General features: G+C 39.1%; 1 protein-coding gene across 1 annotated transcript; it reads right to left on the reverse strand.

The window, feature by feature from the left end:
- Positions 1-2425: 2425 nt before the first annotated feature.
- Positions 2426-48666, reverse strand: LOC135229029 (synapse-associated protein 1-like). The gene is given in 10 exon segments (XM_064278768.1): positions 2426-2538; positions 5689-5836; positions 7768-7826; positions 11552-11700; positions 15653-15791; positions 34112-34179; positions 36136-36145; positions 36979-37045; positions 37830-37946; positions 48523-48666. Coding segments are annotated over 10 exon segments (1014 nt in total).
- Positions 48667-72089: the final 23423 nt, after the last annotated feature.

Consider the following 72089-nt stretch of genomic DNA (forward strand, 5'->3'; position numbering starts at 1 on the left):
AACTAAAACAGTGACTGTTTGCTTTATACATTTTTTTTTCACCTTTTGATTTTTAACCTATTTATGTCTTTGTGGCTAAGGTTTTTCCCTTATGGGAAAATATTAATTGGTCTTTTTTTTAAAAAAAATCCATCTCTGCCACTTTCTCTCTCAACTGGTACATTTAAACCATTTACATTTAATGTTATTATCGATAGGGATGAATTTACTGCTGCCATTTTGTTATTTTTTTGTGTATGTGTGGTGTTAAAAATTTCTTTGTTCCACTTAATTTTCTGTGCCAAGTTCTTTTTATTTATAGATTTTCTTTTCATTTCCTTCGTTGTTGATTTTATGTTTGGACAGTCATTTTGATTTTGTACATTTTGGTGAGTAGATTTATTAATTTGCTTCCATTGTTAACTGAAATTTACCTTTCTCTTCCTAAAACAGCCTGTTGTATCTTGATATTGCCTTTGATTTCCTTTCCATATGGAAGTTCTATAGCTATACCATTTATTCCCCATTTTTGTTTTTAGTTGTTTTCATTTACATCTTTGGTTCCCTGTTTTTAATCTTGCAGCTTTATTTTACTTTTGAGAATTTGTTTTCTGGGTTGTTATCTGGGTTATGCTGTCATGTGTCTTAATCTCAGGTTGTTGTCTGATGTTGGTTCTCTGTCCAAGGATTTCCTTTAATATTTTTTGTAATTTTGGTCTGCTTTTTACAGATTCCCTTAGTTTCTGTTTATTAGCGTATGTCCTTGTTTCACCATTGTATTTTGAAAGATATTTCTGCTGGATATATGATACTTGATTGGCAGTTCTTTTCTTTCAGGGTTTTACACTGTCATCCCACTGCCTTCTTGTCTGCCAGGTTTCTCCTGACAAGTCAGTTCTTAGTCTTACTGGTGCCCCTTTGTAGGTGACATTTCTTTTTTTCCTGTGGTGCTCTCAGAATTCATTGTCTTTGGCTTTGAATGTGTGAATATGATATGTCTTGGTGGCTTTTTTTTTAAATCGTGCTTTAAGTGAAAGTTTACAAATCAAGTCAGTCTCTCATATAAAAATTTACATACAGCTTGCTACATACTCCTAGTTGCTCTCTCACTAATGAGACAGCACACTCCTTCTCTCCACCCTGTAGTCCCCATGTCCATTCAGCCTGCTTCTCACTCCCTGTGCCTTCTCATCTCCCCTTCAGACAAGAGGTGCCCACATAGTCTTTCATGTCTACTTGAGCCAAGAAGCTCACTCCTCACCAGTATCATTTTCTATATTATTGTCCAGTTCAATCCCTCTCTGAAGAGTTGGCTTTGGGAATGGCTCCAGTCATGGGCTAACAGAAGCTCGGGGGACCATGACCTGTGGAGTCCTTCTAGTCTCAGTCAGACCATTAAGTCTGGTCTTTTTTACGGGAATTTGAGGTCTGCATCCCATTGCTCTCCTGCTCCACCAGGGATTCTCCATTGTGTTCCCTGTCAGGGCAGTCATCTGCTGTAGACGGGCACATCTAGTTCTCCTGGTCTCAAACTGATGTAGTCTCTGATTTATGTGGCCCTTTCTATCTCTTGAGCTCATAATTACCTGTGTCTTTGGTGTTCTTCATCCTCCTTTGCTCCAGGTGGGTTGAGACCAACTGATGCATCTTAGATGGCCACTTGCTAGCATTTAAGACCCCAGACACCACTCACGGAAGTGGGATCCAGAGTGTTGTCTTAATAGATTTTATTATGCCAGTTGACCTAGATGTTCCCTGAAACCACAGTCCTCAAATCTTTGCCTCTGCTACTCTGGCCTTTGAAGTGTTTGATTTATTCAGGAAACTTCTTTGCTTTTGGTTTACTCCAGTTATGCTGACCTCTCCTGTATTGTGTGTTGTCTTTCCCTTCACCTAAAATAGTTCTTGTCCACTACCTAGTGAAAACCCCTCACCTTCCCTCCCTCCTCTCTCGTAACCATCGAAGAATATTTTCTTCTCTGTTTAAACAATTTCTTGAGTTCTTATAATAGTTGTCTCATACAATATTTGTCCTTTGTTAGCTGACTAATTTCACTCAGCATGTCTTCCAGATTCCTCATGTTATGAAACATTTCACGGATTCCTCACTGTTCTTTATCAATGCGTAGCATTCTACTGTGTGAATATACCATAATTTATTTATCCATTCATCTGTTGATGGGCACCTTGGTTACTTCCATCTTTTTGCTATTGTAAACAGTGATGCAATAAACATGGGTGTGCATATATCTGTTTGTGTTTGATCTTCAGCAAAATTTTATTTGTGTGTAATCTTAATGATATTGTTTGATTATTTTCATATTTTGATGGATCACCTTTCTTGGGAATAGGAATAAATATGTGTCTCTTCCAGTAGGTTGGCCAGGTAGGTAACTGCCAAATTTCTGGGCAAACTCAAATGAGCACATTCAGTGCTGCATCTGTTTCAATTGGTGATTTTCTCAATTCCTGAAGCCTTGTTTTTCATCAATACCTTCAGTGCAACTTGGACTTCTTCCTTCAGTACCATTGGTTCCTGATCATATGCTACCTCCTGAGCTGGGTGAACAGCAATCATTTCTTTTTGATATAGTAACTCTGTATTTCTTCCATTGTCTTTTAATGCTTCATGCATCATTTAATATTTTCTCCGTAGGATCCTTCTACATTGCAACTTGAAGCTTTAATATTTTTTTGAGTTCTTTCAGCTTGAGAAATGGCAAGTGTGTTCTTCATTTGGTTTTCTATCTCCAGGTGTTTGCACATTTTAATACTCTTCTTTGTCTTCCTGAGCTGCCCTTTGAAATATTTTGTTCAGTTCTTTTACTTTGTCATATCTTCCATTTACTTAAGCTACTCACCATTCAAGAGCACATTTCAGAGTCTCTTCTGACATCTGTTGGTCATTTCTTTCTCTCCTTTTTTTTTTTTATGATCTCTTCTTCATGTATGATGTCCTTGATGTCATTCCATAACTAATGTGGTGTGCAGTAATTAGTGCTTAATGCATCAAGTGTATTCTTAGATGATCTCTAAATTCAGGTGGGATAAACTCAAGGCTATTATGGACTTGTTCTAATTTTCTTCACTGTCAGTGCAGACTTGTTCTAATATTCTCCACTTTCAATGCAAACTTGCATATGAAAAATTGATGGTCTGTTCTGAAGTTGGCCCCTGGCCTCATTGTGACTGATGATATTAAACTTTTCCACTGTATTTTCCCACAGATGTAGTCTATTTGATTATTGTGTATCCCATCTGACAAGGTCCAATGTACAGTGTTAAAAAAAATGTATTTTGTAATGGGAAAGTTGTTGGTCTTGCAAAATTCTATCATATAATCTTTGGTATCATTTCTGTCACCAAGGCCATATTTTTCAACTACTGATCCTTCTTTGTTTCCAACTTTTGCATTCCAATCAACAGTAATTACCAGTGCCTCCTGACTGCATGTTGGATGAATTTCAGACTGCAGAAGCTATTAAAAGTCTTCAGTTTCTTCATCTTTAGCCTTAGTGGTTTGTGTGTAAATTTGAATAATAGTTGTATTAACTGGTCTTCCGAGTAGGCGTATGGATGATTATCCTATCACTGACAGTGTTGTACTTCAGGATTGATCTTGAAATGTTCTTTTTTGATGATGAAGGCAACAGCATTCCTCTTCAAGTTGTCATTCCTGGCATAGCTTAACCTTGTGATTGTCTTATTCAGAATGGCCAATACCAGTCCATTTCAGCTCACTAAAGCCCAGGATATTGACCTTTATGCATTTCAGTTCATTTTTGATGATTCCCAATTTTCCTAAATTCATACTTCATACATTTCACGTTCTGATTATTAATAGATGTTTATAACTGTTTCTTCTCATTTTGAGTCATGCCTGAAAGCTTGACACCATTCATGGCATTAAGGTCAGCTCTACTCTGAGGAAACAGCTGTTCCCTGGTTGTCTTTTAATTGCCTTCCAACCTGGGGGGCTCATCCTCCAGCACTATATGGGACAATATTCTGCTCTTATTCATAAGGTTTTCACTGCCTAATTCTTTCAGACATAGAATGCCAGGCTCTTCTTCCCAGTCTGTCTTAGTCTGAAAGCTTATGAAACCTGTTTGCCGTGGGCAAGCCTGCTGGCATTTCAGTACTGGTGGTATAGCTTCCAGCATCAACAGGAACATGCAAGTTCCCATGGTACGACTGACTATGGCACCACTAGGTGGATTCAAACTGCCGATCTTTAGGTTAGCAGTTGTGTGGAAACCATTCACTACCCAGGTACCTTGACATCCTTATATAAGATTAAGAGCTCTTAATCCTCAATAATAAAAGACAAATACTCCCATTAAGAAATGGTTAATGAATGGTACAATCAGAAAAGAAATAATGAGAATGGTCACACATTGTGAAGAATATAACCAATATCACTGAGCAACTTCTGTAGAAATTGTTGAAGGAGAACTTAAATAGCTTTTTAAACCTTCAGTAAATATTATTTAAATAATAAAATATTATTTTTAAAAAAGTAAAATATAATTAAAAAAAAGCTTTTAGCTTCATCACCTAGAATCAATCATTATTAAAATTTTGGTGCCTTCATTCCATCTTGCTTTCTAAACCTTGTTAATACATAACTTTATAGAATTGCTTATAAAATTATCTATTTTTCACTTAATAATTTTAGCTTTTTCTCATGAGAAGTTCCTCATATATCTCATTTTTATTAATGCCCGAGAATATAGAACATTATATCAGAAAAATGTTCTTTAAATTTTATTTTTCTAATTTAAAAATAACATTTTTGGGAAAAAAATGTTTTCAAAATGTGTAACGGAGTTGAGAACACATCTGCAAAGAAGATATAAAAATGACTAACGAACACATAAAAAAATGCATTAGCTGTAAGGGAAACTAAATCAAAACAAAAATAAAATACCACTTCACACCCACTAAGATGGCTAGAATAAAATAAACAAGAAATAAGAAGTGTTAGTGAGGATGTAGAGGAATTCACTGCTTTGAAAAACAGTTTGGCAGGTCCTCAAAACATTAAACATAGGACTACCATATTATTCAGGAATGGTAGATACTTGTATACCAACTTCCAAAAGATGGAAACAACTCAAGTGTTCATCAAATGAGGAATGGGTAAGCAAAACGTGGTCTGTCTGTACAATGATATATTACTCAGCCACAAAATGGAATGAAGTCTTTCTTTATAGATGCTACAGGAAGGATGGACTTTGAACACACTATGCTAAGTGAAAGAAGCCAGAGTGTATATGAAATTACAGAATAGATTAACGTATAGGACACAGTAGATTAGCGGTTACCAGAGGCTGAAGAGAAAAAGGAATGGATTGTGACTGCTTACTGGATATGTATTTTTCCTATAGAGTGATGAAAATGTTTTGGAATTTGACAGAGGCGATGGCTGTACAACACTGTAATAGATGTTATTGAGCTGTATACTTTTAAGTGGTTAATTTCATGTTATGTGACATTGACTTCAATAAAAACAAAAATCTCTGGTCCTCTTCATGTTTTGGGCAGAGATACATTGAGGTCTAATCACTTTTAACAGAATCTACTTTCTAGTTGGGAATAGAGGATCACTTTTGATCCAAAATTTACAATGTATCTTTGAATATCTATTTCAGAATAACAATGTTCATTCAATGTAGGTATCAGGGAATAAATTTTTTTTTTTTTTACCTTTTCTCATGGTTATCTCGTCTTCATTTTCACCAAGCACTAGTTGATCTATTTCTTTCTTCAGATCTTCTTGATTTAAGTTACAGGCTTCAAAGGTATCACTGACAAATTCACAAACACCTGGGCTAGTAGAAACCTCCTCCTTATCCTGAAATTCAACAAATAAACTCTTAAAATGACTTTGTAGTGTAATTTCTGTGGTAGAGTTCTTGCGTATAGTCATCTTACAGTTTAATGCAGCATATTTTTATTTCTTTCTCTCCTACCCTTATAATACAGAATGATCATTACTCTTCAACTTTCTAACTTATACAATTGACTAGTCATTAAATGAATTACCACCTGAGTCTGTTATTCTCACTCAGAGTTTGGATCACTCACACCTTTCTATCTAATTCCCAATGAGCACATCCAGAATTGTTTATGCTTTATATGGTTTTATGTCTCACTTGTAGATCTACGATTATTTAAAAAGGACATCGTTTCTCCAAGCAATATAAGACCTATATCTGTAAATTATTTTAAATGACATCTGAATTAATTCACTTCCAGACACCAAGTATTAGGTGTAATGTAAAGTCTATTACTTCTTGAGGTTTAGGCTGACATTTGATTGTGACAGGTAGTTTTTTGGCCATACTGCTGCCAAGAAGCAAGAAGAGAGATAATAATTGTTTCATTCAATTCTAAACAGATTATATTTATAGCAAAGATATCTACAAGTGTGATCACACTACATAATTTTCAGAAATGAGCTTTTATGTATACTTTAAGCTTTTCTCAATATTATAAAATATAGCTATGTGACACCATACTGACGTCTTTCTTTTGGGCATATTGTTTAGTATATTATTGTATTTACTACCACTCATTCAAGACTTAAAGCAGAAAATTTTTTATTTTAGTAGTAGAAAAAGTCATTGTACAATAGTTCTGCTGTTTCTTTTAGGACAATGAGAGTTAAATTATTTGTAACATTTCTCCTTTGTTGTGAAGGCTAGAAAGCCCAAACCAAGAACATTGTTGTTGAGTCAACTGTGACTGAGGGTTACCCTGCAAAGTCAAACTGCCACACAGCATTTCCAAGGCTGTAAATCTTTATGGAAGCAAACTGCCACTTCTTTCTCCAGTGGAGCACAAGTGGGTTCAAACCACTAACCTTTTGGTTCGCAGCTGGGTGCTCTAACCACTTTGCCACAGTGCTCCTTAACACAGTCAAAAGGAAGTAGAAAACCTCCACAGACCCATAACAAGTGAAGAGATTGAATCAATAGTAAAAAAGCCTTACCAACTGCAGGAAAAAAAAAAAATCCTGGATCAGATGGTTTTACTGGGGAATTCTATCAAACACTTAGAGAAGACCTAATTTTGTTCAAACCTTTCCAAAAATACAGGAAGAAAGAATACTCCTTAACTCTTTCTATGAAGCCGGCATTGCTATTGTACCAAAACCAAAGACACCACAAGAAAAGAACCCTACAGACTAATACCCCTTATGAGTATACAAGCCTAAAAAATTTTAAACAAAATACTAGCAAAAAAGATCCAATGGCATATTAAAAGAAATATACATCATCATCATCAAATGGGATTTATTCCAGGAAAGCAAGGCTGGTTCAATGTTAGAAAATCAGTCAACGTAATATATCACATTAGTAGAACATACAAAAAGAAGCACATGATCATCTCAGTCCATGCAGAAGAGACACTTAATAAATTCCAGCATCATTTCTTGATAAAAGCTCTTAAGATAGGTATAAAAGGAAAGTTCCCAAACATGATGAAGGGTATTTATGAAAACCAAACAGCCAACATTATACTCAGTGGAGAAAGACTGAAAATTTTCCTTTTGAAAACAGTAACAAGGTACAAATACCCACTCTCACCACCCCTATTCAATATTGTACTGGAAGTCCTAACCAAAGCAATAAGGCAGTAAAATGAAATAAATAAATGCTATCAAAATTAGAAAGGAAGAGGTAAAACTATTCACAGATGACATGATCTTATATATACAGAAAATCCCAAAGAATCTACTAAAAGGCTTCTAGAACTAATAGAGAAATTTAACAAAGTTACAGGATACAAGGTAAACACACAAAAATCACTTGGGTTTCTACCCACCAGCAATGACAAACCTGCAAAGGAGATTAAAAAAGCAATTCCATTTACAACAGCATGAAGAGAATAAAGTATCTAGAAACAAATTGGCAATAGGAATGTGAAAGATTTATACAATGAAAACTATAAAACACTGCTGAAAGAGACTAAAACCAAAAGCCAAACCAAATTCAATGCCATCAAGTAGATTCTGACTCATAGCAACCCTAAAGGACAGAATAGAACTGCCCCATAGGGTTTCTAAGGAGCATGTGGTAGATTCAAACTGCTGACCTTTTGGTTAGCAGCCATAACTCTTAACCACTATGCTACCAGGATTCCCAAAAGAGACTAAAGAAGACCTTAATAGATGGAAAGATGTTCCATGCTCACAGACTGAAAGGTTTAATGTAGTCAAGATGTCAATACCACCCAAAGTGATCTATAGATACAACATAATCCCAGTCAAAATTCCTACAGCATTTTTTATGAAAATGGAAGAACTAATCCACAGTTTCATAGGAACAGACAAAGCTCACTGCTGTCAAATCAATTTCAACTCATAGCAACCCCACAGGGTTTCTAGGGCTATAAATTTTTTACAGAAGCAGAATGCCACATCTTTCTCCTGCAAAGCTTCTGGTGGGTTTGAATCACTGATGTTTCAGTTAGCATTCAAGCACTTTAACCACTGTGCCACCAGGGCTTCTAGGGCATGAGGGAAAGATAAGAGATGCCAAGTAGCCAAAGCACTTTTCAATAAGAAAAACTAAGTAGGAGACCTCACACTTCCTCACTTCCAAACATATTATGCAGCTACAGTAATCAAAGCAGCCTGCTACTTTGTGATAGAACTGCAATTCCAGAAATTTATCAAACATCAGATCATTTTTGACAAAGCAGGAAAATCCGTTCAATGGGGATGGAACATTCTCTTCAACATAAGGTGCTAGCAAAACTGAATTTCAGCATGTTGAAAAATGAAGTAAGATCCATATATAATACCATAAACAAAAACAAATTCAAAATGGACCAAGGACCTAAAAGTCGAATTTAAAACAATCAAGGTCTTGAAAGAAAATACAGGAACACAGGTTTGGGACCTCATTTATTTTCAATGGTAGATTACAAAAAGGACAATGAATACACAGTCAACAGAAAACAAAATAGATAACTGGGACCTCATAAAAGTTAAATATGTTCACAAAAAGACTTTATCAAAAGAAAAAAGACACAACTAACCATACTAGAGAAAAATCTTTGGGAATGGTATAACTGCTAAGGTTCTAATATCTAAAATATACAGAAAATTTTTACAACTGAACAAAAAGACGTAATCCAGTCAAAAACAGGACAAAGGACATTAACAGACATTTCACTGAAGAGAATATCCACATGGCAAAGAGACATAAGAAAAGATGCTCAATGTCATTCACCATCAGAGAAATGTAAATCAAAACCTAAAACACAAATCATTTCACTCCCACTGTGATGGCCAAGATTAAAAAAAACGGGAAATAACAAGCGCTGGCAGAGATGTGGAGAAACAGGAACCTTCATCCGTTGCTGGTGAGTACAAGGTAGTATAGCCATTATTAAAAACTGGTGGTTCCTTAAAAAACTAGAGGTAGAGCTATCATATGCGCCATCAATTCCACTCGTACATATATGCCCTAGGGGTCTACTAGAAGTAACACAAAGATATTCACTGAAGCACTATTCACAAGAGCAAAAAGATGGAAACAGCCTAAGTGACTATCAGCCAATGAATGGATAAGAAAAAAGTGGTGTATATATACAGTGGAATATTACTTAGTGATAAAGAGAAATGAGTTACCCAAAACATCTTAAAACATGGATAAATCTAGGGAAAACATTATTATGAGTGAAATAAGCCAATCCCAAAAAACAAACATTGGATGTTTTTGTTTTTATTAAATGTCATGAACAAGTAAATACACACGTGTCCCACTGACAGGCACCAGTCCAAAGTTCAGTCTGTGTGAGGCTGCCTGTAAGTCAATCAAAATATAAGAAGTGCTTCTGGAGCAAAAGAGAAAGAAGGTAATAAAAGACTCAAAGAAGACACTAGCTTACAGGACTAATAGTCTACACTAACAAAAGCCTCATTCACCCTGAGACTCGAGGACATAGATGATGTCCAAGACTGCCAGTAGAACATTTCTAATCAGGCCACAATATACCCTGATAGAATGGGAGAAAAATGTGAAGAAGAATCTCCAATTCTTATTTAGATAATAACAACAAAAAGCCCAACAAATAGGCCTACTAAACTGGCTGAGACAAGAGGACTCCCCGAGTCTATTGCCATGAGATACTCTTCAAATCTCAAACAGAAACTGACCTGTGAGGTCGTCTTGTTAGCTAGGTATCAGGCTGGCTTACAAAATAATGAGTATCACCCTTTAAAAAAATCACTGATGAGATCAAGCAGTCAACAATTTCTTTAAAATAAAGGTGAGAGTGTAAGGGGGCAGGGAAACTAGACTAATGGAAAAGGAACAATCAGAATAGAAATAATGAGAATGTTCACACATTGTGAAGAATGTAACCAATGTCACTGAAAAATTTGTGTAAAAATTGTTGAATGGGAACCTAAACTGCTATGTAAACCTTCATTGAAAACACAATAAAACATTATTAAAATTCTTTCACCATACTTATTCATTCTGTATGCTGAGCAAATAATCCAGAGGCTGGAATATATGAAGATCACAGCATCTGGATTAGAAGACTGATTAACAGCCTGCAATATGCATATGACACAGCTTTGCTTGCTGAAAGTGAAGAGGACTTGAAGCATTTACTGATGAAGATCAAAGCCTTCAGCATGGATTGCACCTCAACATAAAGAAGACAAAAATCTTCACAACTGGACCAATAAGCAAAATAATGATAAACCGAGAAAAGGCTGAGGTTGTCAAGAGTTTCCTTTTACTTGGATCCACGATCAGTACCCACGGAAGCAGCAGTCAGGGTATCAAACAATGCGTTGGATTGTGTAAATCTACAAAACACCTCTTTAAAGTCATGAAAAAGCAAACATGTCATTTTGATCACCAAGGTACACCTGACCCAAGCCATGATATTTTCAGTTGCCTCATAAGTATGTGAAAGCTGGACAATGAATTAGGAAGACTTAAGAAGAATTACGGTGTTGGTGAAGAATACTGACTATACCATGGACTGCCAGAATAACGAAAAAAATCTGTCTTGGTTGAAGTACAGCCAGAATACTCCTTAGGAGGAAGGATGATGAGACTTTGCTTCCCATAATTCTGGACATGTCATCAGGAGGGACCAGTCCCTGGAGAAGGAAATCATGCTTGGTAAAGTAGACACAGGAAAAGAGGAAGACTCTCAACAAGATGGATTGATGCAGTGGCTGCAACAATGGGCTGAGGCATAACAATGGTTGTGAGGATGGTGCACGACTGGGCAGCATGTTTGTTGAACATAGAGTCACTATGAGTTGGAACCAACTCAACAGCAGCTAACAACAACAATAACAACTAGAAAGGAGGTAGCAAGTAAAGGACTGCCATGGAAAGACATTTCTAAGCTGGGTCAAGAGAGGGCTAAGAATGGGTATATCCTCTGGAAAGAATTCTTCCATAAGATGATGACAACATTTTTGGTATATACAAGGTGACAAGCTCATTAGTGTCTTTAAGCTAAGTTTAAACTTTTTTTTTTTTAAGAAATTCTTTCCACAGAGTGAAGTGTTCTTCTCTGGACCTACTTGTCAGTGGCAAATCAACTTCTCTGCCATTGGTCTTCTCTTCCTTTCTCATGGTGAGTGGCTGAGCAGCCAGGACAGTCAGCTGGGCCAACTGCTTGATCAGGGATATATGGTAAAAGTAATCTCTCCAAAAGACTTCTTCCTTCACACTGGAAAAGAGAGAACAATGCATTTGTGAATCCATGCAAACCAATACATACAGAGGATATCTATTTAGAGGAGACTGGAATAGATGACATTTTGGAGCATTTTCAAACCCAAGTGGTTCAAACTAGTTTCTCCAATGCCTTAAAATTGAAAAACTGAATAGGATAGAAAGAAAAATTATCTTCTCCACAGCAGCAAAAGGTAAGTTACAGAAAACCTGTGAAGCCGCAGCATTTCTTGGTATTTTAATAATGCTCTGTTCCAAGCACTGGAAAATTGGGTACTGTTGAAAAGTAACGTTATAAATTTGGTAGATGGGAAACAGAACAAGGCCTTCATCAGTTAATTACTGTTTAGTGTATTAAATACTTTCAAGGTCTGAGAAGAAAAGATTATGGATGCGGTTCTTTGTGAAATAAAATGTTTTTTAGCTCTCTTAATAAATAGCAATTGATAAGAGTTAACAATGAGGTAGGAAATGGTCGATAAAAAGATTTAAGTATAGTTGTGCCTGAGAATTTGACAATGCTTCTCAAACTTGGCTGAATATTAGAATAACCTGGAATGGTATACTGGCATCCACTGGGATATAAAGTATTCCCACATGGGGAGTGGAAGGAGTGGCCTGGAACTGGAGTCAGAGTTTAGGCAGGGAAAGGAGGGTATCTGTGCAAGGGAAGTAGGTAGAATGGAAGTTTAAAACTAAACATATTAAGGATTGTGGAACTATGTTCCTTAGTGTTGGCAATGGGAGTTACAAACACAGAAAGGAAAATGCTAGAATAATCCCCATCATGATGTATTGTAAGGTGAAATACAGTTGGTGTTCAATATACAGTCATGTGCCACATAATGTGCATTTGGACAACATGCAACTGCCTATATGTCTGTGGTCCCATAAGGTTTTTTTTTTTAAGGGATAGCTGTTCTCCTTTTGTTTTTTTTTTTCCTCCAATGGTTTTCAAGACCCCAAACCTAGACTTTTGTAGTACTGGATGTGCTTGCATCTCATATCCAGAGGATGCAGCTCTCAGGCTGTGTCTGGTAGGCAAGCAGGTGCTGGCAGTTGAGACTGCAAGGCTAGAAGAACATCAGCTGGGGCTGGATGCATTCTGCTTCCTCCTCACTGGCTTCCTCTTGCTCTGCTCCCACTGCTGCTGCTATTGCTGCCCCTTCCTCTGGCACCCGTCAGTGGCTCCAGAAGCAGCAGGGTTGAGGATGAGTAGAAGTGAGCTCCCATAAGGTTAGAATAGAGTAGAACAGAATAGGAATAGAATACAATACAATAGAATACAATATATAATATATAATAGGCTAACTATGGGTTGTATGAAAGTTGGACATTTGTAACCGGGAAAATGCCCACATGTAAAAAGGGTGTTTGCACAACATATAAATCACATAATGTTTCATTTCACAGAACATATTGTGGACATTAAGCAACACATGACTGTAGATGCAAATGAATGCATGCATGTATACACGAAACACACATCATCCCCAGTTCTGTCCACAAAAAGGGCCAAGGATTACTAACACTCCAATAGTCATGACCACAACTAGCATCCAGATCTTGGTTTCTAAATATGACTCTCCGCTAGGAACCAGGCTCCTTAGATAAATGGTGATTCTAGGTATCTTGTGCCAGAAAGCAAGGAAGGCTTAAAGAATTATGGGACACATCCAAAGGACACAGAAGCTAGCCTGAGTAAGCTCCTATGGCCTCCTACAGTGATAATTTGAGCATCAAAATAAATAAGATGGAAATGAATTATAACCCACTGACTAAAAGGGGACCATGAGTTCACAGTGATTATAAATAAACACAGTAATGGAAAATAGAATATTTATATAGTTTTGAAGTACCATATTTTTGCACAGATAATTCACACCTTTTACACTTGCTTGCCAACCATTCCCTCCCCTCCAAGATATTTTTGTAATTGCATTATGCTAATTATTTTTCACAGCATCATGTAAAGAAAATTGGCACAGCAGTGCTTACAAAAATACCTTGCAGGTGGAGGGAGCAGTTGGCAAACAGAAAGCGCATGTTATTTGTGTAAAAATACATACTAAGTCTAACACGTGAGTCTAAATTGGGTCCTTTTGCTAACAAGGGCAACACTGGGACAAAGGAGAACTTGTATGGAGTCCGAAAATTAGATGGGAATAACATATAAATGAAAATTCCTGATTTGGATGGTTATATTGTGGTTATGTAGGAAAATTCCTTTCAGAAATATACACTAAAGCTTTCAGGACTAATGACATCAGGTCAGCTACTTACGCTCAAATGATTCAGGAACAAAGTTCTTTGTACTCTACTTTCAACTTTTCAGTTAAGTTTGTGATTGTTCCAGAATAGTAACAATATTAATGATTTTGCTAGCTTTAAAGCAATTAAATAAATATCCTGAAGGTAAAAAAGAAAAGATGACTAAGCAAAAACATAAAACTTACACACACATATGTACAAACATGCATACACACTACAAACCAAGGACACCCAAAGGAACAGATGCACTTTCTTTTTTTTTTTTTAGTGGGAGAGTGGGTGGTGATTGTTGGTTGTTTTGCCAGAGAAGTTATTAACTGTATGTTCTAAAAAGGTTTTCCTGATGGGAACGTCAGCTAGGTGGGAGAATGCCTCTCTGCTCTGTTTTATTAGAGAGGATGTTGGGATCTTCAAATTGTGAGACATCCAGAAAGAAAGAATAATAGAAGAAGGACTAAGAGTGGAATTAAGTGAGAACTATTAGAATACTAATACAGGTTTGTGACTCATGCAAGGCTTGCTTTACGTGAAGATGCTAGGACACATGATGACATCTGTGAAATGTGATGCTGGGTAAGAAAGCTGTCTTTTTAAGTGACAGGCAAAATGCAAGACTATCTGTGTAAGCTAGGCCAGATAACAAGATGCAGCCCATCTCTCTTGTTCATTATTCCACAAATATTTACTAAGTTTCACACGCAAGATGACCATGCTAGGTGCTGGGGGTGTTCCGGGATGAGTAGAAGGAGCAGATGGTCCTTCCAAAGGCATAGCCTCTGACCTTTTATGTTCTCACTACTTGCGAACCATCATTTTCCAAACTTCTGAGGCTACACAACTCTCTTTTTCTGATAACATCTCTTGGAAGTAGTTCTGCAGGAAAGAAACCTGCTTAACAGCAGTTTATAAGGAGTTATATAGCTTACCATACGTTTCAGCTGAGTAAACAAAAGTATTCCACAGGTGCTAAAAGAGCAAAGGAAATCTTAGGCAGTATTAAAAAGCACACAATGTAGTAGGTTGTGGTATGCTATTGGCAACTGGACAACATCTATTCATTTCTGGGAACCCTTGCAACAATAACACCGACAAACCTAATGGTGTTCAGTGGTTAATAACCAAATGGTAAGGGGTAGTAATAGAGAGGAAGTGTACCTCTGCAGACAAGCAAGAGTACTTCAGGCAATAATTCATAGAAGACAGTATGCTTAAGCTAGATCTTAAAAGATGAGCAGGGATCTTCTGAATGGAGAGTGATGTTCAGGTAGAGGTAAAACTATGGGAAACTATATGTACACCATCAATGGAGGGAAGAGTCTAAGTGGAAAACATAGCTTAAAAAGAAGGCAGTGTTGGTCATGATAGGCCTTGTACACTTGAATTTTATTTGGTAACATACGGAGCACATTTGTGGTTTCTGTAGGAACATGTATGCTCCCTCTAACAGAATACAAGAGCACATCTCACTTCCACCCCAGATGTCGCTGGGAAGCCTGCTCTTGGTTTAGGTTCCCTGGGGCACTGCCAGGGGGCTGCAAGGGTTGGCAGAGTCCCTTGTTGTGCACAGAGTCAGAGGCAACCAGACCTCATTCAGTGACACTCTTGTGACACTGCATATCAACAAAGCTATCAGGAAATGCACATGTCCACTCGTGGGTGGTGGTACACCAGCTTACAGTTTAGAAACCAGGGCAAATCTCATTCTGCTCAGCAGCTCATCTTCTTAGAGCATGACCAGGGCGACTGGGTGCAGCTGAACAAGCTCAGAACTGAACTGCACACCAGCTGGGAAGAACTGTAGGAAACTCCTCTGCTCTTTTGAAGAAAAGAAAAAACATGATATGAAAACTAGAGAATGCAATTATGCTGTAACAATGCATTGTTAATGTGACAAAGATTAATTTCTTCCTAAGGCTTCAGTCACAAAGTCCAGTGAGCTATCATTAGCCCATCCACCTAAGAAAGACCTGAGAAAAACAAATACTTTCATATATTTTCTAACAATCTAAATTGGAAAGTTTCTTGGAAGACCAGGAAATTCAATCATGGAACTAGCTACAATTGTAGTAATTTCAAATCCTATGAACACATTTGCTTGCTTTAAGGGGCACCTCTCTGAATGTGAAACCTAGTGTAAATAATTTTAAAACATTTTGACACAAAGTTGAAAATTTAGCTGACCACAGAGATTATTTCAGAAAAATGAAGTCCATGATCCAACTCTTTTCTGAAATGTATACATGCTTTTGGCATCCCATCTCTCAGGCAGTCTGGGCCCTGCCCCCAGTACCTCTCTACCAACCTAGGCTTGGTCAGTTCCTGTGGGCTGAGTAAGTCCCTGTGCTAAGTACTGGTGAAACAGTGGTGACTGTTCTCCTCTCAGAGCGCATCCAGGCTGAGGGTAGGCTGATTAGGTCCTTCATCAAACATATGTGAGCACTGTATCAGGACCAGGGGTTTCCACCTGAGTGAGCACTTTTATCCTTATTTTACAGATATACAAACAGGTTTGTGTTGTTGGTGGGTGCTTTTGAGTTCATGCTGTCTCATGTAAACCCGTGTAACAGAGCAGAGCTGCCCCATAGGATTTTCTAGGCTATGATATTTATGGGAGCAGGTCACCAGGTCTTCCTGCTGCAGAGCTGCTGGCTTGGTTCAAACTGATTACCTTGGTAGAGAGGGAGAAAACCCAAGAACTGAATTCAAATTCTTAAGAATGTCAGGCCTACTGGACCAGTTGAGACTAGAGGGCTCTCTGAGATTATCTCACTATAAGCCTTGAATGAAAAGTACCCTCTGAGGTCACCTTTTAGTAAAGTAACAGATTAGCACATAAAACAAAGGATATTATCTGTGACTATGGTGCCCCATTAAAAAACCATTTAAAAAGGTCAATAATTACTCTAAAGAAAAGAGGAAAGTTAATGGATGAGAAACTAAAGTACTGGAAATGGAACAACCAGAATGCATTTAAAAAGAATACTGACACATTGTGAAAAATATAACTAATATCACCAATTTGCATAGAAACTATCGAATGGAAACCTAATTTTCTGTGTACGCTTTCACCAAAAACACAATAAAATATTACAACAGAAAAAAATGTTAAGCCCCGATATTAATTGTTCTGCAGCAGCTTAAAAATTGCCTCTTATTTTGATTGAAATAGAAAATAAAAATAAACACTAAGAACACATTAGTATAATTAAACTGATAATGGACTCAAATGACAATTCAGGAACCATATTTGCCAGCAAAATTTGATTGTGTCAACTCTTGCATTGTTCCACCACCTTTGGAGATGTCAGTATGTCAAGGAAGCAATCTCCGGATTTTGAAAACTAATACATTATTTTAAAAACTAATATTTTGAAGACTAATAATAAACTAATATGAAAGGAGGTACCAAATGAAGTACTAAATTAAATAGCTCCAAGTACCAAATCGTTCCAGGCAACCAAATAGTTGAGTTCCCTTTAGATCAGTATTCTTGCTAATTGAAAAAGAAATAGTAGAATTCAAATATCATTTTGCAACACTCAGAAAAAAAAGATTTTGGTAATAAGCATCAATGGTCATTAACCAAAAAAACCCAAACCCATTGCCATCGAGTTGATTCCCATTCATAGTAACTGTACAGGACAGACTAGAACCACCCACAGGGCTTCCAAGGTGTGGCTGGTGGATTCCAACTGCCACCCTTTTGGTTAGAAGCCACAGATCTTAGCCTCTGCTCACTTTACAAAATAAGGCAACACCAGGAAATACAAAGGACACAGGAACAAGTTAAATGATACCATGGGGATGCAATTAACAAAATCCAGGATAATCTTTGGATTACAGACTTGGGACATATCAACTAATAGAAATGTGTGGACCTTATTTGAAGCTTTATTCAAGCAAGCTGTTAAAAACAAAAATAAATTTATGAGACAATCAGGAACATTTGAAAATTGACAAGCATTTGATGACATTCAGAAATTACAGTTATTTACTGGGTATAAGAATCACATTAGGCCTTTGTTTTTCAAAATATTTATTTTTTAAAGATACAGGAATATTTATAGATGAAATTACATAATATCTAGAATTTGCTTCAAAATACAGATGAAACATGGTTGGCCATGAGTTGAGTGATGGCTACATTGACATTCATTATATAATTCTCTATATTTTCATATTTGTTTTCAATAACTGATAATAAAGCTTTGAATGTGGAAAAAAGTTATTAGGTTTAGAACCCACACTACACACTGGTGTGACCTCATTAACACAAAAGAAAACCCCTATTTCCAAATTAGGTCATAGTTACAGGTAAAGGAGTTAAGATTTCAACACATATTTGTGGAAGACACAATTCAATCCACAGCATTATACACTGTGGGCCCCCAAATTCATGTTCTTCTCATGTGCAAAACACATTCATGCTATCACATCATCCACCCAAAGACTTAATCCAGCATCAAATAATCCCAAAATCTCATCTTCTGAATCATCTAAGTCAAATATGGGTGGGATTCTGGATTTTTCCACCCTAAAGCAAAATGCCTTTCCATCAGCGGACCTGTGAAACCTAAATTACAAGTTATCTACTTCCAAAGTACAATGAATGGTGGGTGAGGCATATAAATAGACTCCATTCTAAAAGAGATAAATTGAAGGGAAAGAAGAGGCCACAGGTACTACTAAGCAAGTAAAATCCCAGCCTGGACATATCTTGTTAGCTTTTTAAGGTTGAAAATAATGCTGTTTTTCAGGCACAGCTAGGCATCAACCTTACGTTTCAGGCTCTGGGCACTGGCAATATTCTCTGAATTCAGGGTAGGAACCCTCAGCTCTAAGCATTGGCTCCAATCCCTTCAATTCTGGGTAAACACCCCATTCTCTAAGTCCACTGGAATGGCAGCCTCACCCTCCAGAACCAAGGTAGCAATAACCACACTCTTTCAAATACACGGCCACCTTTGAAATGACGGAAATGCTGGCCCTGCCCTTGTGCTCTTTTTGACAGTTCTGATCTCTAAACCTCCTTTTCTTGGAGGACAATAGGTGTTCGTCACCAAATAGTATCAATGGCCCAATTCCTGCCTTTAGAATTCTATGAAAAAGACAGCTTTCCTTCATTTCTTTCCATCTCTGTCCCTTTCAATCTATTGTGACAGGATTTCCATGCAGATGGATGATTAGATCCATCAGTCACAGGCCTAATCTCTTTAGCAAAAAGTTTATAGCCACACCCCTGATATCTGTTCTAGGACATGCTCCTTTAATTTTTTAACAAAAGAATTTTCTAGGTCTGTCAGTTCTTTTTTTTTTTTTTTTTTAAATAATAGCCTATTTCTACATCTGTCTCTTTCCTCATGTATTTTATAACCAGCAAGAAAAAACAAGGCTGTCCCTTTATGATCTTGCTTAGAAATCTCCTTAGCAAAATAGAAAAGTTATGGCTTACAATTCTACTTCCTACTAAACATTCAAACATAATTCAGACAAGTTCTTTGCCACTTTATAACAATAATCACCTTTCCTCCACTGTTCAGGAACATGTTCATCATTTTCTTTTAAAGCCTCACCAGAAGGCTTTAAAATGTTCACATTTTAGCAGCATTCTGTTCACGGCAACAGAAGCTTTCCCCGTGCTCTGTTCCTTCAGAGTCTTCATCTGAGCTAACATCAATGCCCTTAATTCTACCAACAGTCTCTTTAAGGCAATCTACACTCTTACCATCAAATACATCAAGATTCTTCCAGGCTGTATCTATTATCCAATTTCCAAGTGACATCCACATATTAGGGGTTTGTTAGAGCAAAACATCCACTCTCTGGTAACAAAACAGAAATACTGTACCTAACAAGTTGCTGTTAAGTCAATTCTGACTCATGGTGATGCCATGTGTGCCAGAGAAGAACTATGTTTCTAGGGTTTTCAGTGACAGGATTTTTCAGAAGTAGATCATTAGGGCCTTTCTTCCAAAGTGTCTCTGGGTGGACTAGAATCTTCGACATTTAGGTTAACAGTCAAGCATGTTAGTTATTAAACAGGAAACCCTGGTGGCGTGGTTGGTTAAGTGCTACAGCTGCTAACCAAGAGGTCGGTAGTTTGAATCTGCCAGGCGCTCCTTGGAAACTCTGTGGGGCAGTTCTACTCCGTCCTATAGGGTCGCTACGAGTCGGAATCGACTCAATGGCACTGGGTTTGTTTTGGTTTGGTTTATGGACTACGTACCACGAGTGGGTTGCTTTAAAGGACAGAAATTAATTTTCTCGTAGTTCTAGAGGTTAAAAGTCATAGTTCGTATTGCTGGGCATTATTCCATCACATTCCTTGGTTTGTAGATGAGCCTTCTACCATGTATGTTTCTCTGTGTCTACACTGCTCTTTTTGTAACTCAGAAGTTATTAGATTTAGGATCCATCCTCGCTGTTAACTCATTAATGTAACAAAATAAAATCCCTATTTGCAAACAGGGCCATATTTACAGACATGGGTTGGGACTTCAACATGTATTTTTTGGGGGACACAATTCAATCTGTAACAACTATGTAAAAAAGCTGCTATTTTGGACCATTCAAACAATTAGGAGTGTTCACCTTTTTGCTTATAACATCTGTTTTTTTAAAAAATTTAAATACCAAAGAAAGCAAAGAGTAAAAAATTTCACTAACCACAGATAATACCATTCAACACGTTTTTGTGGATCAGCATATTTTACTTGTATCAATTTCAAATAAATGTAGAAAGTGCAGAAAAAACTAGAATACAGTAATTCCATACAGAACTAAAATGCTGCCTTAGAGCTTCATCTGACATCATACCTGAAAAGACTTTCTTAATTATGGAAAATAATAAGATTCAAAGAATTATTTTGTGTGATTGGCTATACATTTACATTAAAAACAAATTAAATGGGGGATAAACTTAAGGATAAGCAAAATAAATGTTACTTAAAAACAAATAATGAGCTGGGAGGATGGCAGCATACACAGCTGGATGTTCTAACCCTCTTCACAAATAAAACAAGGAAACAGTGCTCGACTTTGAAGAACTCTAAATGGAGAAGCAGAGGAAAGCAGTAGGGAAAAAAGCAAGCTTCCCCAGGGGTCTGTTAGGAGTGTGCTAGCATTTCCCCTATCTGGACACTGTCAGCTGCAAGCCTACTGTTAATTGCTACATTAAGCCCATGCACTGGAGCCTGCTTTCATAGCTGACACTCCACCTGCCTTCCTGTACACTGTATAGCTCAGGCCTCTGAAACCAAGAGGACAGGCCTCTTGCAGAGTAAGTTTGGGTCTGTCTGCTCCCTCTTCCAGTTGGTGCTGTGGACTGCTAACTGAGGCTGCTGTGTGCTAGGAAGCAGGCATCTTGAGCAGAGGCTACACACACAGCCAGCATACTATGGCAGAGAGTGTGTGACTCTGATAGAAACAAAGCAGACCTACCTAGGAATCTGATCAGAGCACAACAACCCCTCTCCTAGTTGGTAACTCTCAGCTGTTGGACTGATAAAAATTCCTACAGAAGCTTCCCACAGTGGAGTCAGGAGGGTCACCTATGTGGAGACTGGTCTTCCAACAACAGGGCGACTGGTGTTCTGAAACCAGTAAGACAGATCTCTTGGTGTTTCTTCTGGGTTGCCAGCCTCTCCTTCTCCTGACATGGAGGAAAGTCTGCCTGTGGTTCACCTGAATGCCAGCTCAGATATAAGCAACCCTCACAGAACTGGGAAGGAAGCCTCTGGCAAAACCAAAGGGCAACACCAACCCTGGGTGTGGGTTTTTTGAACAAAAACCTGGTTGTAAAAACAGAAAAGGGAAGAGATTCACAACCAGAGAGAAATGTGCCCTGTGGTGGACAGATTGATTACAGCATGATTATCTTGCCTGAGTGGTGAAACCCACGTGGAGTTGTTCACTACAGATTATTAAGTAGGCACAAATAAGCTTGTGCTTACCTTTGCAATGGTTAACTGCTCAGCTGCTTACCAAAAGGTTGGCACTCAGAATCCACCAGCTGCTCCTTGGAAACCCTACAGGGCAGTTCTACTCTGTCCTACAGAGTTGCTATAAGTTGGAATTAACTTGACAGCAGTTTTTTTTTTTTTTTTTAACACTTGCTTACTGGGTCAACCACCCCTGTTGGGACAGTAAATTTGAAAAGAGGTTTTGATTCTGTAGGAAGGCTCTTTGATTTTGGGAGACAGACACATGCCAGCCAGACCTAGAAGCATAATCTTTAATGTGGTGAAGAAATGTGGAACTGTTCACTACAGATGATATGGAAACCCTGGTGGCGTAGTGGTTATATGTTATGGCTGCTAATCAAAAAGTCAACAGATGATATGGTAAGCAAGGTAAGCAGTGGATATTGGTTAATCTGCCCGAGTATAAGGGCTAGTAACAAAACATTCATGTTTGCTAATGTTTTGTCCTCGATTTTTTCTTACAGCAAATATATAAAAAAACAAGGATATAATTATTATACAGGGCATGTGAAATATAAAGACGTAAATAGGGAAAATAACAAAAGGGGGTGAAAATGGGATAGGTACAGAGTTTTTAATATGTTACTGAAGTTAAGTTGGTACCAAGTTACAACATGATACTTCTGGTTACCACTAAGAAAGTCATCTAAAAAACACACGTAAGGAAAGGAGATAGGAACCAAAAAGGCTCTATAATAAACCAATACAACACAAAAGCAAGCAGTAGTAATGAACAAACACAAAGAAAGCTTAAGACACACAAGGAACAAATAACAAAATTGCAGAAATAAGTCACTGCTTAGTTGTAATTAGTGAATGTAAATGGACTAAATCCTCCAATCAAAAGGCATAGAATGGCAGAATGAATAAAAACACATGACCCAACTATATGCTATTTACGAGAGACACACCTTTGACTCAATGATACAAATAGGTTGAAAATAATTGAAAAAAAAAAAATTCCTTGCAAAAAAATAGCCAAAAGAGAGCTGGAGTGGCAATCTTCATACCACACAAAGTAGACTTTAAGACAAAATGTGTTAGAAGAAATAAAGATGGACATTATACAGTGATAAAAGGGTGAGTTAATGAAGATTTAACAATCAGGGGACCTAAATATATAAAGCGAACACTGATAGCATTGAAGGGAGAATAGATAGCATTATGATAATTCTAGGAGATGCTAAAACACCACTTTCAATATTGAACAGAACATCTACACAGAAGGTCAACAAGAAAACGGGATCTCAATGACACCATAAACCAAGGAGATTAATAGACATAGTAAGTAGAATACTCCAGCCAACAATAGCATAATATACATTTACTCCAGTGCGCATGGGTCATTCTTTAGGAGAGATCACATGTTAGGTTACAACACCAGTACTGACAAATTTAAAAAGACTGAAATCATACAAAGTACTTTCTCTGACCACAACAAAGGGAAGCTAAAAATCAATTACAGAAGAAAGAAATAACACACAAATGCACAATATACATCACTATTAAACCCTATTTACCTAATAGGAGAAAATAAAAAGAGAAATCACAAATTCCTTAGACTCAAATGATAATGAAAGGAGAACATACCAAAACTTGTAGAATGGAGTGAAGCAGTACTGAAAAAATTTATAGCAGTATATGCCTACATGAAAAAAGAAGAAGGATCTCAGATCAACAGCCTAATTCAACAACTCCAGGAAATGCGAAGAAAAGAACAAGCTAAGTCCAAATGTACTAGAAGAAAAGAAGTAACAAATATTGGAACAGAAATAAAATCAAAACCAGAAAAACAATAAAGGGAATCAATAAAACTGGAAGAAGATGCTTATTTAAAAAGATCAATAAAGTCAACAAAGCTTTAGGTAGACTGACAAAGAAAAAAAAAAAGATCAAATAACAAAAATGAGAAAAGAAAAAATGGACATTACAACTGACCTGATAGAAATAAAAAGAATAATGACAGTATATTATGAAAAACTGTACAGCAAGAAACTGGATAACCTAGACAAAATGGACAAATTCTTAGAAGCACACAATCTACCCAAACAGAATCAATGGGAGAGAGAAAGTCTCAACAGACCCATAATAAGTGAAAAAACTCAGTTATCAAAAACCTCTCAACAAATAAAGTTCTGGACCAGATGCTTCACTGAAGAATTCTACCAAACTTTCAAAGAACTGATAACCAATACTGTTTAAACTCTCCCAAAAGATAAAGAAAGGAATACTCCCTAATTCATTCTATGAAGAAAGCATAACCCTGACACCAAAACCAGACAAACACAACACCACAAGAAAAGAAAGCTACAGGCCATACCCACCCAGTGCCGTTGAGTCAATTCTGACTCATAGCAACCCTATAGGACAGAGTAGAACTGCCCCATAGAGTTTCCAAGAAGTGCCTGGCAGATTCGAACTGCCGATCATTTGGTTAGCAGCCGTAGCACTTAACCACCACGCCACCAGGGTTTCCACAAGCCATATGTCTTATAACATAGATGCAAAAATCCTTAACAAACTACTACTAAACTGAATTCAATGGCACAGTGAAAAACTCATACACCATAACCTAGCTGAATTTATTCCAGGAATGCAGGGATGGTTCAACACTACAAAATCAATCAACTAATACACTCCATCGATAAATTGAAGGAAAATAACCACATGATCATCTCTATTGATGAAAAAAAAAGCATTTGCTAGAATCCTTGAGGAAAACCCTAAGGAAGATTGAAATAGAAGGGAAATTCCTCCATATGATTCAAAGCATATACGAAAAGTCAACAGCCAACATTATACTTAATGGAGGAAGACTGAGGCCTTTCTCCCGGAAATCAGGAACAAGACAAGTATGCCTCCTCTCAGTACTTCTATTCAATATTGTGTTGGAAGTCCTAGGCAGCAAGAGGACAAGAGAAAGAAATAAAAGGTATACAGGTTGGAAAAGAAGTAGTAAAATTATCTCTATTTGCAGATGATATATTCTATGTATAAAAATTCCGAAGAGTCTACAAGACAACTTCTAGAGGTAATAGAGAAATTTAGCAAAGGTGCAAGGTACAAGGTCAACAAAAGAAAATCCATTGGGTTTTTATACACCAGGTATGAGAAATCTGAAATGGAAATTAGTGGAATAATTCCATATACAATAGTATCTAAGAGAATAAAATACTCAGGAATAAATTTAACAAGGGAAGTGAAGGGATTATACAATGGAAATTATAAATTCCTGCTGAAACAGATTAAATAAATGCAAAGATGTGCCATGTTCACAGATTGGAAGAATTAATATTAAGATGGCAATACTACCCCAAGTGATGTAGATTCGATGCTATTCTGATCAAAATTCTTTACAGAAATGAAAAAAAAATCCTCAACTTCCTACAGAACAGGAAGAGGTCTCATTTAAAAATGGTGGCATGGCACCTGAACTTGTCTAACTTCACAAAGTGGAGGAGAGAGAATCAAGATCATCATCAGCCCAGAACTGTTTCCTCTGAGGTGGATGTAAGACATACCTCCGCTCTCCAGCTTTTTTTTACCAATTCTGACACCAGCTGTCCCTCTACTTCTCCACTGGGTTTGTTAATTCCTTGCAAGGGCCACAGAGAACTCAAAGGCAATACTCATGATTCTGAGGTTTATTAAGGAAGTAATAGATTAGAACTGTGGATCAGACCAGGAAGCATGCAGCATGCAAGCATAATTTCCCTTCTTCAGTACAGTACAGCTCTCTCAGCCATGCAAAGTTCCTCTTGGTCCTCTGAGGACAAACTCCTCTCAGGCTCCTGAGGACCAGCTCCTTTCTAGCCCCCAAGGACAGGCTTGACCCTCAGCCAGGCCTCTTCCCTGTTCTGGGAACTGTTACAGAGCTCTTTCAGCTCTGCTGATAACTCCCAGAGACACCTGACTCCACCAAGAAGCCTTCTGCCCTCAGGCACTCCGGTCTCTCACTCTGTGGGTTGGCATGCCCACTGTGATGGTTAAGGTTGTGTGTCAATGTGGCTAGGTCCCAAAGAGTTGGGACATTCCAGCCTCTACAATTGCAAGAGCCATTTCCTTGAAACAAATCTCTCTATATATTTATATGTTTTACTGGTTTGGCTTCTCTGCAGAGCCCAGCCTGAGATACCCACTCTAGCTGCCTTGCTTTGTGGATCAAGAAGCCCACCATGCCCTCTCACACCAGATTTCTGCTTCTGCAACCATCATTTCTCTGCTGCTGCTTCTTGCCACCTCTGACATTATAGCTCTCTCTGTATCCTGGATCTAGAAGGTTCTCAGTGCACGGACTGCAAGTCCAGAGGATAAGCTCAGCTCCCGGGTCTTCTTTTTTGATGGCAGTGAGGTCCCCCCTTCTGCCTCTGGGATGGCTCATTTTAAACATAGCAGGAGGGCAAAACTGACTAATCCCCTCATAAGGGTTTCATACAATTATTTGCATAGTTTCACCTCCACAAGAGTGCCATGTACCTTATTTGCATAAGTAGCAAGCTGTCCAATCCTTGGTGGGCCACAAGCACCTTATTTACATATTCCCGCACAATCATTTTGTAGGAGTCACATGACCTCCACATATTAAGTAATTCAACGCATTGCACCCCAAATAGCTAAAGCAATGTTGAAACAGAAGAATAAAGTAGGACTCAGACTTTCTTATTTTAAAACATACCATGCAGCTACATTGTGAGGACGGTACACGACCAGGCACACCCTTCTGTAGTGCATAAGGTGGCTATGAGCCTGAATTGACTTAATAGCTCCTAACAATACAGCTACAGTAATCAAAACAGCCAATACTGGTATAACAATGGGCATACAAACCAATGGAATAGAATTGAGAGTCCATAAATAAACCCACACATGTCTGGTCAACCAATTTTTGCCAAGGGTGCTAAGTCCATATGATAAACATAGAAGAGTCTCTTCAATAAATAAAACAAACAAAAAAATCCAAATCCGTTACCATCGAGTCAATTCTGAGTCATAGTGATCCTAAAGAAAAGAGCAGAACTGCTTCCAAGAGTTTCCAAGGAGTGCCTGGTGGATTGGAACTGCCAACCTTTTGGTTAGCAGCCATAGCTCTTAACCACTATGCTACCAGGGTTTCTCAATAAACAGTGTTGAGAAAATGGCATTTCACATGCAGAAAAATAAACAGGATCTAAAACAGGGAGCAGAGGGCCTGACGACAGAAGGTGCCTGTTTGAAAAATAGCCAAGAGACTGGTGTGGTTAGAAGAGAAGCAAGTAAAAGAGAAACAGACTATACTATCAGGGAGGTAATGGGGGTTGAGTGTGGAACCTAGAGACCAAGTAAGACAGAAAACAGAGGGGCCCCAAAATCTGCAAACAAAGTATCAAGAGGTGGGCCCCAGTGCAGAAACAAAGCCATTCCACAGAACAATGGAGCAGGGTAACTAAAAATCGCCCACAAACTTCTTTAAAGTTGCCTTTCAGAAGCAGCTGGAGAAAACCAGGCCCAGGGACATGCACGGAACATCTACCTGTGACCGCTGTGTGACCTTCCACCAGGGGCAGTGAGGGGCTGCAGCCCCAGCCAGGGAATAGAACCCAGGGAGCGGGAGACTGTGCAGGCGTGAGACCCCATAATAAGTCCTGCTACGAATCCCAGAGGCCTCTGGGACAGGAGCAAGCTTGCAGAGATGCTGCCCACGCACCTTAGTTAACATATCCCCGCCTCTGCCTATGAATAAACTTGAATCTTTTCCCACCCAAGAACTTTTAAAAACTTGGGCCTGTCTTTTGTTTTGTGAAATGAGGGTAAGCGTTGGTCTAGGCCCTCCTCGTCTCCGCTTGCAGGCCTCTACAATAAAGCTTTGTTCGTGTGGAAAACTATGGTGCCTTGCCTGCTCATTATTGACCAGTGGGAGGCAAGAATCTTATTCTGGTAACAGATCCATGCCTAACACCATACACAAAACAAATTCAAAATGGATTAAGGTGCAGTGGATTGCTTTTGTGTGGCTTTTCTTGCTGGGGTCTTGTAATTCTCACCCAAGCTATCTGGTGGGACTGTGCAAATACAGTAATTGTGGCCTACCAAGGTGACTGGTCAATTTTGCCATCCCTCTAGGCTTAACAGGGAGCCAGTTCCAGGGCAGAGGGAAGATATTGCCACCACCTAAGAAGAAGAGCCAAGAGGGGAGAGCTTCCTTTAGATCCGGGATTCCTGCACTGGGAAGCTCCTGGAACCAAGAGCCTAGTGTTGCTGATCTCGATTCTCCTTCCCCACTGAGAAGTTAAAGGAGGTCAGATGCTATCCCCAAGCCATGTTTACAAGGACCTAAATTTGCGAATTAAAGCCATAAAATTCTTAGGAGAAAAAACAGGAGCAAACTCTCAGGCCTAGCTCTTAACAATGGGTTATCTAATGTAATAACAAAAGCCTAGACAGCAAAAGACAAGTTAAATAAAAACTAATGTGGCAGAGCTGATTCCAACACATAGCAGCCCTACAGGACAGGGTAGCACTGTCTCATAAGGTTTCCAAAACGCGCCTGGTGGATCCTAACTGCTGACCTTTTGGCTATCAGCCATAGCTCTTAACCACTATGCCACTAGGGTTTCCAATTAAATAAAGAGCCTTATAAAAATTAAAAACTTTTGTTAATCAAAAGACTTTACAAAAAAAGTGAAAAGATAAACTGGGAAAATACCTTTGGAAATCATATGTCTGATAAGAATCTAATAACTAAACCAGTATAAAACTTCCATAACCTAGCAGCGAAAGACAACACAATCATAAAATTGCCGAAAAATTTGAACAGACATTTTGCAAAGAACATTCAAATGTGAAAAGATGCTCAACATCTTTAGCCATCAGACAAGGTGCAAATCAAAACTACAGTGTGATACCATTGCAATCCTATCAGTATCGCTAACATTGAAAAGACCCCACCTGTCTGTCAGTTTGTTGTACTGTGGGGGCTTGCATGTTGCTGTGATGCTGGAAGTTATGTCATCGGTATTCAGATATCAGCAGGGTCACCCAAGGAGGACAGGTTTCAGCTGAGCTTCCAGACTAAGACTAGGAAGAGGACTCGGCAGTCCACTTCTGAAAAGCATTAGCCAGTGAAGACCTTATGAATAGCAGCAGAGCATTGTCTGATATAGTGCTGGAATATGAGCCCCCCAGGTTAGAAGACACTCAAAACATCATGCGGGAAGAGTTACCTCCTCAAAGTAGAGTCGACCTAATGACGTGGATGGAGTAAAGCTTTCAGAACCTTCATTTGCGGATGTGGCATGACTCAAAATGAGAAGAAACAGCTGCAAACATCCATTAAAAATCGGAACCTGGAATGCACGAAGTATGAATCTAGGAAAATTGGAAATCGTCAAAAATGAAATGGAACGCATAAACATCCATATCCCAGGCATTAGTGAGCTGAAATGGGCCGGTATTAGCCATTTTGAATCAGACAATCATATAGTTTACTATGCTGGGAATGACAACTAGAAGAGGAATGGTGTTGCATTCGTCGTCAAAAAGAACATTTCAAGATCTATCCTGAAGTGCGACGCTGTCAGTGATAGGATAATATCCATACGCCTACAAGGAAGACCAGTTAATACGATTATTATCCAAATTTACGTACCAACCACTAGAGCCAAAGATGAAGAAATAAAAGATTTCTATCAGCTGCTGCAGTCTGGAATTGATTGAACATGCCATCAAGATGCATTGATAATTATTGGTGATTGGAATGTGAAAGTTGGAAACAAAGAAGCAGGATGAGTAGTTGGAAAATATGGCTGTGGTGACAGAAACAATGCCAGAGATTGAATGGTAGAATTTTGCAAGACCGACAACTTTTTAATTTCTTTCACCAATATAAACGGCGACTATAAACTGAACCTCACCAGATGGAACACATAGAAATCAAACTGACTACATCTGTGGAAAGGGACCATGGAATAGCTCAGTATCATCAGTCAGAACAAGGCCAGGGGCCGACTGTGGAACAAACCACCAATAGCTCACATGCAAATTCAAGCTGAAACTGAAGAAAATCAGAGCAAGTCTATGAGAGCCAAAATACGACCTTGAATACATCCCAGCTGAATTTAGAGACCATCTGAAGAATAGATTTGACACATTGAACACTAGTGACCGAAGACCAGACGAGTTATGGAATGACTTCCAAGGACATCATCCATGAAGAAAGCAAGAGGTCATTGAAAAGACAGGAAAGAATGAAAAGACCAAGATGGGTGTCATAGGAGACTGTGAAACTTGCTCTCGAACATCGAGCAGCTAAAGCAAAAGGAAGAATTGATGAAGTAAAAGAACTGAACAGAAGATTTCAAAGGGCAGCTTGAGAAGACAAAACAAAGTATTATAATGACACGTGCGAAGAGCTGGAAATGGAAAACCAAAAGGGAAGAACATGCTCTGTGTTTTTCAAGCTGAAAGAACTGAAGAAAAAGTTCAAGCCTCTGGTTTCAATAGTGAAGGATTCTATGGGGAAAATATTAAACAACACAGAAAGCATCAAAAGAAGATGGAAGGAATACACAGAGTCATTATACCAAAAAGAATTAATCGGTGTCAACCATTTCAAGAGGTGGCATATGATTAGGAACTGATTGTAGTGAAGGAAGAAGTCCAAGCTGCTCTGAAGGCATTGGTGAAAAACAAGGCTCCAGGAATTGATGGAATATCGATTGAGATGTTTCAACAAACAGATGCAGCGCTGGAGGTGCTCACTCGTCTATGCCAAGAAATATGGAAGACAGCTTCCTGGCCAACTGACTGGAATAGATCCATATTTATGCCTATTCCCAAGACAGGTGATCCAACCGAATGTGGAAATTATAGAACAATATCATTAACATCACACACAAGCAAAATTTTGCTGAAGATAATTCAAAAATGGCTGCAGCAGTATATTGACAGGGAACTGCTAGAAATTCAGCGCAGTTTCAGAAGTGGATGTGGAACCAGGGGTATTATTGCTGATGTGAGATGGATCCTGGCTGAAAGCAGAGAATACCAGAAGGATGTTTACCTGTGTTTTATTGACTATGTGAAGGCATTCAACCGTGTGGATCATAACAAATTATGGATAACATTGAGAAAATGGGAATTCCAGAACACTTAACTGTGCTCATGAGGAATCTTTACATAGATCAACAGGCAGTTGTACGGACAGAACAAGTGGATACTAATTGGTTTAAAGTCAGGAAAGGTGTCAGAGTTGTATTCTTTTACCACACCTAATCAATCTGTATGCTGAGCAACTAATAGGAGAAGCTAGACTATATGAAGAAGAACAGGGCATCAGCATTGGAAGAAGGCTCATTAACAACTTGCGTTACGCAGATGACACAATCTTGCTTGCTGAAAGTGAAGAGGACTTGAAACACTTACTAATGAAGATCAAAGACCATACCTTCAGTGTGGACTGGACCTCAACATAAAGAAAACAAAAATCCTCACAACTGGACCAATGAGCAACATTATGATAATGGAGAACAGACTGAAGTTGTCAAGGATTTCATTTTACTTGGATCCACAATCAACAGCCATGGAAGCAGCAGTCAAGAAATCAAAAGACCCATTGCTTTGGGTAAATCTGCTGCAAAGGACCTCTTTAAAGTGTTGAAAAGCAAAGATGTCACCTTGAAGACTAAGGTGCGCTTGACCCAAGCCATGGTATTTTCAACAGCATCATATGCATGTGAAAGCTGGGCAATGAATAAGGAAGACCAAAGAAGAACTGACACCTTTGAATTGTGGTATTGGCAAAGAATATTGAATATACCATGGACTGCCAAAAGTACGAACAAATCTGTCTTGGAAAAAATACAACCAGGATGCTCCTTAGAAGCAAGGATGGTGAGACTGCATCTTACATACTTTGGACATGCTGTCAAGAGGGATCAGTCCCTGGAGAAGGACATCATGCTTGGCAGAGTACAGGGTCAGTTGAAAAGAGGAAGACCCTCAATAAGGTGGATTAACACAGTGGCTTCAACAATATGCTCAGGCATGACAATGATTATGAGTATGGTTCAGGACTGGGCAGTGTTTTGTTCTGTTGTGCATAGGGTCGCTATGAGTCGGAACCGACTCAACAGCACCTAACAACAACAACAAGATTAAAAAAGATTAAAAACAGAGCATAACAAATTTCGGTGATGAGGTAGGAAATTGGAATCCTTTACCAGCCCTTTGCAAACTCTGGTCGCGTAGTGGTTAAGTGCTACAGCTGCTAACCAAGAGGTCAGCAGTTCAAATCTACCAGGTGCTCCTTGGCAAATGTACGGAGTAGCTCTACTCTGTCCTAAAGGGTCGCTATGAGTCGGAATCGACTCCACAGCAGGGCTTGGTTTGGTGTCTGGTACCAGCCTTATGTGGCAGTTCTATTCTGTCCCACAGGGTTGCTATAAGTCAGAATTAACTCATAGCAATTTTTTTTTTTAAATCCATTGCTGGTGGGAAAGCAAGATGGAAAGCACTGTGGAAAACAGTGTGGTGGTTCCTCAAAAAAACTAAAAGTAGAACAACCATATGATCTAGTAATTTTACTACATATATACCCAAAAGATGTGAAAGCAGAGACTCAAACAGAGATTTGTATTCCAATGTTAATTGCAACATCATTTGTAATAGCCAAAGGTGGAAACAACCTAAATGCCCATCAACAGATGAATGGATAAACAAAATACAGTACATACACACATACTTAAAAAAAAAAAAGCCAAATAAATTCCCGTCAAGTCAATTCCAGCTCATAGAGACCCTACAGAACAGAGTAGAACTACACCACAGGGTTTCCAAGGAGCACCTGGTAGATCTGAACTGCTGACCTCTTGGTTAGCAGCTGAGCTCTTAATCACTACACTACCAGGGTTTCCACACGCACACATACAAGGGAATATTACTTAATTAGTAGGAGAAATGAAGTCTTGACACATCTATCATGTAGATGGAGCTTTAAGACACTAAACTGAGTGAAATAAGTCAGTCACAAAAGGCAGATATTACATGACCTCACTTATATAAAGTCAAGAAAAGGCAAATATATAGATGCTAAAGTTTGTTACTAGTTATTTGTGATGGGAGAAAGGGGAAAGGGGCTTTTACGATGATGAAGAAATCACATTGATTAAAAGTAAGGTTAAATAACCCATTATTGGATTTCCTGCCATTAAGAAGTAGATGTATAAAAGGTTGAATTGACAACAGTCTTGTGATAGATACACTTACATCAACAATGACAATAAAATAGTTGCTGAGGCTGTTTATGTAAAACCAAAAACCTCACGGGATTTGGTTCCTTGATTTGGAGGTTGAGGGTCATGGTTAATTGGACTAGTAACATGTTTAGTACTTATGTTCTATTTCCTAATTCATTGCATAGAGCCTCGGATCTTAAAAGCTTGCAAGCAGCCAACGAACACACAACACTTAGTCTCTATTTGCAAGAAGCAACACAAGTAAACTAAAGTTCAGAAATAGGAGGAGGGTATGGAATGTGTGGCTAGTTGCCTACAAGAACAGCTGCCTCCTTTGCCATGAGACCAAAGAACTGGATGGTGCCCCAGCTACCATAACTGAACATTTTGATCAAATAGTCTATGGAGGAATTCTGATTAAAAGGGCGCAAAAGCAGAACAGGATTTCAAATCCTCTTAGACTCCAGGCTTTCTGGAACTATGGAGGCTGGAAGAGCCTCTGAAACTACTGCCCTGAGACAATCTTTAAACCAAAAATATTTCCCAAAGTCTTCTTAAAACCAAACAATGGTTTAGCATAACTAGAAAAGAATATCTACATTGAGCACTGTGTTTTTTAAAGAACTATCTATATGGGATTAAACTGACTATAGCACTTCAGAAGGTTAGATAGAAAACTTAGCAGACTGTGAGTTTATGTTAATGGAGGCGGAAAAACTAAGAAACAGAGGGTTATGCAACTTGAAGTATGTAATCAATGTCATTGAATTGTAAATGTAGAAATTATTACATCCATTGTTGTATGTCTTTGCTGTATACATTCTCAACAACAAAATTAATAAAATAAAAAAATAGTGAAAGTTTCTAATACCTCAAAATATTAAAAAACATTATTAAAAAAATCTTTCTTAAGGATAAAGTCATAACAACAGAGATAAGAAACTTATATTTGATAAGGCCAGAATTTGCTCTTGAATTGTTTCTTCATTGTTACTGTTAAGCCATGGGGCACTGCTGCTTCTTTAAGGTTTTTAAATGATAAAGTGGTAAAGAGAAAAGGGGAAAAGAGGTTACAACTGTTACACTCCAATCCTTGAAAAATAAAAGGAAATTCCTACAGAGCCATTTAAGAAAGCAATGCACAATGAGTTACAAATAATGATCATGTACCCAATATAACACCCATACTTAATTTATGAGTCTTACACATATATGCTTTGGTAAAAAATTACTTGAATTACACAGTGGAGAAATCAGACAATACTTTGGCCACATGATGATCAAAATTAACATAATGAATGAGTAACAGATGAACATCATGGACCTCTAGATATTATATTACATCAGTTTTAAATTTCCCAAAGTGGCCAACTATATTTAATGATATAAAAGAATATTCCCAATTCTAAAGAAATATGCACTGAAGTGGTCCAGAGATAAAACAAAAACACACATAGAGACCCAGTACATAAGACAGACCACAAATGATAAACTAAATGGGATAAAACTAATGTAAGTAAGGGGTATATGGTATTCTCTGTACTATTTTTATTCTTGCAACTTTTTCTATAAATTGAAATTATTTCTAAATAGAAAGTATTTTTAAAAAGCTACTGTACTCGATACATGACCAAAAGTGATGAGGAGGGTGTAAGGTAGGTAATTAGGAATTGGAAAAAGGATTTTCAGAAGGGAAATGAAAAAAAAAAAAAAAAACAAAATGGGGTCAGTTAACAATAGGGTTGAATTCCAATCCTCAATGAGCTGTCAGAAGCTAAATACTGGGGATATGAAGATAACTAACACCCAGTCTTTGTTATCTGGAGCTCACAAGAAAAAGAGAGGAGTGTAATCCAGTGGGGTAAGTGAAGTGTCAGACTAGAAATGGCAACAACCTAGAAAGACGAAATTGTTCTTTTTAATATGAGCAGTAACCACCTGCTTATCCAAATCTGTGGACATTCTACTTCTTTTATCTCTGAGAAAATGTCTTTATCTGGAAAATGGAGCTTAGAGTAATTATTTCACAGAGTTTCTGTGATAAGTGAACTCATGCATGTAACACACTTGGTACAGTACCTTACTCCTGGGCGTTGCCATTATTGGATCTCTCTGCATTTGTCCCACTGTCCTTGGAAGTTCCCTTCTCCTTGCTTCCAGGGCTTTTTTCCCTCCAAGTGTCCTCTTATTTGGGCAAATGGGCGCAGGTTTTAAAGCCATATTTCAGTTTCCTTACTCACCAGCTGAGTGACTTTCAGCAAATCACTTAACCTTGATGACTGCATCATCTCCCTTTTATGAAATGAGCTATTATAGGAAAAATGCCCGCCACTCAGCAGGCACAGGGTAACTGCCCGCTCCCTTCCTTCTACCCCTCAACTACACACTGTGGATCTCTCACATCTTCATGTTTGACAAACTTTTCATAGCGGATCTCCCCTGCTTTAGCAGATTTAACATGATTTGGCTAATCATCAGTACCAATGGGCTGAATTCTCCATCACACTTCAGACTAAACCACATTCATTTAATTTCCATCAGTGCTGAATAAGAGAATTTCAGCAGTGATGGAAATGATCTATATGGAAGCCACTAGCCATATGTTTCTATTGAGAACTGGAAACGTGGCTAGTGCAATGCAGTGCTATCTCAGCAACTGATTCAGTTATCTTTTTTGTAACAGCAGTTGCACAGTTCAATAGAAAGTCTATAAGGAATAAAAAGTCTATGCTTCCATTCAAATACAATGATCTGTATTTATGAATTTTTCCTGAAGAAGACTTTCTAAGAATCTGTAATTACAGGACTTGGTCTTTGTTAATTAGGACTGGAGATAAGGATTGAAAATTATAGAATTTAAAATTTTGTTCATTCATTTATAAATTTATTAATTCATTTAAACTAAGTTGGCTAGTGGTTACTGCACCCGAACACTGCTGATCTAGATATTCCACAGGTATTTTAAACACCCTGCTTTCTCCTCCCTGCCTTTGTACATGTTCTATTTGTGTGGATATCTAATAAACACTTCAAAATTGAAATTGCCTCCAAACCTTTCACCAACCCCAACAGTTCTAATCTCAAAGGCACCAGCAACAAGCCACCAAACTAGGATCAATTTTACTACCTCTAATGAATCAGTCAGTCATGCTAACCTGTATATTTTTTTGTGCAAAAGAGCTGCTTCATACTTTTGAGTTTACTCAGGCACATATTATTTGTTTTGAATTGGTAGCACAGCTAAACCTGATTGTATTATCTTGTACTACTTTTGCCAGATTAAAAGACACCAGGCTACTTTTGCATTTGAGTACCAATGAACAGATATTTTGAGGCTTTATAACTGCAAATATTTAAACAGGAACATTTGTCAGTAAACAGATGTATCAGCTAAGTTTCCTGACACTTCATGGCTTTTCAGGGCCCCATCGTTGCTGGCACTGGTCAGTCTCCTGGGAAGCTCTCCTAAAGAGGATGGGGAGGGAGCCAACATTTGCTAGTATGTAAATATCCATGGTGAGAAACATGTTCCATGTGAGAAATGAAACTTACTCTTGCTCCTTCACAGCCAGCTCCCCAGAGGGGCTGGCACTGGCTGGCCTGAACCATCACTCCAGCTACAGGGATTGATTTACTCCCTTACTTTAAACTTCAAAGGTTTATGGGTTTACCTCTCTGACTAGTCTTGGTGCTATCCAAATGATGGGGCCATTACTTGTGCACTTTTGTACTCTCAGAGCCCAAGCTTAGTGTCTACCCTGTAACAAGTGCACAATAAAATGAGTCACATAACATTAACATGTACCATACCTGATGTTTTTATATGTTGCTCCTGAACAAACTTTGTCTGCTCCTTCTGGTAATCTCCTAAAATTGTCTACTAAAAACACATTAAGAATCAAGTTACCATGAAAAATTTACTTTTAGATAAAAAAAATTAACAAGATTTTAGAAGTCTGTTCAAAACAATTTACTCATTTTCCTTGAATAAAAATGCTAAAAAAGTGATATCTCTCCATTTCTTAGAGGGGATCTCCAATGTTTTGAATTTTAAGCATATAAGCAACCCTTTTTATGAAAAATTATTTTTGCATATGGAAAAATAAAGATATAATTTACTAGTATTCCATAAATAATAGAAGGCTGAATCTCATCCCAACATATAGAAACAAGGATATCTAAATAACAATATATTTATAATTTAACTGATGACCTCTTTAGTTCAAATAACAACATGATGAAATTTCCTAGACCTGTACCCACCACTGCAAAAAAAACAAACTTGTGTCTTACAGTTTTAAAAGTTTCTTTTCCTAATTGGTTAGGACTTAAAAACTTAACCTAATAATGTAAAGGCATAAACATATTACAGAATAGTTATATTTTAAATTTAAACACACAATATGAAAAGCTTAATGTAATTCAAAAGCATCACTGTATTTTAGAACATGTTAAGATGAAAGTCAAAGATTTTTAAATCAGATAATTTATATAATAACTACTTGAACAAAAAGAAATAAACCAAGATTCTCAAAAGTTATTATCTTTTATCAGAATATATTATATCTCTTTGGACTAGTAAAGTTCATAAGAAAAAAATGCTTTATATTAGCTATTAATGAATTTCATAAACTTCTACTTCCAAAGATATTTAAATGTACCTTATCAATGATGTCACCTATTTTCCCTTCTTCTGCTGATTTCTTTATCCTTTGTACTGTTTCAGTAGCTGATTCAGTTATTTTTTTCATAGCAGCAGTTGCAAAGTTAAATAGTCTCTAGAGAAAGAAAGTCTACATTTCCATTCAAATATAACGCCTTTGGTTTGTGATTTTTCCCTTAAGACCTAAGAATCTATAGCTATAGTCTTTGGTCTTTTTTAATTAGGACTTGAGATAAGGAATGAAAATTGCTGACAGTATTCTACTTTCTTGGTCGTGGCCACCATTAAATTAAAAAACCAAACCCATTGCCCTTGAGACAATTTCACCTTACAGCAACCCTGTAAGACAGAGTACAACTGCCCTATAGGGTTTCCAAGGCTGTAATCTTTACAGAAGCAGACTCAAATCTTCCTCCCACAGAGCTGTGGGTGGGTTCAAACTGCCAACCTCTTGGTTAGCAGCTGAGCACTTAACTGCTGCTTCACCAAGGCTCCTTGGCTATCCATACTGAGTCTTTCATTAATCTCTTTCAAAGGCTGTTAGCATAACCTCCGGGAGGTTTTTTTTTTAAAACTTTTCTTGCCCTTTTTAAATCTTTAATTCTAATTTATCTCAGTAAGTAATCTCCATTCCTACTTAACGAATAAGAACAAGGCAACTTTCTCTTTTTTTCTAGTTTCTTCTTTCCTCTTAGTTAAAAAAAAAAAAAAAAAACTCCTTACTTCCCGAATTAACACATCCCATGAAAATTTTTAATAGAAATCTTGGCGAGCCCTAATTTAAACATGTATATTTTATTTTTATTGTCCTTTAAGGGAAAGTTTATAGTTCAAGTTAATTTCTTATTCAAAAACTTATACACACATTGTTATGTGCCCCTAGTTGTTCCCCCTATGACAGCACACTTCCTCCTTTCCACCTGGATTTCCCATGTCCATTTACAAGCTCTCATCCACTTTTGCCTTCTCATTTTGCTTCCAGACAGGAATTGCCCATTTAGTTTCATATATTTACTTGAGCTAAGAAGCATGCTCTTCATGAGTGTCATTTTATGTCTCAAAGTCCAGTCTAATTTTTGTCTGAAGGGTTGGGTTCAGGAATGGTTTTAGTTTCTGGGCTAACAGACAGTCTGGGGTCCATATTTTCTGGGATCCCCCTCGTCTCAGTCAGACCATTAAGTTTGGTCTTTTTACCAGAACTTGTATAAATACTTCTTAGCTGATAATAATGAGTAAATATGTAGAAGATTAGAAGTGGAATACTATACAATTTTTTACCTTCATAGAGCGGAACTATAATACAAAATTAACTTCCTTGAAAACTTGAGATGACATACATACAAAGACTCCAAGAGCCTTGGCGGTGCAATTGTTAACACTTTGCTGCCAGTGGTAAGGTTGGAAGTCTGAACTCACAAAACTGCTCCCCAAGAGAAAAGATCTGGCAACCTGCACCAGTAAACATTAGAGCGTTGAAAACTGGGCAGTTCTACCCTATCACACAGGATTTGGAATTGACTTCATGGTACACATCACCACCACCAAGGCTCTACTGCATTCTAATATAAAAGTCTGTTGGTTGAATAGAAGTCTGGAAGCCTAAACTGTGGTCAGTAGAACTCAATTTGGATATTTTACTTTACGTCAAAGCTAATATACACTTTCCAACATACCCACTAACTTTTGGAGCTCTCTTAGTTTGCAGGTGAGTCAACTGGAACTTAAAAGGTATTTTCACCTTAGGAAAAAAAAGGAGGATGGTCTAATTAACTGCAATACTAACAACATTCTTCAAGAGAGAAAGAAGAGAAGGTTTTTCCTCCACTCCTGGGCATTGACTGATCTTCAGAACAGTTTTAGAACAGCTGAATTTCTTCTTTAATCACTCTCACTGATTTAAACTGTGAATGGCTCAGATATTTAACACTCTCAGAGGTACAGGTTTTTTGTTTGTTTATCTGATGAAAGAGTACCTATAGATAAAATTCTGATTTGATAGAGAATGACAAAGACAAATCAATTCATGTTCAATAAGTAAAGTTACAATCAAGTATGAGACTTTCACATAATGCAGACCTTTTAAGTGACTTCCCCTATAAACGGTTCCGTCCATCTAAAGAGGTGATAGTAGTTTATCAGGAATTTTATTAGGTTGGTTTTAGGGGAGGGACTGAAATAGAGGACTGAGGCCCTACCATAGGTGACATAAAATAAAAAAGATGTCTTCCTTTGAGTTCAAGGGGCATCTTTTACTCATGCCGAAAATTAAAAGACTGACTCAAAAAACTACTAACTTACCTTTTTTTTTTTTCCTGCCAGTAACTGCTAAACTACTTTGCAGCATTGTTAACTTGTGGGGTGTTAATAATAAAGAAACAGAGGCCCAGTTAAATACAGTGGTTAAATCTTTGAGAATTCATTTGTAACAAAGATACTTGTTAATCCACTCGGAGTTAGCCCAGAGTCTATCTAATGCAAAGTATGTAGCTGTGGGTAATTCCCCTGTTTCCTGATATATGAAGTACCATTTATCACTTTAATCCTCTGGACTGCACTGAAGAGTTGTGCAAATAAAAAGAGGAGTGTTGTGTTATTGTTGATTGTCATGAAAAGGAAAATCACAAGGTTAGAACATAGGCATAGGCCCTATAAGCCTGTTGATAGAGATAGCCAGTGTACACTTGGACATGCCTTATTGTGGGATGTTTTCCTTCTGTATCATTTTTGTCTTGAGAACTTGGTCTTAATCCAGAGAGAGCATTCTGAATACACCATGGACTGACAGAGGAAGGTGCAATTCTGCTCCTTAGAAGCCAGAATGGCGAGACTTCATCTTAAGTACTTTGGACATGGTATCAGGAGTGACCAGTCCCTGGAAAAGGACATCATGCTTGGTAAGGTAAAGGGTCAGCAAAGAAGAGGAAGACCCTTAATGAGATGGATTAACACAGTGGCTGCAACAATGGGCTCAAACAGAGCAGCAATTAGGAGGACAGTGCAGGACCAGGCAGTGTTTTGTTCTGCTATACATAGGTTTGATATGTATAATGGCACCTAACAACAATAAGAAAAGGTTCTTTAAAGTCCACAGCACTTTAAAGGTATTAAATTAGATTAGATTATAATTTCCCTTCAAAGAGTTTGATTCTGGTAGGTTTAAAGACAAATAAGCGCTTACATAAATTGAGTATTCCTAAATGTTTCCAAAATTAAGGAAATTAAAAACCAAATACAGCATGTGTCTGTCAGTTTGTTGTACTGCAGTGACTTGCATGTTGCTGTGATACTGGAAGTTTTGCCACCGGTATTTCAAATTCTGACAGGGTTACCCTTGGTGGACAGGTTTCAGTGGAGGGTCTAGACTGACACAGCCAAGGAATAAGGACCTGGTGGTCTACTTCTGACAAAACTGCCCAGTGAAAACCTTACAAATAGTAGCCGAACATTGTCTGATATTGTGCCAGAAGATGAAACCCTCAGGCTGGAAGCCACACAACTGGGGAAGAGCTGCCTCCTCAAAGTAGAGTTGATAGAGTTGACCTTAATGGCATAGATGAAGTCAAGCTTTCATTTTCTGACATGGCATGACTCAAAATGAAAAGAAACAGCTGTAAACATCCATTAATAATCAGAACATGGCATATAGATGTATGGGTCTGAGAAAACTGGAAGCCATCAAAAATGAAATGGAATGTACAATGATCATTACTCTAGGCATTCTTCAGCTGAAATCGACTGGCACTGGCCATTGTGAATCAGACAATCACATGGTCTACTATGTTGGTAATGGTAAACTGAAGAGGAATGGTGTTGCATTCATCATCAAAAAGAACATTTCAAGATCTATCCTGAAGTACAATGCTGTCAGTGACAGGATAAAATCCATACACCTAAAAGAAAGTCCATGTAATACAATATTATTCAAATTTACACACCTACCTCTCAGGCCAAAGGTGAGGAAAATGAACATTTTTACCAACTTCTTCAGTCTAAAGTTATTCAAACATGCAATCAGCATGCATTGCTATTACTGGAGCCTGGAAAGTGAAAGCTTGAAATGAAGAAGGATGAGTAGTCATAATATATGGCTTTGGTGAAAGAAACATCACCAGAGATAGCTGCAAGACCAACGACTTCTTCATTGCAAATACCCTTTTTAAACAACATAAACAGCGACTATACATGTGGACGTCACTGGATGGAAAGGATAGGAATCAAACTGACTATATCTGTGGAGACTATGGAAAAATGCAATATTATCAGTCAGAACAAGGCCAGGGGCAGACTGTGGAACAGGCCATCAACTTCTCATATGTAAGTTCAAGTTGAAGCTGGAGAAAATTTTAAAAAGTCCAAAAGAGCTTCAAAAATTAGAAAACAGAAACAAAAGCTGAATTCATGTACTTAGATAAATCCTTGGCAAAAGGCTAGTTTAACAATCTTGGCTTTAATAAAAACAGTTACGTGTTTTGAGTTACCTTTGTTAAGTAAAATATAAGCATGCATTTTATTCTAGTCGGGATCTTTCCTAACTTATACAAGTATACTGATAGAAAAGACCTCCATTCCTTCTACTACATACTTAACATTACGAAAAATGTATATTTGTGCTTAATCAAATCAAATCATAATTCTGACAAACTTTATTTCCATAGTAATTAAGTTTTGTGTTATAAGGACTTGAAGATAATATCAAAAATCTTTAGGTAACTTAAAACCCTGGTCTGATAATAAATTAATAGATATTCATTATAACCTGAATCTAGGTGCTTTAGCTCTTTATTTTTTCTACGTCACAGAAAACATATATATATTTGGGTCTGTTAATGAATGTGTTCATTTTGTCACTTTATGACACTGTACTTTAAGAGTTTTATATGAATGTATAGGGTTATAAATGTTTCACAGGGAAATGAGGAAGCTTTGATTCTTGGTTACTTTGGTTGTGGTTATCTTAATGCAAAAAATAAAGGGAAGAGATGAGCGAAGTTCTGATTCTGGCCAGTCCGAACCCAAATCCAAAGTCAAGAGATTCCTCCTGAAAAAATGTGTGGGGGTGGAATCAAAGCAAGGCTTAGTTGAGTTTGGAGAAGATCCTGAGGTAGGGCAGAGATAAGATTTAAAACCTATGGCACAGCCAGTCTCGTCCTTCCACAAGAAGTTATGCTAGAAAAACAGATTCTGAAGGAAGCTAAGTTGATTTTCAAGGCAAAGGTTATAGAGGTGATAGTAGAGAAAATCTCTCCAGCAGGGTAGAAAACTGAAAACAGTTAAGAAATGAGATGATGCAAGAATAGCTTTAAACACAGAAGAAAACATTCTTTCATAGTTACCAGGGTGAGGAAGGAGAGGAACGGGTATTCACTAACTAGATTGGAGACAAGAATTATTTTTGCTGAAGGGAAAGGACCACAATACAGGGCAAGTCAGCGCAACTGGACTAAACCAAAAGCTAAGAAGTTTCTTGAACACAACCAAACACTTGGAGGGACAGTGTAGCAGGGGACAGGGTATGCAGATCAGGCTTCAGGGGATGTCTAGGTCAATTGGCACAACAAAGGTTATTAAGAAAATGTTCTGTTTCCCACTTTCATGAGTGGTATCTGGGGTCTTAAAAGCTTGAGAGTGGCCATCTAAGATGCATCATTTGGTCCCAACCCACCTGGAGCAAAAGAGAATGAAGAACATCAAAGGCACAAGGAAGAAGTCCATATAAACCAGAGACTCCGTCACCCTGAGACCAGAAAAGCTAGATGGTGCCCAGCTACCACCAATGACTGCCCCAACAGAGAACACAACAGAGTCCCTGATGGATCAAGGGAAAAGTGGGTGCAGAATTCAATTTCTAGTAAATAGACCAGACTTAATTGTCTAACTGAGGCTGGAGGGACCCCAGAATATATGGCTCCCAGACTTTCTGTTAGCCCAGAACTAAAACCATTCCTGATGCCAACTCTTCAAAGATTAGACTGGAAGATAAGACATAAAACGATACTTGTGAAGAGTGTGCTTCTTAGTTCAAGTAGATACACAAAACTAAATGGGTAGCTCCTGTCCAGAGGTGAGATGAGAAGGCAGAAAGGGAGAGGAGCTGGTTGAACAGACATAGGAGATCTGGGGTGGAAAGGAGGAGTGTGCTGTCACATTATAGGGATAACAACTAGGGTCACATAACAATGTGTGTATAAATTTTTACATGAGAAACTAATTTTAGCTGTAGGCTTTCGCTTAAAGCACACACACAAAAAAAGAAATGAGATAATGAAGCAGAAATGGATGGCGTTAGAATGGAGGTTGTAATGCAGTGCTATTTGAAATTGGGTGGGACAACAAAAACTTCTTTTGCTTCCTGAATGGTAAAAGGGCCTAAGAAAACCCCTTCTTTACTCTAAAAAATACCAAACCTGTTGCCACTGAGTCAATTCTGACTTATAGTGACCCTATAGGACAGAGCAGAGTTGACTCATGGGGTTTCCAAGGAGTGGCTGGTAGATTCAGATTGATGACCTTTTGCTTAGCAGCCATAGCTCTTAACCACTGTGTCACCAGGGCTCCTCTATTTACTCCAGTTGGGCGAATTTAAAAGGTCAAAAGAAAATCCTTCCCCCTTTTAAAAGAGCTAATGTTGTTTATAATCTATTTACTTTCTAGCACACTTTAAACATTTTTAATTTTTACTTTGATTTAATAGGTAGGAAGTATTGCTCACAGTAGCCCATGATCCAGTACAGTCAAGTGTTGAAACCCCTGAAAAATTTGATGCTTTGGCCTCTTAAATCCTAAATAATATATTTTGCACCTAAAACTCACTTTGAGATTTCTCAGAAGGTCACTGGAAGATCACAAAGGATGTGTTTTTTCGCCTTGTAAGAAGAAAGGTGCTAGAAACAAGTTTAATGTGTTACTATTGATAAGTTGAATTGGAAAAGCTGTCAGATCAGAAGAGGTGCTTGGCCTTCCCCAGGCTCAATCTGTATGGGTGAAATGTTATTAATATAAATGTTTTACAAAATGTTACTATATAATCAGAACATATACTGTATGACATATAAATCGAGGAAAATTGGAAGTTGTCAAAAATGAAATGAAACACTTTAAGAAAGATATTCCAGGTATTAGTGAGCTGAAATGGAGTGGTACTAGCCATTCTGAATTGGGCAATCATATGTTCTACTATGCCAGAAATGAGAAATTGTAGAGTAACAGTGTCACATTCATTGTCAAAAGAACACTGCAATATCTATCCAGAACTACAGTGATAGGATAATATCCGTGTGCCCTCAGGGAAGACCAGTTAATATGACTATTTATTCAAATTTACATACCAAATACTAATGCCAAAGATGAAGAAATTAAAGATTGTTACCAGCTTTTGCGGTCTGAAATTGATCAAAAATGTAATCAGGATGCATTGATAATTACTGGTGATTGGAATGTGAAAGTTAGAAACAAAGAAGAAGGATCACTGGTTGCAAACTATGGCCTTGGTGAAAGATGATGCTGGAGATCGCATGATAGAATTTTGCAAGACCATGGCTTCATCGCTGCAAATGCCTTTTTTCAACAACATCAACAGCAGCTCTACACATGGATCTCACCAGATGGAATACCCAGGGATCAAATTACTACATTTGTGGGAAAAGATGATGGAGAAGCTCAATACCATCAGTCAGAACAAGGCCAGGGGCTGACTATAGAACAGGCTATGAATTGCTTATATCCAAGTTCAAGGTGAAAATGAAAAAAATTTTAAAAAGTTGACCAGAGCCAAAATGTAACCTTGGGTATATCCCACCTGAATTTAGAGACCATCTCCAGAAGAGTATTTGATGCACTGAACTCAAATGTCCAATGATCAGACAAATTGTGGGATGACATCAGGACATCACAGGTGAAGAAAGCAAGATATCCTTAAAAAGACAGGAAAGAAAGAAAAAATCAAAATGGGTATCAGAAGAGACTCTGAAACTTGTTCTTGAACACAGAGTGGCTAAAACAAACGAAAGATACGAAGTAAAGAGCTGAAAAAAAAAACGTCAAAGGGCAGCTTGAGAAGACAAAGTAAAGTCTTATAATGAAATGTGCAAAGATCTGGAGTTGAATGACAGGAAAGGAGAACATGCTCAGCATTTCTCAAGCTGAAGGAAAAATTTAAATTTCAAGTTGTGATACTGAAGAATTCTATGGGCAAAATACCAAACAACGCAGGAAGCAGCAAAAGAAGACAGAAGGAATACGCAGGGTCACTATACCAAGAAGAAGTGGTTGATGTTAAATGATTTCAGGAGGTAGCATAGGATTAAGAACCGATGGTACTGAAGGAAGAAGTCCAGGCTATATTGAAGGCAGTGGCAGGAATTATGGAATACCTATTAAGATGTTTCAAAAACGGGATACAATACTGGAAGTGCTCACTCATGTATGTCAAGAAATTTGGAAGACAGCTACCTGGCCATCCAACTGGAATAGATCTGTATTTGTTCCATTCCAAAGAAATGTGAGCCAACAAAATACAGAAATTATCAAATATCATTAACATCACAGCCAAGTAAAATTTTGTGAATTAAAAAATGGTTTTAATAGAGTATCAACAGGGAACTGCTAGAAAGTCCAGCCAGATTCAGAAGAGGACATGGATCCAGGGATATCATTGCTGATGTCAGATGGATCTTGGCTGAAAGCAGAGAATATCAGAAAGATGTATACCTTGTTTTACTGACTATGCAGAGGTATCCGACTGTGGGATCACAGCAAATTATGGATAATATATCAAAGGATGGAAATTCCAGAACACTTAATTGTGCTCATGAGGAAACTGCACATAGATCAAGAGACAGCCGTTCAAACAGAACAAGGTGATACTGTGTTGTTTAAAGTTAGGAAATGTGTGCATCAGGGTTGTATCCTTTCAGCATACCTATACAATCTGTATGCTGAACAAATAATCCCAGAAGATGGACTATATGAAGAAGAACAGGGCATCAGGATTGAAGGATGACTCATTAACAACCTGCGTTATACAGATGACACAACCTTGCTTACTGAAAGTGAAGAGGACTTGAAGCACTCACTAATGAAGATCAAAGACCACAGTCTTCAGTATGGATTGCACTTCAACATAAAGAAAACAAAATCCTCACAACTGGACCAATTAGCAACATCATGATAAACAGAGAAAAGATTGAAGTTGTCAAGGATTTCATTTTACTTGGATCCACAATCAACACCCATGGAAGCAGCAGTCGAGAAATCAAAAGACACGTTTCATTGGGCGAATCTGCTGAAAGGTCTTTTAAAGTGTTAAAAAGCAAAGATATCAGGGTGAGGACTAAAGTATGCCTAATCTACGCATGGTGTTTTCAGTCACCCCATATGGATGTGAAAGCTGGGCATGAATAAGGAAGTTTGAAGAATAATTGATGCCTTTGAATTATGGTGTTGTCGAAAAATACAGAATATACCGTGGAATGCTGTAAGAAGGAACAAATCTTAGAAAAAGTACAACCAGAAAGCTCCTTAGAAATAAGGATGGTAAAACTATATCTCATATATTTTGGACATGTTGTCAGGAGGTATCAGTTCCTAGAGAAGGATGTCATACTTGGTAAAGTGGAAGTTCAGCAAAAAAGGGGAAGATCCTTAGCCAGGTAGATTGGCACCGCAGCTGCAATAACGGCCTCAAGCACAAGGATCATAAGGATGCCACAGGACCAGGCAGCGTTTCGTTCTGTTTTACATAGGGTCACTATGAGTGGGAACAGGCTGGGTTGCACCTAATAACAACAACAACAAAGAAGCTAATCTACTCAGTGGGAGTCATATTCAGAGATATTTAATTTCAACTTTCAAAACATCGATATTAGGATCAATACGTAAGGGAAGGAAAAAAAACCTGATGATTTCTTTGTCTCTTTGCAAGTTTGTGCATAAGTTAGACCTTCTGTGTCTTTCTAAAATCACATATAGTTCAGAAACAAAAAAGCTCTCATGGTTTGTTTGGACATTTGAGTCCATAAATGATGTGTGTTGTGGGGGAGGGGTGAAGGAGAGAAGGAGAAGGACTTCCATCTAACCTGAAAAAACCTGTTGCTCTCTCAGTCAGTTGCAAGTCATAACGACCCTGAAGTCGTAATGAGCAGAACTGCCCCGTCGGGCTTCCATGTAATCTTTATGAGAGCAGACTGCCATATCTGTCTCATGTGGAGTGACTGGTAGGTTCAAAAACAGATCTTTGACTTAGCAGCCAAGTGCTTAACCACGGTGCCACAAGGGCTCCTTCATCTAACCTTAAAAACAAAAACCTATTTCCAATGAGTCAGTTCCAACTCACAGCAACCCTATATGACAGAGCAGAACTGCCCCATAGGGTTTCCAAGCAGCAGCTGGTGGATTCAATTTGCCACCTTTTGGTTAGCAGCCAAGCTCTTCAACATTGTGTTAGCCTCACCAAATATCAGAAATAAGATGAAGAAAGAGATGATGGCATTTTAAAAGAGAAGCTCCAGAGAAGCTGCCATATCAAAAATATATTCATTAAAAAAATATTCCGAGTTATTTGTTATTAAACACAAACACAAGAGTTGAAAATAAGGCCAAACCCTCATTAAGTTTTACAAATCCACTTTTGATATTCTACTGCTGATAAATGAAAATACATCCCTATAGATATGAAATCAAGTAAACACACATACTCTCCATTTCCTAACTTGGTCCCCACTTTTATCTATCCCAATAACCTCCCTTAGCCTCTCTGTTCCAGTCAAACTCAACTCCTTAGCATCTCCTGAATATTCCAAGTACATTCCTTTCCAATAATCTACACTGGAAATAGTCATTCTATGTTTAGTGATTTTATTACACACCACTTAGTTTTATTTCTCTTGTACATTATTTGCAGGCCTTGGGCTAAGATTATATGTAGTTATGATACGGGATGGTCTGTCTTCCAGAATCATAATTACCCCAGCATGTGTTCATTCTTCAGGCTTCCTACTACTCTTTACCCTGCCTTACCTAGGCTGTAAGCTCAGAAGTAGAAAAGGCTTTGAAACTGGCCAGATGTAGTTAAAATTCTACTTCTATCACTTAGTGTTTAACTTTGGACAAGTAACTCTAGACGTGTACCCGTACTTAATGAAATACTTAACAGATGGAATGACACATATCATTTATAAAAATCTAATTTAACTGGCATATAGCACCTGGAAAAAAAACAGCCTTTTTCTCACCTTCTTAGCTTAAGAAAAAAGGTCTTACGGTACCTACAAAAGGAAAGTATTAATGATGGAGACATTCATAACTGTTAGTTTACCTGGGATACCAGATTCTCTCTAAGGCCAAAAGGCTGTTTGCAACAACTCAAATTGACCAGAATACTTCTTCTTGGGGAGAAGAAAAAGGAGTTGGCCAGCTGAACAAGAAATATTCCTCATCAAACCTGCTGTGGGCCACACAGATTATAGCACAGCCCCTGAGGTTTACAAGCTTTGCCAAGACTGACGTGTCACCAGAAACTTCAGGCACAGGACTTGAACCCACATGAAATTTCGGACTTTAAGATCCCCATAAAACCCCCCTCCCATTCAGGCCAGGACGGAAAGACTGACAGACACATCGTCTCCCCCTTTCCTCTACTCCCCACCCCTCTGGCTGGTCGGGCCTGTATCCGAGGAACATCAATAAAGAGGGATGAGGGCATTTGCCCACAGTCTCCAGCTCTGGGGGTCAGGAGAGACTTACTACCGAGGACTTTGGCCTGCTGGAGAGGGAGCACCTGGTTCTCGGCTTGCTGTAGCTCCTACTCCTCTGACTCTACCACAGGTCCTGCGCATGGTTCAGGCAGAGCGTGACCATGGGGCTGCCCGTTTTCCTCACACCACTTGCTGTCCTGCTGCTGGGACCCCGGAACATCCCTCCAGCTGGGCCGCCGATGCCGGAACCACTACCACCCTCGCCTTGATTCGGGTCCTAGTACAGCCTTCAGGTTCGGCCAGGTCCCAAGTTGTTTCAGCCAGCAACCAGGGGAGATGCCCAGAAGTCGGAGAGCAGCTCTCTGCCTGTCTCTGAGCCTCTATGGCAACTCGCATGACATGTGTCGCTTCTGTCCCCACTGACTGTTCACCTTGATAACTTCATTGTCTGTGCAGAAAGTGGACAGAGGGCTTTTTCCGGCAGCCAAGTCCCACCTTTTGAGGTGCTGGAAATCTAAACTAGGACTGTGGTAGGCATGATCTTTGCCACAACCCTACCAGGTGTCTTATTTTATGATTACCTCTAAGCAGCTTGGCTGGAGATTTAGCCTTGCCTTTTCAGGTCTTACTGGGCAGGGCCTCCAAGGAAATGAATATTTTTGTCTCATTCTTAACCTAAATAAAAACTGGCCCAAAGACTCAATTACCACCTTAGAGTGAATACAGAGAATGGAGCAATGTGTTAAATGATAACCTCGGTCTTCCCTGAATTCTCATTTTCTCACAAGTTGACATGTGTATCCCTACCTCCTGTTTCACAACACTACTCTCTCAACCTTGGTGGCGAAAACTTACTTTTGTTTTGAAACTTAATTTTGCCATCATCTAATAGCTTTAGAGCTTCATTCCGTATCATCTGGAATTATTTCCACTTTGAAACTTTCAGCATTACACTGATGACAATTTGCTAATTCTGTGACCCCAATACTCCCAGCATGTTTTCTCCTTTTTCAAAATTGGTGACTGAGAGCTTGACATAACTAACACCATGATGAACCTTTAAGTTTTTCTCTTTAGTCTGCCTGCCTCCTCCTTCACATACCTCTGTTAATTACTTTGTTTTCACTTAATGTTAATGGCTTTGTTCTTTGTTTTAATCTGATGCAAATAACTATTTTGTTCGCTCAGGCTAAGACAGGAAACAGAGGGCCCCCCAAATCTACAAAGTAACAGGAAATGGGCCAGGGCACAGAAACAAAGCCATTCCCCAGAACAATGGCACTGGGTATCAGAAAATAGCCCCCAAACTTCTTTAAAGTTGTCTTACAGAAGCAGCTGGATACAACCAATCCCAGGGACAGGCACAGAACATCTACCTGTGACCACCGTGTGACCTTCCTCCACGGGCAGTGAGGGGCCCTGGCAGTAGCCGGGAATTGAACCTGGAGAGCACACTGTAGTTAACACATCCCTGCCTATGCCTATGAGTAAACATGTATCTTTTCCCACCCAAGAACTTTTAAAAACCCAGGCTACTCTTTTGTTCTGTGAGTCGGGGGTAAGCATTGTTTTAGGCTCTCCTCATTTCCACTTGAGAGCCTCTTCAATAAAGCTTTGCTCTTGTGGAAAATTCTGTGCACTTTATCTGTTTATTCTTGACCAGTGAGAGGCATGAACCTTATTCTGCTAACAAGACCACCTGTGACTTACAAGCCCCCACAGGAAAATCTGAGCCCAGGCATCTGATATATATTTCTGATAAAGAGTCTTTTGTCAGTATCTTGTAACGACTAACTCCTCTGGCCAGGCCATGTGCAGACTACAAAAGACACTTCTAACCCTTGTAATATTCTATAGAAGCTCTAATGTAAAATTCCTCTTGGGACTCCATAGAGACAGGCTGTGTTGCTGCCATGTCCTCAGTGATGTATACATCTCCTTAAACTTTCTCACTCTAACTTGGAGTATGTTTCCTTGGCTCAACTGCTTCAGGGCATGGACTCTAATCAGGTAACAATTCTCTCATTCTTATAGACCCTTTTGAATTCAGCCTCTAGCCTACTGACCATTTTGTTTTCTTTCTCCCAGTGTCTTAGTTCCTTGCTGGTTTCACTACCTTTTCCTTTCAGGACAAGGCTCCTGGTCCATTATTACAATCACATTCTTCTTGCACTAGGTACAGATTTCCCAATAAGCAAGGCATGCACGGGCTTTCTTGTGCTTACTTACTAATTGGCAGTGCACAATTTCACCTCATCAGATAGGGCGAAACCTATGTGAGATTGTACACTACAGATTAGTAAGTAAACACAATTAAACCTGTGTGTACTTTTGTGGCCGGCGCCTCTATGTCCTTAATTAAATATGGTTCTCGCCTCTCACTGGTCTAGAATGAATGGGTAAAGCAGAGAGAATTTTCCACACAAGCAAAGCTTTATTAAAGAGGCTCGTAAGCAGAGACGAGGAGGGCCTAGGCAATGCTTCCCCTCATCTCCCAGAATAAAGGACTTGCATGGGTTTTTAAAAACTCTTGAGTGGGGTGAGGGAGGGGGTGGATTTCATGTTTATTCAGAGGTGTAGGTGGGGTTTTTCTGGCAAGTGGCCGTTTTGGGCGGGGATAGGTTAACTAAGGTGCATGCCCAGCAGCTTTTTAAGATGGCTTTAAGATGGCTCCTGTCCCAGAGGCTTCCAGGATCTGTAGAAGGACTTATTATGGGGTGTCACACCTGTGCAATGTCCTGTTCCCTAAGTTTGATTCCCAAACTGCAGCCCCTCACTACCCCTGGTGGAAGGTCACACAGTGGTCACAGGTGGATGTTCTGTGAATGTCCCTTGGGCTGGTTTCATCTGGCTGCTTTGGAAAGACAATTTTAAGGAAATCTGTTACTCTGCCCCATTGTTCCAGAGAATGGCTTTGTTTCTGCATGCTGGTCCATTTCCTGTTACTTTGTTACTTTGATTTGTTTATGTGAATTGTAGGAGATTTGTTCCTTGTCTTACTTTGATTGCTATAAACCCGTAAATACCTTGCTTACTGGTTAACCTCCTGTTTTGTACCCACAATTTTCTCAACCTCTTGTGTTTCTACTCTACCCAACAGCAAACTCTGCTTTTATCATAAGTATCTATGCTTATAGTTTTATATATAGCTGTTTTACAAAATTATAGCTGGACATCACTACAAATTATAGTTTCTAAATAATGACCTGTGATTAACTTGCCCCTCGAGTAACTCACACCGGTTATTAAAAAATTTCACCACTTTCCTAAAACTTCCATCTCACTTTAAACCCTTCTGTTTTCCTCTGACTCCTGAACTATGGTGCAAACATAAGTCTTCTAGGGTAAATGCCCTCAAGTTCCGATCTGATACATACATTTGTGCCTTTGTTTATCTCTTTTCCCCTAGTCTCTATGGAAGAGACATTCCTTCTCTGACTGAAGGCTAATGCCATCTGACTGTACTTTGTATCTCCTTCCTGGAACTCTTAACTTCAGTCATGTACCCTCTTTGCTTTATCTTCAAGCTCTGCCTCCTTCATTCAAACCCAAAACATTCTCAAAATATTCCTATCTTAAAATAATTCTTCACTTAGTACTCTATTCTTCTTTAGCTTTCACTGTTTTTCTACTGTTTATTTCCAATTCACGCTTTCTAAAAGGTAGTCTCGATTTACCATCTCCATTTGCCTTACTCTTTAATCCATAAATATGGTTTCTAGACCTCACTACACTGTTGAAAGGGTTCCCGTGAAGGCTCCAGTCATTTTCCCATTTCTAAACTTGAAGTGTGCTTTTCCGTCCTTATCGCCCCGTGTTCCCTGAGGTACCTTGCCAGCTCAGGAGCACCCAGTCTTCTGAAACATTATCTCCATCAGCTTCTTTCCCTGTTTCTCTTTGCAACTACTCTTCCTCAGTCACTTTTGCTGGTTCTTCTTCTAGGCAGGGGTTAGCTTTGAGGACCAGAGAAAAATGTCTTCTTTTGAGATTCCAGGAGAGCAGAACAGATAAAAATGAGATAACTGGCTTTACTGGTTTAGTGCTTTAAAAGAAATTCCATTTTAAATGTTGCCTTCCAGTATATGGTCAACAACTGTCATGGATTCTACTACAAACCACCTCTATACTAGTGATTGTTGCCAATAATCTCTCCTGAATTTCAAGTCCATAAGCTAATTGCCTACCAGACTTTTCTCCCAGTTGGTCATAGATACTTTAGACAGATTCACAGCTGAATGAGTTATCGTCCCTGGCTTAATCTGATTTGTTCTTCCTATACTGCCTGGTTTGGTAAATGACTGCTATCCATCTCTGCCTCCCCTCGCTTTCTACTTGGACCACTTCAATGCAAGTCAACTGTTTAGGTTCCCTGAAAGTTCCTATTATATGTATTATATGTACTTTTTATTTTCATGAGGTAGGAATGAGGTAGGTGGCCTCAGAGGCCAACTATTTTGAGAGACATTTGCTCTGGTTTATCCTCCTACACTGAGCAGAGTAAGCTGCACATTCTTCTAAAATTCTTCTTGAGAAACTTTGCACAGAACGGGCCATAGATGGCCTCAAGCCACGTCTGGGTAGAGACTTAATATCCTAATGAAAGAAAATCAACCTCTTCCTCCATCCTGGGGATAGAACCCTTGTCTGAAGAAAGTGCATAATCATGCCCAAGATCTGAGCACCTGTGTGGAGGTCAATCCTGAATATTCATGACGTATTTGCATTCCCTCGTGTGCTCTCTGTAGTGGCCCACCTCTCCAAGCTGCCTGCGAGCAGTTTTAGAGGCAACAGCTCCAATTGCTCCTACAAAATAAAGGCATCTTTCTTATCTCCTGTCTCAGTCTCTTGTTTATTTGCTGTAACAAGTCACACTGAGCAAAACCTGAGGTTTTCACCTGGCAACAGGAAGGTGGAGTGTTAACAGTAAGAACTCAGGAGGTGGAGAAGGCCTGATCGTAGACAAGATGCCTAATATCTTTAACGCCAAGTTCCCTTGTTTGAAAAAAGAAGGTGACAATACAAATGAGAAATTGCCTTTCAGGGGAGTGTTTATCCATTAAGTTCCCAACAACTGTGAGATCTCTCCTTTAGAGTTTTTTCTTTTTTGCAAATAATATGCCCTTCCTTATAATACCCTCTTCTGTTATTTCCCAACATCAGCCATCCTCCAAACACTTGAAAAAGTAACCCAGTGAAGCCCTATTTGTTCCTCCCGTGTTACTTAACCTTGATTCTAGTAGATAAAGTAGCTCTCTGAGCTGATTCTAAGCTTCTAAAAGGCAGGAATCCTGTTTTCTTCTTATCCTCTCCTTAGCACTCCAGCAGTTTCTGGAACGTAGCCCGGGACTAACAAACACTTGTGAAGGAGTGAAGCTCTTCACAATGGAGACAACTGGACGGGAAGACACAAGCAAGGATTTCGTCTTGCAGAGGGGCTGGGACTCACCGGGAACTGTGGAATTCACCCTTGCATGCAGAGTGCCTGTACAAAGTCAGTCACAGCAGGTGCGGAGCAGTTCCCGGACTAATCCGTGCCGGGGGTATCTGCATCGGAAGAATCATTTTAGGAGCTTGGTGTTAGGCATTGTCCAAACAGGGCATCAACCCTAACCGCCCCAGCTTGAATCAGCTGGGTCAACAGCAGAGCCCCAGGAATGAAAGACTCGAGCCAGTGGTAAGAAGGCCAGTAGGGACTCCGGACAACCTTTGCGCCCGGTCCCACAGGTGAGTGTCAGTTAGCCCACGGGGCTCAGCCCTACCGTCACCAACGGCCACACAGCCTGGCGCCACCACCACCACTGCGTAGGTAAGTACCCACCTCGGCCTCCCCATCACTTCTGGCCGTCAGGGTCCCCCAGAACCTTTGCGTCTGCGTCCTCTCGCCATCCCTGCCTCCAGCCCGCCCCGCGTCCCCAGCCCAGGCAAGTCAGTGGTGTCTGGGCGTCTTTGTCCCCCTGACGCACGACGCCCAGAGTTTGGACATTTGCGACTGTGAAGTATGGTTCTCCTGACGCCTTGGCTGCAGAGCTAGGCTCCTAGTGTGAAGGTAACGGCCTTTCTGATGAACTTTCTAATGGACTTCTGTCCTACCCCAGTTTCCAGGTTTATTCTTTGTGGTAAAAAGTACAGTCGTCTCTGGTCCCTGAAGGATTCGTTTAAAAACTACCCTCGCACTTCCCATTTGCCTCTCTTGGAGCTTAACTTCGCTTTGAAATAGCATTTTTTCTTTTTCTGTACCGGCTTTTTAAAACTTATTAATAACTTCATAAAATAAAATGCCCATTTTTAGTATGCAGATCAATGGAATTTGACAAATTATACATCCATGCAACAACTATTCTAACTAGACAAAGTGTAACCCAATGCCACTCAGATTCTTGTCCTGTCCTACTAGCTGATTGAAATAAGACGGACATTAATTGCAAGGGAAACAGAAAGTGGCAAGTTTATTGTCAGCACATACAAGGTGCAATGAGAGGCCTAGCTACCATAAGGCCATGTGCTCATTGTCTGAAAGGGCTGGGGAGCTTTTTGTTTCCAATGGCCTCAGGGGTTGGGTCTCCTACCTGGAACTCCTTGGAGGTCCAGATGTTAAATGGTCTTCTGATGGGTGTCCCTGTGGTGGGACCCCTATCTTCTAAAATGGGATCCGGTGAAATCATGGGCTGGGAAATATAGTTCTTTCCAGTGACAGTTGGGTCCTTAGCTAGCTAAACTGTGGGAACTGCTACCCTCCCTTTAAGTCACTGGTAATCCTGGACAGACTGTTGGCGGATATGAGGGTGGTTTGCAGCTTTTTTAACCAAGCTGCTTGCTCAGGAATGTGCTGAATATCAACCTTGACTTTGGGTCAGTTATTAATACATACACAGCAGGAGGTGTTAGCTGTGGTAAACACTCCTCCTTCTTTAGTGAGAAGGAAATCTAGCATCATACGGTTGTCTTTGACCATGTTAACAAGGGAATCTATGGACTGTTGAAGCTTGATGGAAATTCCTGTTGCATTAGCAGTGCACTTCAGGGTGTGAGTGAGATTGGCCAGCATGAGCTCATGATTTAAAATACCTGCCCAGGGCACTGCCAGGTCGAATGCCCTAAAGACAGTGCTATCTAAAATTTCTCATTTTTGACAGTGAGATCTTAGCAGTCTCTGCTGCTGTTAAAGATAGTTATGGGTAATCCTATGTAAGTTAGGGCACACTGTTCATTTGTGAGGAGAGGGTTTAGGTAATGGGCAGCTACAACTTGGAGGTCATCTCACTTAGGGACATATAATTGAGGAAGTGAGGATTGCCCACCAATGAAGATGCATCCAGGTGTGGCACATGTTTGATGAGTATTTAGGGTGACATTTGTTTGGTTATACCAGGAATCAGTTCATACACACCCTGGTAGGAGGCCTGGGGGTCTCCAAATGGTTCTTAGCTGACATGCAGGCTCCCAGAGTTTCTGAAGGGTCTTATTAGTGAAGGGGAGAAAATACATTTTATCTAGTGTTTTCATATTAAAGTAGAGGGAATACATTTTCTAGGTTGTTTTAGTATAGCTATATAAGCTGTGATTAATCTCTAGTCTTGGGAAATGGTGCAGGTTCTGTTTAAGATACAGCTGAGCAACCTGTTCCACACTTAAATGTAACACCCTAATACCTTACAACAGGTTTTCTCCTATTCAAAATGGGTGATTGAGAGCTTGACATAACTAACACCATAATGATGCTCTAAGTGATCTCTAAACATTTTTTTTATTGCACCAGGTGCACCAGTCTGTTCCAAAGGGGTGCCGAGCTCTCTCAGCTTCTGTGGCCTTGGTCTTGCTTCTATTTTTTGTTCTCTTGAGGAATGGCCTTCAGCCTGCAAAATGGCAGAAAGGCCATCTGGCATTTTTAATCTACAACTTTCTTTCTTTCTCCCTATCTCAGCCAGAGTGGACTTGGCAGAACAGTTCCACTAGCCAAGAGGTTCTTATGTGAGTTTTTTCCAGCCTGTTACATACGTACTGATTAGAATGCAGATGTCCGACATGCATATCTTCAGTTTAATATAGAGTTTCTTGTACTTGTTTTGTGATGTAGAAGACCATCTGTGGGCTATGTGCTCAAAAACATTAGGTAATCCTGACCTTCCACCTGTAACTCCCCCACTAGCTATTCAGAATTAGACAGAATTTGGGAGAAATTTAACTCTCTCTCTCTCTCGAATACTGGTATTCAATAAATCTCCCATGCTGCTTACCTCCTCTGCGATTTGTGATTTGGGGTAACATTAGCACAAGTCTGAGACAGCTGGGCCCAGTTCCTGGGACAGTGAGGTAGTAAGGCACAAGGACACACCCTTGTATTAAATATTTTTCAAGGCATTGGTTTAGAGTCATTTTTACAAACATTTGTATCATTGTTAAGACAAGCATGGGTTGTATTCGGGGAACAGGAGATAAAGTTCCAACCTGACACCTGTTCCCAGGTTTTATTGGTAAAGGTGAAGGAATCAGTAAGCTGAGAGAGCATGTGATTCCAAATTAGGTTTTCAGTGTCCACACAAGTAGACCAGTTGTCCTGTGTGTAGTTATAAAACTCAGTCACATTAAAACAAGTATATTGCTGTGGTACGTTAAGGAGGGTCACGATGAAAATTGAGGCTCTCTCTCCTTGGACTACTTGGGGTATATTTGACAAATTGGTTACAGGGATAGCAGTAGGTAGGCCACGCCCCTCACTCTGGGCATGTTGATGACAAAACAAACAAATTTATAACTTGCCCCTAGTGGCAGCGACCTGAAAAATTTGAATAACAGTATTTTCGCCTCATGGGGAAACTAGGGTTTTGAGTCGGTTTTAGTGGAGGCAGTGACAGGTCTCCCACTCCAGGCCAAGACAAAGGTGAGAGTAGGCTGAGCATCATACCTTTTAAAAGTAGTAGAGGTGATTAAAAATAACTATTAAACAGGTTATATGGAAGGTTGAAAGGGGTGTTTAAAATAGAGCGATTCAGGTAAAAACCTGTTTTTTACTTGTCTCTTAAGGGTTATTTTTCTTGAACAGCTATCTGAGGTCTCCTGTCTGTTCTGCTTTCCAGGGAGGGTCACACTGAACTGTTTCTGTGTCTCTAGAAGTTCTGGCCTCGGTGACAGGTGGAGCCTTCTTTATCTGGGTGTAATGGACCCAAGGCCTCACTCCCTCTAGTTTTACAGAAGAGTGGGTGGTTAATAAAACAAGATGGGGTTCCCCCCATGCTTCCTGTAGGCCACGATCTGTCTCCCAGTGTTTAAAGAGAACCCAGTCACCCAGTTAGAAAGAATGGAGAGACATATCAGAAGGAAAGGACAGAGCTGCTTCAGAGTATTGAGTTATTGATGATAACTTGTAGGTAAGCCTACATTGCTTGTAGGTAAGCTTGGATAGAGGCCTTCTGTTTTAAATGAGGGTCCCAGCCCATATAACATTTCAAAAGGGCTTAATTTAAGCCTGCTTTTAGGAGCAATGCATATCCTCAAGAAAGCCAGTGGCAGAGCCTTTACACAAGGTAGGTAGGTTTCTTGATACAGTTTGGCCATAGTCTTTTTTAAGGTATGATTCATCTTTTCTACTTTTCCTGAGAACTGGGGACTCCAACCTGCTTGTAATTTCCATTTAACTCCCAACACAGAGGAGATGGAGTTCATTATTTCAGCCATGAAGGTCAGCCCGTTGTCTGATTGGATGGAGGCCGGGAGCCCAATCTGCAGGATGATTTGTTCTAACAAGGCCTTTGCCACTTCTGCAGCTTTTTCTGTCTTGCAGGGGCAAGCTTCAGTCCAATTTGTAAAGGTGTCTGCCAAGACTAGTAGGTATCTCAGGCCTCCAGGTACAGTGGGCATGCAGTGGGTTGTAAAGCCCACCTGCCCATCTTCTCCTGGGTATTGTTTTCTATATTGTGTTCCTTGAATGGGGGGCAGCCGTGTGTGTTATGGGTTGTTATGACTACAAATTTCGCATGTGCAAGCTGTTTCTCAGATGATGTGGGTCATTCGAGGTCCTGCCATTACAAGTCTAGCCCAGTTTTGAGTAGCCTCTACTCCCCAGTGGGTACCTTCACGGAGAGTTTTGACGATCATCCACAATTGTACCTCAGATAGATATACCTTGCCCTTAGGGTTTTTGTATCAGTGTCCTGCCTTTTCAGTGAACGCCTACTCTTACTTCCTTTTTTGTCTCTGAGTGTGTAAATGGGCTGAAGGTCCCTTAGGGGGTCCATGGCAATAAGGGGACACACCTGGGCAGCGTCCGTTGAGGGTGAGCTTACCTGCTGTGCTGCTTGTTTGGCGGCTTGGTCAGCAAAGTTGTTAACCTGGGCCTCTGGAGATGTCCCCTCTGGTATGCAGGGCAATACCCAACTGCTACCTAGGTGGGTAGTAGTATAGCCTCCAAGAGTTCTCATATTTGTTTTCCATGTTTAATTTCTTTATTGTTAGCTGTTTACATTCCCCTCTCTTGCCAGAAGGCGCTGTGGATATGTACCACAGAGAAGGCATAACTTGAGTCAGTCCAAATTGTAACTCTTTTACCTTTGTTTGGGTGAGGGACCCGGCTTAAGGCTATTATTTCTGCCTTTTGAGTCGATGTCCCAATGGATAGGGGTTCAGTTTTGATCACCTCTGGAGTGGGTTTGATGGTGACAACTGCATATCCAGTGTGTCTCATACTCTCTTTTACAAAGCTGCTGTCATCAGCGAACAGCTCTGGGTCTGGAGCCTCTAGGGGCTTGTCTCACAGGTCTGAATGACTTGAGAAGACCTCTTCTATTGTCTCGACACAATCGTGTCACTGGTCCCAATCCAGTGATGGTGTGAGGAGGAGGGTGGCGGGGTTCAAGGTGGTGTATACCTTTAGGGTGATCAAGGGGTTGTCTAGTAAGATAGCCTGGTACCTTCCCATTCAACCAGTAGTAAGCCAGAATCTGCCCTTTTGTTCTAGCAGGGTCAAAACCGCATGAGGTGTGTATACTACCATCAGCTGTTGCACAGTCAAGTTTTTGACTTCCAGGATTAGATCATGAGTGGCTGCCATTGCCCTAAGGCAGACAAGCCAGCGCTGGGCTACAGAGTCTGTGTTTTGAAAGATACCCCGTCAGTCTCTTCAAGGTCCCCAGCATTTGTGTGAGGACCCCGAGAGCAACTTCTTGTTTCTTGTATACATAGAGCTCAAAAGGCTTGGTTAGATCTGGAAGGCCAAGGGCAGGGGCCCTCATGTGGTGGGCATTTAGCTCTTGACATGCCTGTTGGCACTGAGTTGTCCATAAAAAGGATCACTATCTTCTCCCTTTGTGGCCTCATCTAGGGGCTTTGCAAAGAGCCCAAAGTTAGGGACCCAAATTCGGCAGAACCCTGCCATCCCCCAAAACCCTCAGAGTTGCTGCTTTGTTGAGTTTGGCAAATGGCCTTTTTACAGGCTGGAAGGAGAGTTGTTTGTCCTCCCATGAGGGAAAAGCTAAGTATTGGACTTCTTGAGAGTGACCTGGTCCTTTTCTTTTAAGACTTTATATCCCGAGGCTGCCAGGTGATGCAGGGTTTTAATTGTATTTTTGTCTGAGGCCTCTTTATTGGTGCTGGCAATCAGCAGGTTGTCAACATATTGAAGAAGGACCCCCTACTCTAATTATAGCTATATGAGGTCCCTCCCTAGGATTTCCCCCCAAATAATGGGTCTATCTTTGAATGCTTTGGGCAGTACTGTCCAACAATACTGGGATCTTCGCTAACTTTTGTTCTCCCACTCAAAAGCCAAGATTTCTTGAGAATCCTTTTCAAACGGGATGCAGTAGAAGGCATCTTTTAAGTCTAAAACAGTGAACCATTTGCTGTCTCCCGGGAGTGCAGATAATAGGGTGTATGCGTTGGGGACCACAGGGTGTATATCACTTACAATTTGGCTGATGGCTCTCAGGTCATGTACAAACCAATAATCTCCAGTCAGTTTCTTCACCGAGAGAACTGGGGTGTTGTAGGGAGATTGGCATGGCTGGATCAATCCATGCTTCAGGAGCTTGCCTACCACTGCCTGGAGCCCATCTTTGGCTCAGGAAGGGGTGGGAGCCCCTTTTTTGAGCCAGATTCTAGCAGGTTGGGCACAGACTGCCCAAAAAGGGGTGGCCTTTCGGCCCCCTGGGCTTCTTGGCTGGGCTCTTGGCTCTCTCTTCTGGAGGTGGGAAACTTGGATCAGGCCTGTAGGTGCTGGGTGGGTCAGGGCCGCCACTAGGAGGGTGGCCTGCCATGTCATCCTCCAATCTTCTTTTTATTCAGTGTCCTGGTCCCTGTTGTTAAAAACTCAAACAGCAATTTCTACTAACTGGGATATTGGCATATCTGGCCCCCGCTTCTACCTTTTGAAGCTTTTTCTTGATGTCTGGAGCGCCCTGACTGTCTCATTCGCTATTCTCTTGCATTTTTGGGTTCAGGTCCATGTGTGTTTGAAAGGTCTGAAAGATTCTTTCAAGAAACTCAGGAGGATTTTCTTTAGGTTTTTGCGCTACTTCATGTATTTTAGAGTTTTTTTGTTTTGTTTTGTTTTTGAACCCCCTCCTTTAGACCTGTTAGTAGACAGTGTCAGTAGGGCCTCAGCCTGTTCTATCCTAGTTCCTGATTGGGATCCCAGTTGGGGTCCTGCTCTGGTACGGGTAAGGATGCCTCTTGTTTAACTGGGTGCTGTAGGTTCTCAGTATGTTCTCGCTCTGCCTGTTGCCTAGCTTTTTCTAGTATTTTTCTCTTTTCTTCTGCTGCAAGGAGGACCTCCATTAGAGCTTGGCAATCTGCGCAGGTGGGCTGGTGGGTGGTGAAAATGGAGAACATATCATGCATCTTTACTGGGTCCTCTCTATAGGTGGGTAAATTGCTTTTCCAATTAAACAGGTCCGAGGTGGTAAAAGGTACGTGGATGAGAATATATCCCCATGGTTGAGCATCCACAGTGCCCCTGACTAGAGCTTGCCTTAATGGGAATTGGCCTCCACTGGTTGAGGATACAGGTGGCTCCTGGTTGAAAGACAGCCCACAATGTGTATGGGAGGGAGAGGCTGTCCCTACCGCTGGTATTGTTCCCCTTAGCGCACTTCTGCCTGTGGTCTGAGCCCCACTCCCCAACACTCTAGCCCCTGGTCTTGGATTGGTGGGGGCTGTCTGGGGGATCTGGGAATAGATGGGTTGATATGTGGGAGGGGCCGAGGGTCTGAGAATGGAATTCTTATCAGGTTGTGTAAGGACAGGTGGCCCCTGTTTTCTTTAGGCTTTTGCCTTTCTCCTTTTTGAACCATTATTTTACGTTGCTTTTATAGACTCTTGTTACTATAGAGGGCCATAAAGTTCTGCACCTAGGGGATCTCATCCCAATTTTCTTCTCTTTTACAAAATAAATCTAGCTCTAAAATGGTTTTGTAAGCTATAGATCCACCAGTTGGCCATTTTTCTTGGTCTCCTAGTTGGTACTGGGGCCAGTCTACATTACAAAAGAAAATTAATTTATTTTTCTTCATTCCCACTGATTTGAAAAATGCCAATGCTTTAAGACGTATCCTAGGTGGGAATCACAAGGTTTTGGATTTTTATACCCCATTTTCTTTAGGTATTTACCACTAGTAGGTTTCTGTCTCTTATGTTTGATTAGGGGTTGGACACCACAGCCCCCAACCCAAATGAAGTTGGATTCTGTTTTTTTTTTTTTTAAAAAAAAACAAACAAAAAAACTTTAAGCCTACGGAGGGACTCTCAAGCTTGTCTTCTTGGGTAACTCCCAAACCAAGACCTTCATCTACAGCCTGCAGCCAGGGTTGGTAATTCGTGGGACTACAGTATTTCCAGGGGTGAAAAACCACCCTTTTCCACATGTTAAGAAAGAGGAAATAAAAGACAGAGAGCAAAAAGAAGCCAGAGTGGACACTAGGATAAGAAAAGAGGGAAGAATCTTCCAAAAAACTGCAGAGGGACTCGAACTCCCAGGTCACCAACAGGGCAAAGGCCCCTTAACTAGGCGAGACTGGGTCACAGATGGCCACAACCCCTTTTTCCTCCTTGTTATGGGGTCTGGTCTTAGAACTGTGCTTGGCTGTTCTCTTCCTGCCTAATTCCCTGAGACCAATGGAACAACCTGATCGAGCACACTTACCTAAAGTTAGAGGCCTCTCCCGTCCAGTTTCTGTTCCTGAGCTGAGGTGGGGACTTCGTCCAGAGAGGGAATCGCAGTAGCTGCTTGAGACTTCTTACCAATCAAATGAGATTGGGGTGCAGCTTAAGGGGTATTGGGTGTCCAGATACTCAACACCTGGGTTTCACAGTCTGCCATCCCAGCAGAGTCACCAGAATTTGTAACCAAACACCACTCAGGTTCTTGTCCTGTCCTGTTAGCCAAATGAAATAAGATGGACACTAATTGCAAGGGAAACAGAAAGTGGCAATTTTATTGTCTGAGCATACAAGGAGCAACATGGGGTCTAGTGACCATAAGGCCATGTGCTCACTGTCTGAGGGGGTTGGGGAGCTTTTTGTTTCCAGTGACCTCAGGGGTGGGTTTGGTACCCGGAACTCCCGACCCTTAGGCCTCCCATGCCCGTTTTTGGAGGTCCAGATGTTAAATCATCTTCTGTTGGGTGTCAGGTGAAATCACGGCCTGGAAAATATCGTTCTTTCCGGTGATAGTCAGGTCCAGGGTCTGTTGAAGGACGTGATCTCTTTAATCTGAGCATCCTTCAGGGTTCGCTTGGGCCAGTTCAGTGGATGGAGCCACTATCTGCTGAGACTTTCAGAAAAATATTGCTCCAAACAAGCTAGTGGTTAGCAAGACAAAGAAAAGAGGAGAAAGGGTGTTGATGGAGGTTTTCAAAAGTACATTTCTATTATATTTGAAATTCCTTTGTGCATCTTTCCAGTCACCCCCTCCTACTCTTCTGATTTCTACCATAGGTTAGTTTTTTCTGCCCCAAAACTTTGGAAAAAATGGTATAATTCAGCAAGTATTGTTTTGTGTCTGACTAAAAGAATTTTTTCTAACGGTTGTCATTGAGAAGGTTTTTGTTTTTCAGTTGCGTGCTCTATCCAGTTGCGTATGTGGTCATTGAGCACTGAAAATGTAGCTTCTCCTAACTGAGATGTGCTATAATGTATAGGAAGGAGCACTAGTGGCACAGTGCTTCAGTGCTCTGCTGTTAATCGAAAGTTCATTCAGTTCTAACGTACCAGCTGCTTTGCGGGAGAAAGATGTGGGATCTTAAAGGATCTGCTTCCTTTAAGATTACAGCCTTGGAAACCCTATAGGACAGTTCTACTGTATCTGATGGATTGCTCAGTTGGAATCTGCTTGACAGCAACAGGTATAACGTATATGCCCAGACGCAGATAAGACCAGACCTGTTGCTGTCAAGTCGGTTCCGACTTATAGCCACCCTATAGGACAGAGTACAACTGCCCCATAGAGTTTCCAAGAAGCGCCTGGTGGATCCAAACTGCCGACCTTTTGGCAAGCATCCATAGCTCCTAACCACTATACCACCACGGTAAAACTTAGGCAAAAAAAAAAAAAAAAAAGGAACGTTAAATATCATGAATTTTTGTATTAACTTATATTAAAATAGTATTTTGAATTAAATAAAAAAAAAATATTGAGTTAAATAAAATACATTATTAAAATTAACTTCACCTATTATTTTATTGAAGCACCTGGGTAGAACAAATGGCTAAGTTTCCCTATTAACCCGAAAGGTTTTGTAATCACCCAGAGGTGCCTTGAAGAAAGGCCTGGCAACCTACTTCCAAAACATCACAGTCTTTGAAAACCGCACACACACGGGGTCACCAGAAGTTGGAATAGACTGCCACAACTGTTTTTTATTATTTTTATTTTGGTAAATATGTATGTAACAAAATATTTGCCATTTCAACATTTTTTTATATGTACAGTTCAGTGACATTCATTATATTCATAATGTTCAATCATTACCACTACGCATTTCCAATTTTTTTTTTAATCACCCAAGGAGAATCTCAGTGTCCCATATGTAGCCTGTCCCCGATTCCCTGGTAATCACTAATACACTTTGCTTTCTATAACTTGCGTTTTATAAATATTTCATATATATGGGATCTTTTGTGACCCACTTATTTGTGTTCCACATTTATTTTGTGAGTTTTCCTACTTTGTTTTTCTTTTTTCAAGGTTGCTTTGGCTATTTGGGGCCCTTTACAGTTCTATATCAATTTGAGGATTCGCTTTCCCATTTCAACAAAGAAGCCTGTTGGGATTTTGATGGTGGTTGTGTTGAATCAACAGAATACTTTGGATAGTGTTGACATCTTTTTTTTTTTTTCACTTAAAAATTTTTAGAATTGTTTTTGGTTTCCTTTTTATTTATTTTGTCATATTTTGCTGTATTTCTAGTGGAAGTTTACACAGTAGTTTATGTTCCCATTCAACAATTTCTACACAACTTGTTCAGTGACATTGGTTGTATTCTTCACCATGCATTAGCAGTTTCATTATTTCCTTCCTGGTTGTTCGGTTTCCATTAATCTAGTTTCCCACCCCCTTTCATTCTCCTCTTTGTTTTGAAATAATTGTTGGCCATTTGTTCTCATATAGGAGATTTTTAAAAAATGGAGTACAGTACTTACAGGTGATATTCATTATTTTGTGAGCCAGTTTGTTATTTAGCTGCAAGATAACCTCAGGGGTGATTTTCAGTTCAAAATTTGAAAAATATCTCAGGGCAGCAGTCTTGGGGAGTCCTTCAGTCCCAATTAGAACAGTAGGATTTTTTTTTTTTTTTTTAAAGAGTTGGAGGTTCTGTCCACATTTTTCTCCAATTCTATCAGGATCTATCTATTGTGGCTCTGATTTGAATGGTAATTGGTGAGAGTTGGGCACAGTCTAGTTCTTCTAGTCTCAGGGTTGATGAGGCTTTGGTTAGTGTAGACTATCTTATTGACTACTTCCATTTAAAAAAAAAAACAAACGAAAGCATCAATATGCCAAGTTGCTGCACATGTTCCTTTGTCATACAACTGCCCCAGCAAGTTAACCTAAAACAATTTTATTTCTAAAATGTATTTTTTCTTTTTTAAAATTTAATTTTATTTTTGATGCAAATATACACAGCAAAACTTGCTCCCATTGCACAATTTCTACACATAATGATCAGTGACATTGGTTGTATTTTTCATTTTATGTCAACATTCTCATAATTATTCATCTTCTTGTTTCTCTTCTGTTTACTTAACCTCCCTACCCCAAAACCTTGTAATCTAAGTTTAAAATAGCTGTTGAAACTTTTGTTTTATGTAATTGTTGTTAATTAAAAAAGAAATGCAGTACTCAAGGGTGACATTCTGTACTCTTTGGGCTAAACTGAAACTTAGTTTATAAGTGACTTTAGGAGATAGTTTCAAGATTTGAAGAGCGACTCAGGGCCATAGTCTCAGGAACTTTCCCAACCTCAATAGGTTCCAATAAGCCTGGATTCTTTAGGAATTTGAAGTTGTTTCACATTTTTCTTGTTCTTTTTTATCAGAATTTGTGTGTTGTGTTCCTGATCATAGTGTTCAGGAGTAGTAGCCAGCCACAATATAGTTGTTCAGGTCCCAAGGTGGAAAACTCAGTGGTTCATGTAGAAAATTAGTCTTGCAGTTAGTTCCTCCTCTCATTTTTGAGATTTCTTCTTCCTTGTTTGTTCCAGATGAATAAAGATCAATAGTTGTATCCTACACGGCTGCTCATAACCTTTTGAGAACCCTGGACACAATTGAACATACTGGGAAGTAAAACATAAGTTTTAAGAACTATGTTATGCCAATTGCCTGGGTTGTCCCACAGGACCATAGCCCTACGCCCCCAAACCAAGAAACTAATTCCATGAGGATTGGTTTTGTCTAATTAGTGTCAGCATCTATAGCAACCCCAGTGCCCTCCATTTTTATTATTGTTGCAAAACCATGCATTTGGCCATTTATCCCTTTTCCCTGTGTACAGCTTACAGTCATGCTGTGTAAACTTCGCCCATATTCAGCACCACTTTTTCTCTTTATACAAACAAAATGTAACTACTACTTAGAGAGTGCTGCTCCCCTCCTTCTCCCCCACCTGTAACCACTAATGTACATTAGCTTTTTTTTTTTTCAATATTTACTAGTTAAAGTCATTTTATAAGAAGGAGAACTCTCTATATATTCTCATACATTATATATGTGTGTGTGTATGTGTATGTATACATAATTTTGTGTGTGTGTGTGTGTAATTGACTCATTCACTACACAAAGTATTCCAGGTTCATTCATCGATGTTCCAAAATGTTTTGGAACCTCTTTTTTTTTTGAAACCACTAAGTAGCATTTATTGTATAAATGTACCACGGTTTACTTATCTGTCCATTGGTGGTCACTTAGATTGTTCGATCTTTTTGCTATTGTGAATAGTGCTGCAGACACAAGTGTATACATGTCTGTTCATGTCACTTCTACTAGATTCCTAGGGTATGCACTTAGAGGTGGAATTGCTGGGTTATATGGCAGCTCTACCTCCAGTTTGTTGAGGAACTGCCAGATTGTTTTCCACAAGGCTATGCCATTTTCATTGCCACCAGTAATGGCTGAGGGTTCAAGTTTTTCCACATCCTCTCCAACCCCCCTGTTATTTATTTTTTGTCTTAGCTGTTTTAGTGGAAGTGAAATGTTATCTCATTGTGGGTTTGATTTGCATGTCTCTGCTGGCTAATGACATTTAGCATCTTTTCATATGTCTGTTGGGCTTTTGAATAGCCTGTTTGTTGAAGTGTCTGTTTATGTCCTTTGCAGTTTTTTTTTATCTGATTATTTAAGTTGTAGAAGTTTTCTATATATTTTAGATATTAGACCCTTACCAATACTATCATTCCCAGAGTTTTTTCCTAGTTTGTAGGTTGTCTCTTTTTTAATAAAGTCTTTTGATAAAATTATTTAACTCTTACGAGGTCCCTGTTACCTATTTTGTTTTCTGTTGCTTGTGCATTCATTGTTGTGTTTGGTAATCTATCACTGATAAAAATTATTTCCTCAAGCCTTGCTCCTATATTTTCTATTAAAAACTTTATAATTTTAGATTTAACATTTACATCCTTGATTCATTTTGAATTAGTTTTTGTGTATGGTGTGATGTATGGACCTTGTTTTGATTTTCTGCTTGTGGAAATCCAGTTTGCCAGCACCATTTGTTGGAGAGACAGTTCCTTCTCCATTGAATGTATTTGGCTACCTTGTCAAAAATAAATTGGTGTTTGAATTTATTTCTGAGTTTTTTAATCCTATGCATTGATCTATGCGTCTATCATTAAAGCAGTATCAAGCTGTTTTGCTTATTTTACCCATATAACATGTTTTCAAGTGAAGAAGTGTTAGACTTCCATCTTGGTTTTTCTTCTTCAAAATTGTTTTTATTATTTGGGGCTTCTTGTCTTTCCATATAAAAATGTGGATTAGTTTTACCCCTTTCTGTAAAGAATGCTGTTATAATTTTGATTGAGATTATGTTGTATCTGTAGATCACTTTGGGTAGCGTCTCAGTTATCTAGCACTGCTATAACAAGTGGGTAACTTCAACAAACAAATTTATTCTTTTGCAGTCTAGGAGGCTAGAAGTCCAAGTTCAGGGCATCAGGTCCAGGGGAAGGCTTTTTCTCTCTGTTGGCTCTGGAGGAATTTCCTTCTCATCAGCCTTCCCCTGGACTAGGAGTGTCTCCATGCAGGAATTCTGTGTTCAAAGGATGTGCCATGCTCCCGGTGCTTCTTTCTTGGTAGTGTGAAATCTTCCTGTCTCTCTGCTCTCTTCTCTCTTTTATATCTCAAAAGAGATTGATGTAAGACACCACCTAATCTTGTAGATTGAGTCCTGCCTTATTAACATAACTGCTGATAATCCTACTTCATTAGCATCATAGAGATAGGATTTACAACAGAAGCAGAATTATATCAGATGACAAAATGGTATGGTGGACAATCAATACTGGGAATCATGGGCTAGCCAAGTTGACACACAGTTTTTGGGACAAAATTCAGTCTGACCCAGGACAGATAGTATTGCCATTTTGACTATAGTAAGTCTTTCAGTCCATGAGCATGGAAAATCTTTCCATCTATTTAGGTTTTCTTTGGTCTCTTTGAGCATTGTTTTATTTTCATTGTATAAATCTTTCACATTCCTGGGTAAATTCATGTCTAGGTATTTTATTCTCTTAGATGCTATTGTAAATGGAGTTGTTTTCTTAATCTCCTTTTTAGATTTCTCATTGCTGATGTGTAGAAACCCAACCAATTTTTGTGTGTTGACCTTGTATTGTACAATTTTCTGAATTTCTCTATTAGTTCTATAAGCTTTCTTGTAGGTTCTTTGGAATTTTCTATATATAGCATCATATCATCTGTGAAGAGGGATACTTTTACCTTTTCCTTTCCTATTTGGATAGCTTTTATTTTCCTTACCTTATTGCTCTGGCTAGGACTTCTAGTACAGTATTGAATAGGAGTGATCTGAGAGTGGATGTCCTTGTTTTGTTCCTGTTTTCAAGTGTCAAGTTGTCAGTCTTTCTCCATTGTGTATCATGATGGATGTTGATTTTTCATAAATGCCATTAATCATGCTGATTAGGCAGCTCTAGCTCTAGTTTGTTTAGGAATCATCAGACCATTTTATTTGTATCTTGTTAAGAGTTTTTATTAGTAGGAGGTGCTAGATTTTCAAATGCCTTTTCTGCATTGATTGAGATGATCAGGTGATACGGCCTATTTGTTGTATTAATGTGATTCATTTCATTGACTGATTTTCTTGTGTTGAGCTACTCTTGCATTCCTGTAATACATCTCACTTGATGATGATATGTAATTCTTTTAATATACTGTTGGATTTTGTTTGCTAGTATTTTGCTGAAAGTTTTTACATGTATATTCATTAATGGTATTGTTTGGTAGTTTTTTTTCCTGTGTTATCTTTGTCTGATTTTGGTACAAGGCTAATGCCAGCTTGATAAAAAGAGTTAGGTGTTCTCCTACTTTTTGGAAGAGTTTGAACAAGATTGGTGTCAGTTCTTCTTTAACTGTTTCAAATAATTCCCCAGTGAGAAATGTCTGACCCATGACTTCGATTGTTACGGGTCTTCTGAGGTTTTCTACTTCCTCATGACTCAGTTTAGATAAGTTGTGTGTCTAGGAATTTGTCCGTTTCATTAAAATTATTGAATTTGTTGGACTACAGTTGTTTATAATATTCTGTTAATGAAACGATTTATTTTAGTTGGCTGTCATAATGTGTCTACTTTCATTTTTTATTTTGGTTATTTGCATCTTCTCACTTTGTTTCTTTATCATCCAAGGAAACGGTTTGTTAATTTTACTGATCTTTTCAAAGAACCAGCCTCTGGATTTGTTTTCCCCCTCTCTATTTCATTTATTTCTGCTCTGATCTTTATTATTTCCTTTTTTTCCTAGTAACTTTAGGTATAATTTGCCTTTTTTATTCTAGTTCATAAAAAAGTCTAACACTAGTAGAATTAGACTATATGAAACCATTTTTTTTTAATGTAGGCACTTATTACTGTAAATTTTCCTCTGAGCACTGCCTTTGCTGCATCACATAAGTTTTGGTATGGTGTGTTTTCACTTTCATTTTTCTCCAAGTATTTTTTAATGTAACTTTTTATTTATTCCATAATCCAAAGTTGTTTAATAGTGCATTGTTTAATTTCCATGAATTTGTATGTTTTCTAGTTTTGCTTCTGTTACTATTTTCTAATATTATTCATTTGTGGTCTGAGAATATACTTTATATAATTTCAATTTTTTCTGCTTTCTGTGAAAGTTTAACAGCAAATTCGGTTCCCATTTCACAATTTCTGTACAAATTGTACAGTGACATTACATTTTCACAACGTGTCAACGTTCTCTTTAATTGTGTGCCGATTGTTCCATTTCCAGTGCTCTATTTTCCTTGCTTTCTCTACGTTACCTTCTTTGCTGTAAAGTGATTGTTGATCATTTTGGTCTCATATAGATGGATTTTTAATGATGTACCACACTCAGAGGTATTATCTTCATTTTTTTCTGCTGATCTGTTATTTTACTAAGAGGTGACCTTGGGATATTTTCAATTCAAGGTTTAAAGAATATCTCAGGGCAATAGTCTCCTGGAGTCTTCTAGTCTCAACTGGTTCAGTAAGTCTGGACTTTTTAAGAATTTGAGTTCTGTTCTGAATTTTTCTCTGGTTTTATCAGACTCTGTCTAATGTGTTCCTGATCAGAGTTGTCAATAGTGGTATCCAGGCACCATCTAGTTCTTCTGGATTCATGTTGGATGAGGTTGTGTTTCATGTACACTATTGGTCCTTTGGACGTGTTTTTTCTCTGAGTCTTTGGTTTCCTTCATTTTCTTTTACTTCAAACCTATAGAGACCAATAATTGTACCTTACATGGCTGCTTATAAGCTTGTCAGACCCTAGACACTATGCATCAAACTAGGTTGTAGAACGTAAACTTTGATAGTATATTATGTAGGTTGACCTAGTTGTCCCACAAAATTATGGTTCTAAGCCTT

Source organism: Loxodonta africana, chromosome Y, assembly GCF_030014295.1.
Source record: "Loxodonta africana isolate mLoxAfr1 chromosome Y, mLoxAfr1.hap2, whole genome shotgun sequence".
In the NCBI taxonomy this organism is placed as follows: domain Eukaryota; kingdom Metazoa; phylum Chordata; class Mammalia; order Proboscidea; family Elephantidae; genus Loxodonta; species Loxodonta africana.